Below are 72,089 nucleotides of genomic sequence, written 5' to 3'. Positions count from 1 at the left end.
GTGCAATGGCCCCTCACCTCCATGCGGTGACCCTGCAGGGTTAAAACACCTTATGATAATCAAACACCACCGGTCTGGAACCCGGACTCTCTCCAACGGATGTCAGGTACAACGCTGTGTCAGTTCCCTCTCTGGTGGGCAAGGTCCTGCATGCAGCCTCCTCTCAGTGGTCCTAGAAGTGATGGCTCAGTTGTGATGAGATAGCGATAACTTCAATCTTAGTTGGATACCAGTCAGTGACTCAATCGATAAGACATCTTGTAGATCTTGTGAAGTTTATTCAGTTGTGTTCAAAATATTAGCAGTCAGACATCACTAACCGGATCAATCACTGTTTTTGGTAGAAATGATATTTCTACATGGTTTTTGGTAGAAATGATATTTCTACATGGCAAATAATTTCCTAGCAGGTGTAGTAGAGTAATAGAAATCCAACAGACCTAACAGTCATGACATGCATGCTGCTGATTCTGTGTCATTGAATCACTCATTGAAAGGGGCATGTTCAAAATAATAGCCGTGTGGAGTTCTATTAGTGAGGTCATTCATTCTTTGAAAAACAGGTGGCAATTATTGCCCTTATTTAAGGAAGGAAGGCAGCAAAGTTGGACATGCTGGTTACAGTGCATTTCTCTCTGAAATTCTGAGGAAAATGGGTCGTTCCAGACATTGTTCAGAAGAACAGAGTACCTTGATTAAAAAGTTGATTGGAGAGGGGAAAACATATAAAGAAGTGCAGAAAATGATCGGTTGCTCAGCTTAAATGATCGCAAATGCTTTAAAATGGCAACCAAAACCTGAAAGACGTGGAAGAAAGCGAATAACTAGCATTCGAATGGATAGAAGAATAGCCAAAATGGCAAGGACTCAGCCAACAATCAGCTCCAGGAAGATGAAAGAAGGTGTGACGTTCCCTGCGAGGACAGTTACAATTAGAAGACGCCTATGTGAAGCCAAGCTATCTGCAAGAAGCCCCCGCAAAGTCCCACTGTTGGAAAAAAGACATGTGCTGAAGAGGTTACATTTGGGGTTACAAATCCCTTCATTATTTATAGGTTTTCTGTTCACTTATCCCCAGTAGGGGGGTCACAATTGTGTACATTTAGTGATTGTTAGTGATTTACAGGCGGTGAGCCTGACTTCTTTCTTTTTTCACAAGTACCACAATTTGTGGTTTCACGGATTCACTTTCTTTGTCCCTTAGTGGGATCACTGCTATTGTTCTTATTCACCAGTTATCCTTGAGCATGTAGGTATACATGCGTTTATAATCTGATTCCTCTTCCCTTTTTCATACGTTTACCACAAGGAGTGGTTTCACTGATTCACTTTGTTTCTTATCCCTTAGTGGGATCACTGCCATTTCTTTCACATCAGTTGGTTTTGGGAATGTAATGCATACATGCGTTTATGTCACCACATGATATGTATTTACTGGTGTTGTGTAATAGGCGCATATCCAGTACCACGGCATTCATTATATGTATGTGTATTTAATTATTGTATTTATAGATTTTTTTATGTTGATTTCACCCATTTAGGAGAGGCGATGTAGATGTTTAGTTTGGGGTTGATGTCACTTATGCTGTTAATATAGTCACTGGGTATTATAGTATTGTTCACTCATTTATTTACTGTTCATCACTTATTCACATTGGGATTTACATATAGTTTAGTTATTAGAGCTGCACCTCACTTTACACTTTGGAATGACCATTTCTGGTATATGGTTAGGTACTAGCAGCTTTAGCCGCAGGTTCACCTAAGCCCAGGAGGACTACGAATATTGTCTATGCTCAGTGGAGTGTCATCGGGAGCTGCTTGCTAGGACTTGGAAGAGAAAGCTGGCTCCAATGATGGCGGCACAAGGCCCTGTGGGTTCCGCTTTCAGCAGATTACTGCAGGGCAATGCTGCAGTTGATGGCTGGGTATGTTATTTAAGTTCACCCCAGCACACAAGGTAGGAGGGGGTTTACAGTAAAATTAAACCTGGGGGGGTTAAGTTCCACTTTAACCTGTTGTCACCCAAATAACACATATTTGCAGCCGCAAGGGCAGGCTTTAACACCCACACATGTGCGTTGTTGGGCAGCCAATGTTTCTGTGCTGAGAACAAGCTCACTGCAAGCTCCCAGCACAGACACTGGGCTGTCAAAGACAGCTCTCGGCCCTCACTAATAATCCATAGCCAGTGGAACGACTCCTGATCATGTGACCACTATGACAGCCAAACACAGTAGTCACATGATCGAAAATCTTCCCGCCCCCCAGGCACTCAGAACTTTGTACAAGGACACCGGAGTAGGCGGAAAAGGGTTAAAGGGACTTCAGATGAGACATTTTTGTGGTCATTTAGCTCGTGAGATAAACAATATAAAGCCAAAGACACAACAAACTGACCTTTTCTGCTAGCCAGCCCATGTGCCGAATTTCATGACTTCCAGAGATTCCGTTTTTTCTCAGCTGAGTTTGGACTTCGGCCATCACCTTGGGAAGAAGTTCCGTCACAGCCCCGTGAATTGCGTTGAACCAGGTCTGGGCCACCGCAGGATCTTTTGCTCGCAGCACCGCAGTATGCTTGGCATCAGGTGAATGCAGTTCTAGATGTCTGCAATACAGAACACATGCGTTTACAGCGGGAAATCCCAGGATCTTCTTATAATCCCCTGTTCATAGCTCTGGATTTTTAGGATATTTTGCCACACACAGTTGAATAAAAACTGTACATCTTTGGACTAATCTCCAGACAGATATAACAGACACAAACCAATGGAACTCTGTATTCATTAACCCCTTCTTCCCAGCCTTTTAAGAGATAGTAACACCGGAGCATCGTTACCTGCTTGCTCAGCTTCCGCACCATGTGATCACTGTGATTGGATGATTAGATAATTGGAAGCCCATCCTACCAGCTTCCAATTGTCAGTGACGGTACTGTCAGAGTGCTGGGGGCATGCTGCCAACACAAAACAAGTATGCGTATACGTGGAGGCACAGAATACGGCCAATCTCTGTGCTGCCACATATATACATACATCCGACAGGAAGGGCTTAATAAATTTTGAAATGTGTGTTTTAATGCCACTAGTGGAAGTGCCTGAAATTGATTTGGTTTCAGCCTCTTACTATGCAGCAGCACTGGAAGAAGAAGGGGCAGAACCGAGAGCCAATCAGGTGTGCTGCATGCACATGTACCAACATAGAACATACTGATAGGAGAAGAGATCAGAGAGATGACCTAATCAGTCTGCTGTTGTTGTTTCACTATCCAATCAGACGGTTGGGGGTGAACAGAGGACACCACTGTATTTCCTATCTGTAAGTAGTCTTGTCTGCTTGGCTGTGCTGTCTGGCAGAGCTGTGTAAATCCCAGCAATGGATGAACAGATATAAAAATCTTCTGACAGGCAAAACATTTCTCATATATGTATTTAGAGTACAGCTTTCTAGGACTGTGAGTGTACTCCATGCACCTAGAGATGACAGTATCCACCCTAACTGCTTTAAGGAACAACATGTACTGTATATAATAACAAAATAAATCACATATAATAACCATTACAGTCTGCCTAAGGTGGCAACAAACAGGCCCCAGAAATAAAAACTGGGCACCCCATCTGTGGGAATACAAAGAAACCAATGAGATGTAGATATGAGTGCGTTTTGTATGATTGTGCACTCTTCTTTCTTCCTATTATGTAAGTACCGGTCGGGTTTTAATAAAGAACATTTTTTTATGGCAGAACATTATTGCAGATCCCTTTGGCTTTTCTTTGGAGAGACACTGCATACTGAATTTGTGAGGAAGGTTTGTTTTCTGCCCGGTATATTGTGTCTCCTGGAGGTTGGACGTTCATATGGATATAGCCAGTGTTGCTGAAAGGGATATACCTCTATATATAATATATCTCTAAAACACTGTTCAACAGGTAAAAAGTTTTGGGCATAAAATTAGCTAATCTTACATAATTTCGGGGTGCTGAAAACGAAAATGACCCTAAAAAATGTTGATTGGCTCTAGTTTCCATGATATATTCACCCATCTAATGACGTAAGCCATTCAAAATTATGATGCAACTTCAGCTGCATATTGCGCAATTGATACTGGTGACCAATAGAAAATTGCATGTATACTGAGATGATGCAATATTAGCCTTTAATTGCATCACTTCACTGCATAAAAGCTGCAGTATCTGTAGCTGATTGTAGTTCGACAGCGTCTTTACATTTCGTTTTATGCTTATATAGGCTACTCAGTAATGCCTCGAACTTGTGTGAATAAAGCAGATCATTTATGCTATATCTGCGGTGAAATAACTTTTATCTCACAAAAAAGGAGGATAACAGGAATGATTAAGAAAGCCTACAACTTGTATTTTGGCTGCAAGATAGGAGACCAGGACAAGAGCTGGGCACCACATATATGCTGCAATTCTTGTGGGACGGCACTGGAGCAATGGTTGAATGGAAAAAAGGTATCTATGACTTTCGCTGTGCCAATGATTTGGAGAGAGCCAACAGATCATGTTAGTAATTGTTACTTTTGTATGGTGCCTCCAACAAAAGGGCTAAATAAGAAGAAAAAGTTATCTGTGCACTATCCAAATATTCCATCGGCAATACGTCCAGTTCCTCATGGAGAGGGGCTACCAATTCCTAAAGCACCAGAATCCTTCGTGGTTGAGTCAAGTGAGGAAGAACCTGAAGCGTGTAGTCATCAACCGTCAACCTCACATGACCCAGACTTTCTTCCATCCACACCCACTGAACCACACCTCATTACACAAGTGGAATTGAGCGATCTTATCAGAGACCTGGATCTTCCGAAGAACAAGGCAGAGCTTTTGGGGTCAAGACTACAACAGTGGAATCTCCTAGCAAGTGATGTTCGTACGTCTTTCTACCGTCATCGTCAGAAAGATCTGATCCCATTCTTCGTCCAGGAAGGTGATATTGCTGTATGTAACAATGTTCATGGTTTAATCTCAGCCATCGGCGTATGCTATGATCCCGATGAGTGGAGGCTGTTCATTGATGCTTCAAAGGCGAGTCTTAAAGCTGTTTTGCTCCATAATGGCAATCAGCTGCCGTCAGTTCCAGTTGCTTACGCAGTTTCAATGAAAGAAACGTATGAAAACTTGAAAGAGCTTTTAAGGTGCATCAACTATGATGAACATCAATGGTCGATTTGTGGTGACCTGAAGGTGATTGCTATCCTACTTGGACTTCAAGGTGGATATACTAAGTACTGCTGCTTCCTCTGTGAGTGGGACAGTCGTGCGAGAGAAATGCACTATGCCAAAAGAGACTGGCCATTACTCCAGTCATTGCAGCCTGGAGAAAAAAATGTTAACTATCCAGCACTTGTAGACAGCAATAAGATCTTATTACCTCGATTACACATCAAGTTGGGATTAATGAAAAACTTTGTTAAGGCAATGGACAAGAATAAAGCAGGTTTCAAGTACCCGATTAGCAAATTTCCAGCACTTAGTGCTGCAAAAATAAATGAAGGAGTCTTTGTTGGGCCACAGATTCGTAAACTTATTCATGATGATGAGTTTCTTTCTCTGTTGCGTGGAAAGGAAAAGGCTGCCTGGACAGCATTTGTATCAGTGACATCAAATTTTCTTGGAAAAAATAAAACACCAGACTACAAGAAAGTGGTAGAAAAACTCATCCAGACTTACAGAAATCTGGGTTGCAACATGTCTCTAAAAATTCATTTTCTACATTCGCATCTGGATTTTTTCCCACCAAACTGTGGAGCAGTGAGTGATGAACACGGAGAGCGCTTCCATCAAGACATTGCAGCTATGGAAAGAAGATATCAAGGTAAATGGAGCCCATCAATGCTTGCTGACTATTGCTGGACAGTTGTAAGAGATAGCCCTTTCCTCGAATACAAGAGAAAAGCCAAGAGAAGCAAAACCGACACAAACTGAAGACAAAACTAGTGAGAATCCTAAGTATTAAAATGATTCAACTTAGCTTATGGCTATAATTTTTCTTGGTAATCCTATGCAATATATTATGCCATTTAGGCTTTGTTATGTAGTCAATATAACTTGCTTTATATTTGTGGAAAGACATCTATCTATATAATTATTGTGCATTATGTAGTCATTACGCCTATAGTAGAAAACTTTCCGTTTACAGAAAAACTAGAGCCAATTGACAAATTTCATTGTTATATTTGAACTCAGAATGTGAAATTCATTAAGAAATGGATCCTTTTGTTTCCAAAACTGGAAAAAAATAAAAATTTGTTGAACAGTGAAATCTGAGTAACGGATCATTCCAGACAAAGTGTAGAAAAACAGCGTACTTTGATTAAAAAGCTCATTGGAGAGGAGAAAATATATAAATAAGTGCAGAAACTGATAGGCTGCTCAGCTAAAATGATATCAAATGCTGTAAAATGGAAAACAAAATGTGAAAGTAAACAGAAAACTGCCATTTGAATGGATCGAATGTATCAAAAGCCGCAGAGAGGTCAAGTAGTAAGAGTACGGAGTAGTGGTCATTGGTTGGGATGAGTACGGAGTAGTGGTCATTGGTTGGGATGAGTACGGAGTAGTGGTCATTGGTTGGGATGAGTACGGAGTAGTGGTCATTGGTTGGGATGAGTACGGAGTAGTGGTCATTGGTTGGGATGAGTACGGAGTAGTGGTCATTGGTTGGGATGAGTACGGAGTAGTGGTCATTGGTTGGGGTGAGTACGGAGTAGTGGCCATTGGTTGGGATGAGTACGGAGTAGTGGCCATTGGTTTTAGCAGTTAGTAGATCATTGGTGAGTTAGACTTTTGGTAAAAGATGGTAAAGACCTGTTCCTACCAAAACCCAGGCTCATGATATTTCCAAAGTTCTCGGTTGAGCTTGTCTTGTACTGCTTGAGAGATTACTGCAGAGTACGCTGCAACTTGCAAGCTCACTAGATAACAAAAGCATTTTTTGTGCAATTATTGAACAGGTATAACGGAACACTTTCAATTATTATCTAATAGATCAAAGGGGAACAAATAAGAGACGTTGTCTCCTAAACTGTATCTAGACCTAAATTGATGGCATGTTCAGATCAAAGGAAAGCTTATTGATATGCACATAAAAGAACACGTCCAAATACTTTATTCATGACAATAATATTGATAGGACATCCAGTATTTATCAGTGAAAAAGGCAAACACTGCTAGCAGGCTGCATTTACACTGCTGCAGGGGCTCCTGTGGAACAAGGCGAGACCCTGTTGTCAAGCTGACAGCCGGTCCAGGTGGATTTTGCTGGACAGAACATGACACCGTTGGTCTACAAGGTATGCCCAAAGTACAGATACCCTGACATGGGCATGCATGGGCCCCTTAGGAAGCTGGGGCCTCAGGTAGTTGCCTGAACTACTCCAATGGAGATCTGACAAAGGTCATGCTGACTCTCTTCTTTTAAATGGAATGAATCAGAGATTTAGAACAGACAATTTATGACTGTGTTAATCTAAATACATGTTTTGGGTTAGTGAATTGGAAGGTCCAAATATATAAACTGAAGCATTGTAAATCACACTGCATTTTTATGTAGCCTTTTATAGGTCCATTAAAACAAGAAAGGCTCCCACCAGGAAAAAGTGTAGCCTGCAGCAGCTATTCTCATCCAGGGCTCCATGAAACCCTAGGATACCTCTAGAGCAGTGGCCTCAAAACTGCAGCACACGGGCCGAATGTGGCCCTTTGTTTACTTTACATATGGCCCTTTAGGCACTATTCCTTCCACTGATATGAGATGTTATTCCTCCCACTGTGACCAACAGCAGAGAATTAATTCTTGACCCCAACAATGGCATACTATTCCTTCCACTGACACCAATGATGGAGCACTAATCCTTCCACTGACACCAATGACGGGACACTATTCATCCCTTTAACAGTAAAGATGGACCACTGTTTACTCCCACTAATGCCAGGAGATTTTCTACTTCCACTGGCCACAGTCCGACCCCCCTAAAGTCTGAATGACAGTAAACTGGCCCTTTGTTTAGAAAGTTTGAAGACCCCTGCTTCAGAGCAGGGGTCTCCAAACTGTGGCCCTTTGCATACCTTTCTCTGGCCCTTGGGGTGCTATTCCTCCCACTGATACGAGGCACTATTCCTCCCACTGACAATTGGGCAATAATTCCTGCACTGTCACCAACAGTAGGGAACCATTCCTCCCATTGAAACCAATGATGGAGCATTATACCTTCCACAGACACCAATTATGGAGCACAATTCCATCCACAGACATCAATGATGGAGCACTATTCCCTCCACAGACACCAATGATGGAGCACTATTTCCTCCACAGACACCAATGATGGAGCACTATTCCCTCCACAGACAACAATGATGGAGCACTATTCCCTCCACAGACATCAATGATGGAGCACTATTCCCTCCACAGACATCAATGATGGAGCACTATTCATTCCACAGACACAATGATGGAGCACTATTCCCTCCACAGACATCAAGGATGGAGCACTATTCCCTCCACAGACATCAATGATGGAGCACTATTCCCTCCACAGACATCAATGATGGAGCACTATTCCCTCCACAGACACCAACGATGGAGCGTAAATTCGTTTTTAAACTTTACTTCACTATGGGCATTTTTTCTTGATCCCCTGTGGGGAACACCTTTTCTCCCAGATATCGTTCTTGCACAGTGGAGGAACAGTGCTCTTTTGGTGGAGCAGTGATCGTTTTCTACCATCTAGTGGATTTCTTCTGCCCAGCTCTGTACCATCGTGAGGATCTTCACTGACCAAGGAAATGCATCTACCCTTTCCATGCGGATGAATACTCTATGAGCTCCACCTTGGCTACATTGCACTTATAATGTGCACTTCTAGTTAGTGTGCATTGTTACCCTAGGTCACCGTTGTTGGGACTTTTTTTGATCACTTTTATCTATTGTGACACATTTATATATTCTCCTAGCGCTGCACTTTTATTTTATTTTCATGTGAGGATTATTTTGGTTATCCTGTGTGCCTCAGCTACTTGTACATTTAAAGCGCTCGCTTATTATTCTCTGTTTTATAATGATGGAGCACTATTCCCTCCACAGACATCAATGATGGAGCACTATTCCCTCCACAGACATCAATGATGGAGCACTATTCCCTCCAGAGACATCAAAGATCGAACACTATTCCCTCCACAGACACCAATGATGGAGCACTATTCCCTCCACAGACATCAGTGATGGAGCACTATTCCCTCCACAGACATCAATGATGGAGCACTATTCCCTCCACAGACACCAATGATGGAGCACTATTCCCTCCACAGACACCAATGATGGAGCACTATTCCCTCCACAGACATCAATGATGGAGCACTATTCCCTCCAGAGACATCAATGATCGAACACTATTCCCTCCACAGACACCAATGATGGAGCACTATTCCCTCCACAAACATCAATGATGGAGCACTATTCCCTCCACAGACATCAATGATGGAGCACTATTCCCTCCACAGACATCAGTGATGGAGCACTATTCCCTCCACAGACATCGATGATGGAGCACTATTCCCTCCACAGACATCAATGATGGAGCACTATTCCCTCCACAGACATCGATGATGGAGCACTATTCCCTCCACAGACATCAATGATGGAGCACTATTCCCTCCAGAGACATCAATGATCGGACACTATTTCTCCCACTGACACTAACAATGGGGCACTAATAGTTCCCCTATTACCAAAGATAGGACATTGTTTACTCCCACTGACGCCGGGACATTTTCAGCTCCCTCTAGCCAAGGCAGGGGATCCCTTACCTATAGCTGCTTGGCTCCCATGTGATGGTGCCTGCACAGTTCTGGGGCCAACGTCACTATGAAGGGCCAGTGGCATGATACCAATTATGTTTTTAGCTGTCTTTAAGGGGGGCAATCAGCACTGCAAATGGGGCATTTTTCAAATTGATCCCCAAGTAACTGTATTTAGCAGGGGTTCCTCGACGTCTGAAAATTATTTCAAGGGTTCCACTGTTAAAAAAAGGTGAAAAAGGCTGGTATACAAGGCATGCCACCTCTCATTGCAGCTCTGCAATAATCTCAGGAAGGAGAGCATGCTAACAAAAGAACAGAGCACACAGTAAATGTAATACATGCAGCTACACAATACCAAAAATGACACAAACCCATGGGCTCAAAGGGCTTCATAATACATCTCCATGGTCTTGGGGATGGTCCTTCCATCACCAGACTCACTCATCTTCATGGAGGCAAAGAGAGGACCTAGTATGCCCAAGCCACTCAAAGTCAGTAATGTAACCGGCTCACTGGATGACAGCACAAGGAACAGTATTCAGGACCATTAGACCCCCCCTGTGCTGCCACCACTTACATATTTTGGGACATCTGTCCAGTAAGCCGCTCATAGTTGGGACTTCGGCCGAGTATAGTTACACTCATCACAAAGACCATCAGGAGGCATTAATAAATCCTCTGATCCCAGAGCAAGCTTTCATCTTTTACATGTTCTCTACTTATTCCAGTTACTTGCTGCAAGGTGTGCTGTGTTGTTTAGGTGTTATAGCGCATACTGCATGACTAGCGCAACTAGATTTCATGTTTTATTGTTACCGGGAAACCACATCAACCCAATGAGAACGCACTGCTAACGGCGCACAAAACCACGTATATTGTCACAATGCAGAGTGTGAATCCGGCCGTACTGCACGTGTTGGGTGAATGTAAATGTCATCACTGGTAACATTTGTCATGAAGTCATGGCTGGTGGGAGGGGCTAGCAGGGTGCTGTACATAGTTCCCAGAAAACATCAGGGCCCCTCCTCAGTACTCCCCCCAAGAGTCCTCAGCCCTGATGCAATCAGTGGGCTGGCTCCTGAGGGAGTTCTGGAAATATCAATCTGCCTGGCTGTGTGGGTGTCAGTCTGGTGTAGTGAACATTCCTATGCAGATGTCTCTAGGTAACGCTGACATGTGATGTGGAGCTTCTATGCCTGAAAGAACTGAAATCCAATGAATGAAAGCAGTGGGCCAGGGACAGTAAGGTTGGGGAGAAAAGTGCTAGATGATGCCGGATGTCCACCAGCCAGGAAATGAGGAAGGCTCGGTTTAACTTTCTGCAGCTTTTAATACAAACTGTATGAATCTCACAGAGCGCAGTAGCATCAGAGTTAGATATTTCCGTAGAGGAGCTGAGCGTTTTACAACTGTGCAAGACTGAAGATAAGAGTGGAGTTCAAGTGTTACTAAACCCCGGACCCGGCATTCACTATATCCGCTCTCCCCGGACCCTGCATTCACTATATCCGCTCTCCCTGGACCCTGCATTCACTGTATCCTGTCTCCCTGAATCCTGCATTCACTATATCCACTCTCCCCTGACCCTGCATTCACTATATCCGGTCTCCCCGGACCCTGCATTCACTATATCCGCTCTCCCCGGACCCTGCATTCACTATATCCGCTCTCCCCGGACCCTGCATTCACTATATCCGCTCTCCCCGGACCCTGCATTCACTATATCCGCTCTCCCCGGACCCTGCATTCACTGTATCCGCTCTCCCAGCACCCTGCATTCACTGTATCCGCTCTCCCCGGACCCCGCATTCACTATATCCACTCTCCCCGTACCCCGCATTCACTATATCCGTTCTCCCCGGACCCCGCATTCACTATATCCGCTCTCCCCGGACCCCGCATTCACTATATCCGCTCTCCCCGGACCCCGCATTCACTATATCCGCTCTCCCCGGACCCCGCATTCACTATATCCGCTCTCCCCGGACCCCGCATTCACTATATCCGCTCTCCCCGGACCCCGCATTCACTATATCCGCTCTCCCCGGACCCCGCAAACACTATATCCGATCTCCCCGGACCCCGCATTCACTATATCCGCTCTCCCCGGACCCCGCATTCATTATATCCGCTCTCCCCGGACCCCGCATTCACTATATTCGGTCTCCCCGGATCCTGCATTCACTATATCCGCTCTCCCCGGACCCCGCATTCACTATATCCGCTCTCCCCGGACCCCGCATTCACTATATGCGCTCTCCCCGGACCCCGCATTCACTATATCCGCTCTCCCCGGACCCCGCATTCACTATATCCGCTCTCCCCGGACCCCGCATTCACTATATCCGCTCTCCCCGGACCCCGCATTCACTATATCCGATCTCCCCGGACCCCGCATTCACTATATCCGCTCTCCCCGGACCCCGCATTCACTATATCCGCTCTCCCCGGACCCCGCATTCACTATATTCGGTCTCCCCGGATCCCGCATTCACTATATCCGCTCTCCCCGGACCCCGCATTCACTATATCCGCTCTCCCCGGACCCTGCATTCACTATATCCGCTCTCCCCAGACCCCGCATTCACTAAATCCGCTCACCCCGGACCCTGCATTCACTATATCCGCTCTCCCCGGACCCTGCACTTACTATATCCGCTCTCCCCAGACCCTGCATTCACTATATCTGGTCTCCCCGGACCCTGCATCCACTATATCCGGTCTCCCCGGACCCTGCAATCACTATATCCGCTCTCCCACAGTACACACAGCATGGAAATACAATTATTTTAGTAAATATAAACTGCTAAATACCTTTTCTCATCAGCAATATATAGCAGTCTTATGACTTCTCTCAGTGTCTAACCCAGCAGTGGTTAAAGCTTGTAGGAGGAGTTTTCATTCTCCTCTGACTGTCCTATGAGACTACAGGACCCCTGACCCTCTGTCTGGACAATGCTGATCACATGCACTCTCCTAACAAAAAAAAACAAAAAACCTCTCTATCAATACACACCAAACTGAGCATCGGCTGCTGGTCGCCACCATCTTGGATGTTGACTTCAAGCTGTAAATCAAGTGACACACTATAGTATTCCCTGTCTCCTCCATAAAAGGTTATATAGTGAGGGGAGGGGCAGAGGAGCTGGGCCAGCACACATAGCAATTAGACACTCGCAGTAGAGGGGAGGGCTATGGCATACAAGAAGGGAGGGGGCTGTGCTAATCACATTTTTTAGCTTCAAAGACACATTGCAGGTGAATAAAAACTAATTCACAGAAAGTAAAAACACCAGAAGTAGGCATATAAAATACTGTGTGTGCTCTGACCTGTCATTTGTTTAAGGTGGTGACAGGGTCTCTTTAACCGCTTCAATACGGATGCACGTATTGTCTTGGAAATTCGCTTTAACGAATTTCTCCTTACCGTGAGTACTCGCAGTTGGATGCGCAGAAATCCCCCATAAAGCTGTGTGAATCTCGCTTACCACGACTGCAGCCAAACTACACGATTCCTGCCCATCCAAATACTTTGGTCCTGTTGATTTGTAGGTGATTGGAGCTCCGTTACCCTAGAATGATCACACGACACTCTAAGGCTGGTTGCAATCCACATAAGGGCTGATTTTAGGCTCAGCTCTCTGTTTTATTAAGAATACACACATGCCCCCCACATGAATAAAGTCAATCCCTCCCACCGAACAATACAATGGGGATTGCCTATACAGAGGATGTACATTCCAATTGGAGCATAGCCTTTGCTATTATCTATCACTGGTCCTCCCCCATGAACCTTCTGAGGTCAGCAGACTTCCTCCCCTTCCCCCCTATGAGCCATCTGAGGTCATATTTCTTGTCCTACTAGCTTCTATTGGTATGTAAAATTCTCTGCACAAGCACTCCCTAAAAATATCAGTCTGTACCTGGATGGGCCCGATACGATCTTTATTAAAACACATCCATCCAAGATACAGTTTCAAGTTGGTAATGGGTTGTAAGATATGCATAAGCCTACACGTGGAGTTCACACCGCTTGCGCATTGCGTTATGAAGCCCACGTGGTACCATGCTGCTGATATGTGGATACAGGCCCACGGTCTACTGACAGCAGCATTCGCATGGAATGCCGTGGTGGTATACACGCCGGTCTATAAGCGCAGATCTGCCATCTCATCCATTACCAAGCCGAGTACTGTAATACATACATTGTACATGCGCATGGCCCAATTGCAGCCTTCAGAGCTTTAATTAAGCCACACGAGAGACATATGAATAACACGAATACATGACACATTTAAAGTTCGACCAACAATACAAAATTTCCATGACATTCCCTCCTGTTTTGTCATATTCTCCTCGTGTCCCTTCTTGATCTTCTTCAGCTTGATGGGTGTAGTCTCAAACTTCAAAGAGTTCCTGTAGTTGTCCCTGAGAATAAAGCTCCACGGGGTACCTGAAACAACAAGACCCGACGCAGACTCGACGCAAACAGGCTTGATTGAAGCGATGATCCTCAAGAGCGTTGGAACCTTCACTACAGGAAGGCTCTTGCAAAAACCACAAACAGACTTGTGGTATGAATAAAGCTTGTGATCCCACGGTGGTCTGGGGAGATCCAGCAACAGATTCTCAAATTGCCCCTGCAGACGGGGCCACACAAGGCTGGTCTCGACCCAGACAGTTTTCCAAATCGCAGACACAAACAATGATGAGGTTTGAAGCTTGCTTGAAGGTCTTGGAGAATGTGGTCTTCAGAGAGATAAATTAGAGAGAAGCCAGGACGTAATCTGTAGAGAAGGTGGTTGGTTGGTGAGGTCTTCCCCCGATCAGTGGTTGGAGTGGGATCCCCGGAGCGGGCATAGAGATGTGGTCGTCTGCCCGAGCTTGGCTTACACGGTCGATGAGGCAACAGGAACATCTCACCGCGGCATATAAAAGGCAGATGAAAAAGAGAAGCATCAGGATATACACTCCCACTTCCTTCAACCAAGATCCGATGGAGAACAGGAAATCTCCCAATCCTCCCAAACCCTTGAACGGATTTCAACCCTCACTAGCTATAGCTCTAGCTTTTCCCTGTAGTTCACTAACTTTGTCCATATGGGCCTGGACCTTGTCATCGGTGTCTTCTATCCAAGTACAACAATCCTCTCCGATGAACTCACAGAACCCCCTTTTGGCGGCTAAAAGATAATCAAGGGCCATCTTCTCCTGAAGCACTAAAATTCCCATCTGCCGTTGTTCTTGGGCAATTTCTCTGACAGCCTCTACGGTCTCGTTAAACATACTATCCACGATGACAGAAAAATTGTTCAGGCGCTTCATAAGTTCTATTCCCCATCCTGTCCATGAGGGGAACCAAGCCCATGCCTGGTCGCCCTCAGAGAACAGTTCCCTGCGAACTCTCCCTGCCATCCTTACCTTCTTGTGGACCATCAACTCTTCATGGTCCATCACTACATAGGATGCGGGGACTAGCTTTATGAGGGCACACGAACCTTTCGCGTTCTGGGGAAATGTTCTATAGGCTGCCGAACCACACAGAAAATAGTATGGACCTGTCAGAGCAGAGCAGGAAGAGTTCCTCGTTCGGCCTCTGGCACTGAGCAACAGTTGCACAGACTGGGGGATTGCTCCCTCAGTCTGCACATCACATCCATCCTTCCAACACACGTGGTCTGGTCGGTCAGTGTGGTTACTCAGAAGGGAAGTCTGGTTAGTCAGATTGACAGTTATACCTCCCTCGCAGGTGGTAGTCCCAACAAACTTGTTACCTGTGCCAAAGCTGATGTTAAAGCACACCTGAGGGCTGCCTAGCTGCCCAGTTACCCATAATGGACTGGTGAGGGCCCTACAGGAGCTAGAGCTAATATTGGTGCTGAAACTGATGTTACCTGCTAAAAATGTGTCATTAAGTTCTACCGATAAATGTCTACGTGGGGGCTGACCAGGGGTCCCTTGCTTTTTCATGCCGACGCAGATGTCATATAGGGCATGAACAGCGGCCATTGCGGACATGTGATGACTGGGTGGGGGCTTAGAGCATACCCAACAGTTGGTTTTGTTGGCGGTTCTGGCTAAACGTAGGTGCATTTTAAATAAAAGGTTGGGGTATCTGCCATCTTTTCCTCCGTTCACACACATGTAAGACATACAAACAAAAAGAAAAAGGAAAATGACACCCCTCATTCTCTGGTGTAGCTGAGAAGCTTCTTGCAGTGGCTTGCGTGCACCCAGTTGTCTCGTCCCTCGAGCTTGAGTGAGGTAGGTGTCGTCAGCTGGACTTGGTATGGTCCGGTGAACCGTGGCTCGAGTCCGGTTCTTTGATGTTTCTTTAGGACGACCCAATCACCTGGCTCAATAGAAAGAACACCTGTTATTGTATTTGGATCGGGGAGCGATTCGCGAACCCGATGGTGTATCTTCTGCAGCTCCCGTTGCAGAGATTGCACATAACCTGTAAGCTGTGAATGCAAAGACAACAACTGTTGAGGAAAGTACAACCCTGTTTTGGGAGGTCCCCCAAACAACACCTCGTAGGGTGACAGCCCATGTGGTTGCCGAGGGGCATTCCGGATGGAATAGGGGGCAATGGGGAGACACTCAGGCCAAGGTTTTTGGGTATCGGAAGACGTTCAACCTTACCGCTACTCTCGGGGTGATATGGGGTGTGTCGCCGCTGACTCCAGTTCCACCAAAGAAATGCAGTCGTGTCCTTTGGAAGAGAGATTAGTAGTGGACAAAGAAGACATGTTAGCAGAAGAGGTGTTAGTATTGTTAGTCGTGTTGCAAAATTCAGCACTGTCATTGCTGTCCTCCCCCCCCTTCTCATCTTCCGACACAGGAAGAAGAGAAGCTGGGTTAAGAATAGTGCATCGTTTGATAGTGAGGTTAGTAGGGGTTAGGAGGGCTTTCCCCTGAGAGGGGTACCTTGCCTTGGATGTCCTGTTTTCGCAGGACCGTTCTTGCTGCACCGGTGTCAGTGAGGCAAGGGAGGGGATATTTTAATTCCTCTAGAAAAAGATGGATCTGGGCCGACACCGATTTGTCAACTTCCTATGAGAATTCATAGGAGTTACTTACCATGGTGGTCATAGGGGCGGAGGACTCATCAGGAATGAACTGCCACCGACCTTTAGGTAATTGGGGACAGCTCCTCGTCATGTGCCCCGTTTGGTGGCACTGGAAGCACCTGGGTGGGGGCCTATCCTTCCTGTGACCCAGATCCCTTGGTTTTTCGTGTGGGGTCTGGGACATAAGAACTTTGGCCTTGTCTTGTTTTCTTCTATCCATTTCCCTCTCTATTGCCGCAAGAGTGGAAAGGATAGCAGGGATAGACATCTCATTATATTCGGGTCGGGCCAGAACCAGCCTTTCCCGAATTTTAATATTGATGCCTTCCAAAAATTTGGCCCGCAACAGAATGTGCGTCGCGGTCACCTTTACCCCTTCAGTTGGAGCATCAGGTCCAACTTCCAGATCCGCATCCAGTGCCGTCTGCTTGAGACGGCGCCAGAAGCAGGCGCTTTCCTCATTAGGACCCTGGGTGAGCTTCATCATGTCCGTAGTAGAGGTAGCACCATACATTTCTGGAAGCTTTGCCTTTAGCTGTGCACAGAACTCTTTGCCCCCTGAAGTCATCTCCTCATGCGTGGTTATAGAGCACCCTGCAATCACTGTACTGGCCACTTCCATGCCCACCTTTGCCCGTAGGATCTGTGCACAATCTGACCCGCTCATACCATAGCTGAACTGGTTTTGTCCAAACATTCGAGCAAATCCTCTCGGATTGACTCGATAGTCCGGGAGCTCAGCCAGAATAGTGCGGATCTCTGCCGGGGTGAAGGGGACATGCCAAACTACCCGTTCCCCTAAAGTCCGTTCCCCCCGTGCATTGGGAGGACCTTCAAATTGCTGCACCCTGACTGGATAGGCCTCGGTCCGGGAAGAGTGCAAGGGCTGACCCAGCTTCATCGGTGGGCTTAGATTAACCACCTCGCTTACTGCACCTTCAGGTTTGAGGTCCCTCAGATCAGGGTATAGCTGGGGGGCAGGGGTCTGATCAGTGGTTCGTAGCGCTTTGATGCAATCCGCCCTGTTTTTTAACCGGGTATCTATTCCCCTTGATTCACAGATAGTCTGCAAATCGGTTGTTGAGTAGGCTTCATAGTTGGAAACAGAAGGAGCTGGGGTGAAGCAGGGAGAAGGGAGAGGTAGAGGCAGAGGCTGAGGCATAGAGACAGAAGACACAGAAGGTATGTCAAGAGTGACGTCACTAACAGAAGAGACAGGTGCAGTTATACTTATCTCAGCCACTGTTGGTTGTTGGGGAACCCCAGCAGACCCTGATCCTGCCTGCCTTAGTAGAGTCAGCCCTGAAAGAGCTTCTTCCACCTCTGACACTGGATCCTCCTGTTTTATTCCCTCTGGAGGCCAGGTATACATCACCTGGTTCTTCCGGACAGACACCAGTTTATGTATGCCTTGCTTCCCTAATCGGATTGACCTGTGAAGCCATAGCTGTGCGATCTCTAGTTCTGACGCCTGCATCCGTGGTCCAAATTCAGAGATGAATTTTTCCCACCTCCATGCGTCAAATGTACCTTCCCGGGGAATTTCCCATCTGGTACCCTTCGACCATTTATTCCACCTTTTGAGGGGTTCTGTAGACTTCCCCCCCAAACTCACCTTCATCAGTTGTGCAGCTGTCCTTACCCTGAAGAGGGCTGGTTCCCCCTCTCTCTTCATGGACTGACTACTGCCCATCGTGACTAGTCACTGGTATATATCCCGCGTCCGGGTACCTGTTTACCCCCTGGAGCACTCGGTGGGATCCTACCGAGAGGCCTGATTCCACCACTTTCCCAGCACAGCGTAATTTATGTGATACTTATCGATCACCCGAAGCGCATCAAGTGGCGGTCAGACTGAGAGCACACCTCCCACTCCCACAGCGCAATTTGTGTGATCCTGACCACCCGAAGTGTTTGTGGTAACCAGGCTAAGTGTTATACTTACCTGGACCGCCCACTCGCACAGCGTAATTTATGTAGTTCTCATCACCCACTGTGTTTGGCAGGCCACACCGCACAATGATGAAAGTGGCTTTTCTCTCCCTGCACACAGTAGCTAACACAAGTCAAAACAAAAAGAGGGGTTCTTGGATGTTACTTAGGGGTCACTGGTTGGGCAGAAACCTACTAACTGACCTTTAGGAAATTTGTGTAAAGAAAAAACTTTCCTAATACACACAGAAAAACCCTTTTTCAACCTGAAAAACTGTTAAAAAGGACAAAGTGGATCCTTATGAAAAACACGGGACGTTTCACAGTAAAACAATTACACAGAGGTAAACCGAAAAACTGCGCCAAAAGTAACCTTGTTGCTGACTCAAAAATCACTCCTATCAGCACCGCTAAACGATCCACGTTATACACGCAATCTTTACTGCAACCACCTAGAACCGTTTACACAAAAAGTCTGCTGGACGTGAAACACGCGACACAGCAGCTTAAAACAAACCCGCTTTACAATAAGGAACTACTTTTAACAGGAAAAACACAAGAAAAACATAATCACTATACAAGAAATCTATGTGCAAAAACCCAGACTACACCGCGCTCATTAAATGTGGAACACGTGAAGGGAAAACTCGCTTAATACACTTTAAATTGGCTGGCAATACGCAAATTTAAAGCTAAAAGCAAACAAATGAAACTGTAAAAAATTTGGATTAAAAACACAATATGGGTCAAATGCATATAGGAAACTTCATGCACATTGCATAGAGATTACTGCACATTTGGTACCCAACAAAATGGCCACCAAACAAAAGGAGTCCATGTGGTTTAGTCAAGAAAATGACCCCCCACAGAGAAACACATGGTAGACTCTAGCCTCAAAATTGCCTCTTACATAAAACAGACTTTTAGACAGAACATACACTGGACAATTACACAACAATATACAGCACACATACAACACAATTTGGGCACAATCACAGAACGGACATAAAACACCAACATATCACACTAACATGCACATGTAACAGAAAGGACCCCCTGCTGCATGCTTGCTGGGAGCAGTAGTACCACAAAACATTGTACAGACCACATAACACAGATCTTACAACAGTTAACAATTAACCTAAGCCTTTCAGCACTGTAATAATTACCTCACGTGGAGGGGGGTAAAGCAATCACCACAGTACCTACAGCCCACAAATACTTACCTAACACTATGCAACAACTTTTACCCACTAAAACATATACCCGTTTAATTTTTGGTTGGAAGATTTTTAAACTTGACCAAATCCAGCCAACCAAAACCCACCCCTCTGCTGCTCTCAGCAGAGACAAACCCTCGTCTTTTCACCCACAAATCAAGAGTTTAGGACAAAAAACGAGGTCCTTGTTAAGCGGTATTTCTTGTTAGCTAACAGAGAGCGAAATCAGCCACACGAACACGCAAAAAGCGATCCTCTTAATGGCAGAGAGACCTGAAATGTGCCGGCATACTTTTTGCTAGTTCATGATGGCCATTCCCCCCTCGTTCTAGGTTAGCTACGCAAGAATACGCGTTAGTATCCACCAGGCTCGCCAAACTGTCTTGGAAATTCGCTTTAACGAATTTCTCCTTACCGTGAGTACTCGCAGTTGGATGCGCAGAAATCCCCCATAAAGCTGTGTGAATCTCGCTTACCACGACTGCAGCCAAACTACACGATTCCTGCCCATCCAAATACTTTGGTCCTGTTGATTTGTAGGTGATTGGAGCTCCGTTACCCTAGAATGATCACACGACACTCTAAGGCTGGTTGCAATCCACATAAGGGCTGATTTTAGGCTCAGCTCTCTGTTTTATTAAGAATACACACATGCCCCCCACATGAATAAAGTCAATCCCTCCCACCGAACAATACAATGGGGATTGCCTATACAGAGGATGTACATTCCAATTGGAGCATAGCCTTTGCTATTATCTATCACTGGTCCTCCCCCATGAACCTTCTGAGGTCAGCAGACTTCCTCCCCTTCCCCCCTATGAGCCATCTGAGGTCATATTTCTTGTCCTACTAGCTTCTATTGGTATGTAAAATTCTCTGCACAAGCACTCCCTAAAAATATCAGTCTGTACCTGGATGGGCCCGATACGATCTTTATTAAAACACATCCATCCAAGATACAGTTTCAAGTTGGTAATGGGTTGTAAGATATGCATAAGCCTACACGTGGAGTTCACACCGCTTGCGCATTGCGTTATGAAGCCCACGTGGTACCATGCTGCTGATATGTGGATACAGGCCCACGGTCTACTGACAGCAGCATTCGCATGGAATGCCGTGGTGGTATACACGCCGGTCTATAAGCGCAGATCTGCCATCTCATCCATTACCAAGCCGAGTACTGTAATACATACATTGTACATGCGCATGGCCCAATTGCAGCCTTCAGAGCTTTAATTAAGCCACACGAGAGACATATGAATAACACGAATACATGACACATTTAAAGTTCGACCAACAATACAAAATTTCCATGACAGTATATATACACAGCCTGGTACTGAAGTGGTTATACCGGGACAATGGCTGAGGCGACAACCATGATCACGTATCATTTTTCAGTGCCAACGATTCTCTTTTATGTAAAAGTAATCTGAGCGACTATGCGCCGTTGGATTACTTTTCAGGTGGAAGAAGGGGGTCTCATCCCCTCCCCCCGCCACCTTTCCCGTGTATCTTGTGCAATCGGGAAGCCCGGCAAAGATGCGACCGGTGGCATCGGCTCCCCCACACACAATGGGAGGAACTGATGTTGTTCTTCCCACTATGTGAAATGAGAAACTGGAAGCAACAAGGATTCTGTCACTTCCAGCTCTGGGTTTACTCTCCGCCTGCCAGCCGGGGAAGCAGCCAATCAGACCAATCTGTGGAGAAATCTGGGGTCTGATAGAAGAGGACCTGTCATGGCCCATGTGATCATAAAGCAAGTTGTTCATCCCTTCTGATAGCAATGAAAGTGAAAAAAAGAAATAATAAAAATAAAACAACCCCCATCCCCCTCGTGCTTACATGCAAAGGTGAACACACGTGTCGGCCCTGCATGCACATGTACACAGCGATCGCACGACACATGCGAGGTATCACCGCCAACGTCACACCAATAATTCCAGCACCAAATCTCCTCTGGAACTCTCATTTGGTAACCTGTAAAGACTTGTAAACCGTTGGGTAGCTGGATGTAATCATTCACTTTTCCCTCAGGGGGTCTCTTAGGCTTGCTGATCCCTGTCTGTAATATGGATGGATGGATTTCTCCCTCTATCCTCCAGGGGGCTTTCCACTTCCTCCACCTCTCCTCTTTATTCCTCCATATTGTTGGTGACCATGAAAAAAAGAATACATATAGTGCCTTATCTTTCTGTAAAAGGTTTATTTATACTGCATAAGTACTTCACTCACATATCTATATATTAAATGTGTTTCTGAAATAGTAACCATCCTCTGTGTGTGCTCTGCACACTATCTGTACTCGCCGTGTGATTCCTAATAGCGTCGTGACGTCAGAGCCCCTCCTTTTAAACCGTTGCCTATGGATAAACTAAAGTACCGGTTTGCCGCCATTTCATTGGTGTGCGCAGTTTTAAAGCATGTCTTGTGTGGTATCTATTTACTCGGCATAACATCATCTTTTATATTTTACAAAGAAATTGGGTATTATATTGTGTTTGTGTTCACTAAAATTCATTAAAGTGTTTTTTTTTCCCCAAAAATATGCTTTTGAAAAACCACTGTGCAAATACCACGCGACATAAAATATTGTAACCCCCGTCATTTTATTCTCTAGGGCCTCTGCTTAAAAAAATATAATGTGTGGGGGTTCTAAGTAATTATCTAGCAAAAAAAGAGAATTTTTCCATGTAGGAGAGGAATGTCAGAATTGGCCCAGTAGGCAAGTGGATAAATAATAAACATGTCTATACTTACCTGCGGCTTGCACAGAGCAGCCCGGATCCTCCTCTTCTCGGGTCCCCCCGCAGGCTCTCCTGGCTCATCCTGTCGGGTGCCCTCACAGAAAACAGCTTGCTATGGGGGCACCCACTGCTCCGTGTGTCCATTCACACACGGAGCCACGGCTTAGCCCCACCCTCTCTATCTCCTCATTGGCTGACTGGCTGTAATTGATAGCAGTAGGAGTCAATGGCTCCTGCTTGCTGTCTCAGCCAATGCGGAGGCAGAGACCTGGGACAGCGAGGCTGTCATTCATATTGCTGGATCTCGATGGGGCTCAGCTAAGTATTGGGGGGATGGGGGCACTGCTGCACAAAGAAGGCTTTTTACATTCATCCATAGAATACATAAAGGTAAAAATCCTTCAGACTTTACAGCCACTTTAAGGAGAACTGCAGTGCCATCTGAAGAGCAATCCATATTTTAAGAGGACATTTGAAAGGCAGTGAGGAGGCGAGATATCACCTCCTCACTGCCTGATATTACCCTGTAATGCTGCACTCCAGCCCTGCAATTGCATGCACTGAACTCAATGGGTGAGTTTGGCAGAAGTTACCGACTGTCAAAATCTGCTCCATACAGTAAAAATGCCAAAACATTGCAGCCATGCATGCGTACAGCCCCAGCTGGCTGTATTGTGCCATGCTGAGTGGACAGTAAAACTTCAGCTCAACTTTTTGTTTTTAACACCCCCAAACCACCCACCTGAAAGAGACAATAGAAGAAACATACCCAGGTTAATCCCACCCACTGCCATTTCCTTCACTTCTGTGCTGGGAAACAAAGGCAATACTAGGTAGCCCCAGGTATGAAGAAGCATGTGACTTACCCCATGTGACCGTGCTGGGCCAATCAGCAATGTGTCATCTACAATCCCCATGACTTGAAGCTTATACTGGACTTTCCTATCAGCAGCTGAACGGAGCGGCGGAGAGGTACAAGGAAAGTCAGTATGGAGTATGCTGCTGGGGAGAAGTGCATTAAAGGGAACTTGTTGTTGCTTTGCCCTGCATAGTCTGAGCACAGACATCCATGAAGGAAGTGGGCGGTAAAATAAGTACGCGGGAGAGTCAGTCTTCCTATAACCACCTAAAACTACAAGATCCGTTTAGGTGGGCTGACCCCCAGAAGTGTCTCCTATGTCTCGGGGACGGCGCTCTCTTTCCCGGCGTAGTGTGTGGCACTTATACCGTGGAGGTAATCATGGCTGCATTTGTAATGACCTCCACCTACTTATCACAGCAGAGACTCCGGAGAGGGAAGCAGCATGAGTTACATGAACATTGCTGAAATCTTCAGCTCCCTCTGTGCGGCCGGGTCGTTCTAATATTAAATCGCATCCGTCCCACTGAGGCCATTCTGATTGACTTCGCATTCTTTCTCCACTGATATTTTAATGCGAGTGGCTGGAACCGGCAGAAATGATGTTATAGGACAGAGGACGATGGCTGGGGGACCTCACGGCGGGAATATCACATTTGTGTATTTATAAAGGACATCAAATACAATCTATCAATGACGAGGGTTACATTAGATCCAAACCCAACCTCTAAAACCTGATAACCCCTCCCCCCCCCTCCTGGCAGCCCTTTAGCTGGGTCTTAACACCGGGAGGTGATCACTAAAAATGTGATCACGGTGATTGGCTACCACTGTGGTCACATGATAGGGATCCCATCCCTCCGTCTCCTGAACATAAACAGAGATTGGGAGTTGTTTGTGACAACTGAGAGTTGCTGGGCTGGGAGTGAGCCGGCTCTCCGACCCCTCCGCTGTCACAATACAATACGGCAGCAGGGAGGATTCCCCAATCCACCTCCAATGTGTGGATGGGGGAAGCCCTTCTTTCTTTTCCGCTGCTCACCCACTACTTTTAACTGCCTCATACTCAGAATCTGAGTCTGATAGAGAGAGATCCCCGCTACTCTCGTCCGTCATACTCAGCATCTGGAAAGCCTCCTCGCTGGTGTATCATTGTTTACACAAGTTTATGCTGCATTGCTGATGTTCACTGGTACAGATGTCTATGACTGGTACAGATGTCTATCACTGGTACAGATGTGTAGCACTGGTACAGATGTGTAGCACTGGTACAGATGTTCATCACTGGTACAGATGTCCATCACTGGTACAGATGTGTATCACTGGTACAGATGTGTATCACTGGTACAGATGTGTATCTCTGGTACAGATGTGTATCACTGGTACAGATGTCTATCACTGGTACAGATGTCTATCACTGGTACAGATGTATATCACTGGTACAGATGTCTATCTCTGGTACAGATGTATATCACTGGTACAGATGTGTATCTCTGGTTCAGATGTGGATTTAACACTGATAATCTGTGACAGATATTGATCACTGGTACAGATGTGGATTTTACTCTGCTGTGCTGTGACAGATGTTATTCACTGGTACTGATGTGGATTTTACACTAGTGCTGTGTGACAGATATTGAGCACTGCTAAACTGACAGATGTGGATTTGACACTGGTACGCTGTGACAGATGTGGATCACTGGTGCAGATGTGGATTTTACGCTGGTACACCGTGAAAGATGTTATTCACTGGTACTGACAGATGTGGATTTGACACTGGCAGGCCATGAGCGATGTTGATCACTGGTACAGAAATGGATGACCACTGGTACAGATGTGGCTTTTACGCTGGTAAGCTGTGACAGATGTGGATCACTGGTATAGATGTGGAATTTACACTGGTATGAGTGACAGAAGTGGATCACTGGTACAGATGTGTATGACCACTGGTACTGTGACAGATGTGGATCACTGGTGCACTGACAGCTGTGTGGGGGACACTATGGGGTGATGTGTGTGTTTTACACAGATCGACTTCGCTTCTCACTAGCGGGCTCTGTGTGAGGAGAGGCAGAGCAAATCAACAGACTGGTGGCTTTGTGGACATCACATGATGGCTGTGATTGGACACAGACATCATGTGATCAGAAGGGCCAATCAGAGAGCTTTTCTGACATGTGGCGTTGTGCTGTGTCCATTGGACACAGGCACACGGAGAGCGCACAGCTGCGTGGCCACGTTCTGAGTGACGTTCAGGAACGTCCAATCAGAAAAGCGATGATCCCACCTGGCCGATTATGTGCAGTGGTCGGGGGGGGAAGCAGTTGAAGAATTTTGATGCACAAACACTATATAATACCCACATTTTTGGTAAAATATAAAATCTGGTGTTGCACCAAGTAAATAGATAAAAACCCGTCACGCTTTATAATTGCGCACGATTATGGAATGGCGCCAAACTACGTGATTTACAAATCTTTATAGGTGACACTTTATAAGCCGTTCCAGGTTACCAGTTTAGAGTTACAGAGGAGGTCAGGTGATAGAATTATTGCTCTCGCTCCGACATTCACGGCGATACCTCACATGTGTGATGTGATCACCGGTCATGTATGTGTATGACACCAATGCCTGCGTTCACCTTTGCACTTCAGCGAGGGGGGATGGGGGCACTTTACATTGTTTTTAATTCTTTGTTTTGTGCCCTGTACACTGTTGCAGGTGATGACACGTTTGTGGGACACTGACAGGTGATGACATGTTTGTGGGACACTGACAGGTGATGACATGTTTGTGAGACACTGACAGGTGATGACATGTTTGTGAGATACTGACAGGTGATGACATGTGTGTGGGACACTGACAGGTGATGACATGTATGTGGGACACTGACAGGTGATGACATGTTTGTGGGACACTGACAGGTGATGACATGTATGTGGGACACTGACAGACGCTGACATGTGGACAGGGACAGATGCTGCTTGGTGTCCTGGTGTGGGGGGGCTGCAGAGCTGTGTAATGGAGGAATAAAATCATCAGCTACACACATCAACTGTCACAATTTGCAGCATCCCCCCCTCCCCCCCTCACTGAGCTCTCACAGACCTCAGCTGAGGGGAACAGCTACAGAGACACGTGTCTGCTGACATTCAGAGATGGCTGTGATTGGTCACTGCCATCACCATTGGAAGGTCCAATCAGAGAGCCCATATCCCAACCCGTAATGGGCTGAGTCCGACAGGCGCAGCCATCACAGATCCGTGCTGTTGCGTGGCCCCGGGGCCGCACACAAGCGCATGTTCTGAGGGGCGTACAGGAACGTCCAATCAAAACGGGGAAGCTCCCAGCCGGCCGTTTATGTACATTGGTCAGGTGGGAGGGGTTAAAGCCCCTTAAAGGTCATCAGTGTAGTGTATGGAGGAGGTCTGGTGCTGGAATTATTGCCTCATCCTGGCGTGTGCGGTGATATGTAACGTGTATCGCAATCCACATCTTCATGTGTACGGGCCCCACTGTGTGCTTTGACGTTTCAACATGCATATATGTGGGGAGTCTCAATTTTTATTTTTTGGAGGGGGGAGGAGATGTGCTTGGGTGTAACTTTCATTTATTACTTTTATTTTTTTTTACTTTTTTCTGTGTGACAGGTTCTCTTTATTGAGACATCAAAAGTCTAAAATCCCCCGGGAGTGTCCCCTGTACTACACTGACAGGAATACAGTGCACTGCATTACATTCTATCCTGGCCTCCATGGTCAGGAGTCTGTCAATGGGGCCCCAGAAGTCATATCATCACGTCACTTCCGGGTCAGGACACCCAGGAGCCACACACAGCCCGATACCCAGGAGCCACACACAGCCCGATACACAGGAGCAACACACAGCCCTATACACAGGAGCCACACACAGCCCGATACCCAGGAGCCACACACAGCCCGATACACAGGAGCCACACACAGCCCGATACCCAGGAGCCACACACACAGCCCGATACCCAGGAGCCACACACAGCCTGATACCCAGGAGCCACACACAGCCCGATACCAAGGAGCCACACACAGCCCCATACCCAGGAGCCACACACACAGCCTGATACCATGGAGCCACACACAGCCCGATACCCAGGAGCCACACACACAGCCCCATACCCAGGAGCCACACACACAGCCCCATACCCAGGAGCCACACACACAGCCCCATACCCAGGAGCCACACACAGCCCGATACCCAGGAGCCACACACACAGCCCCATAACCGGGAGCCACACGGCACCATACCCAGAACCACACAGCACCATACCCAGAACCACACGGCACCATACCCAGAACCACACGGCACCATACCCAGAACCACACAGCACCATACCCAGAACCAAACGGCACCATACCCAGAACCACACAGCCCCATACCCAGAACCACACAGCACCATACCCAGAACCACACAGCACCATACCCAGAACCACACAGCACCATACCCAGAACCACACAGAACCATACCCAGAACCACAGTGGTCATGAACAGTTTGCAACAAGAGAGACAACAGAGTTGATCCTGGCTGACCAGATGAACTGCAACACCCTGTGGTACAGACATAGAGGCACCTCTCTGGGATAAGACCTGGAAATGAACACATTATCATTTGTGAGTTTATTGTCTTCTTCACACCCGGCTATCACAGGCTATAACCTTTCATCAGTCACTGTTCAAACATCGCAGACCTGCCTGTTATCAGGGGCAGAGAGTGGAAGAGATGGAGTCCTTCATCTGTTTACTCACTACCTCCAGCAGAGGGCGCTGTAGCCGGGTACACACTACAAGGTTTGTTTTCATTCAACCCAGCGGACTTATTTTTGTAAAGAGTAGCGTGGATTGTCAGCTCCTGGGGCAAGGCGACTTTTGGGGGACAAGCTTCACACTATGTGACTTACCGCACGACAATCACGGCAAAACTGAAACGTTTTCAGGGCTCATGTACACTGCAGCTGCTACACTGACGTTCAGGAACTGTGGAGCAGATTTTTCAGCAGCCCCTGAACTCTCCTTTATGTCTTCCTGTGTCCATGTACACACAGGCGTTTACAGACGTTTACAGGCAGATCAGTTTAGTCGGCTTTTTTTATAACGCCCCAAAATTGCATTCAGGAGTAGATTTTACCGTCATTTCAAACGCCAAACGCTTATGAACGCTGTTAACCGCCTTTACAAGTGTTTGCGTTTAGACACTTTTTTTGACAGATCCATATCCAGATGCTGTCCAGAGCCGAATGCAAAGCATTTTCCATGTATTCCAATGGACCCGGTACACCAGCGCAGTCAGTTCCAGGTTTCGCGTGAAGGAAACAATGGTAAAACGCGCCGCATTATGATGGGATCCATAGTGACTACAACCAGAATAGACAGGTCATCTCCACACATACTGCTCTCTCTGCTTCTGCTCTCTCTATTCCTCTCAAAATGTCTGAAATAGTTCATGATTTACTATTTTTCAGGGCATTCTGGGTATTTGGGAGGTCTCCTGATGCTATTGTTTAAAAACGCGTCTAAAAGCAAACACGCATAAACGCGGTATGCAAACGCGGCTAAACTGACATTTTATAACCTATGTTTTCTAGCAGTCAGTTTCCAGAGGTCAGAAGAGTTTTACAAACACCCCGTGTACATGAGCCCTAATAATAAATAATGGCGCCTGAACCTGCGTTTTGCGATCACAGCGATTCTGCCGCAATCCCAAAATGCCCAAATGTGAAAGGAGCAGCCCTGGTTCACACATATGCCATTCTGGATGCATTTTCAAACTCACAGATTGACATGACAGGCTAGATATTATGTGCTCCTATTGAGGAGGTTCACACAGATGCCACCCACACGCATTGTGCTTTGAGTGCCATTATGGAAAGGGTTCTGTGCGAGTTTGTTGCGGTGCGTTCCAGAATCACAAGTGATAGAGCAGAGCCTCAAGAGAACATAAGTGTTCACATAGGATTGCTACTGAAAGGTGTTTTTGCATTAAAGTCTATGGGAGGTGTTTTCACATTGAAGTCTATGGGAGGGGATTTCGCATTAAAGTCTATGGGAGGCGTTTTCGCATTGAAAAAAAAAATTCCATCATTTAGGGAAATAACGATAAAAGACTAAAAAAAAAAAGCAAGACAGAAATGAAAATATTTGTTCGGCAGGAAATCTTTATATGAAGCGATAAGGCTCCAATCACAGAGTTCTCATAGGAATAAAGACCTTTATTTTAAGCCGTGGGACTGTAAGGTTGAAATATCAATCAAAATAACTCACTTAAATAAAAAAAAAAAAGAAAAAAAACCTCTTCTCCTGGTATATGAGATCTATATACTGAGGCTGCATTCACATAACTGCGGCCCCTTTAGGAAAAATCGTCAGTTGTGTTTGTCTGAGTACCAGGAGATTTGAAAAAAAAAAAAAAACAGTCACATAGAGTTCTTAAAGGGGCCACGTCCTTGTTTTTGAATTAAACCTGCAGGTGGCTGAATTTGAAAAGGACGTGGCCCCTTTAAGAAAACTTTGAAGAAAAAAAAAAAAAAGGCTCTCCAGCACCGTGATGTCATCGCCTAACCCCTCCCCCTTCCCCCCCCCCCTTTCTCCCCCCTAAGCCAGCTCTGCCAGAGTCCCTTCAGTCGCTCCTTGTACCCGGTACAGAGCAGACGTGATTGTTCCTTCTCCTGAGTTTGGCTTGCAGTCTCATCGGTTCGGATTTGATCCGATTGGCTGCACTGCCTCTCTCACACAGGTTGAAGCGGGTTTCATTATTTTCCGTAATGAGACAATTAAAGATTAAAACGTTTATTTCTCAGAAAACCACCAAAGAGGAATCGAGGGAAGGAAAACCCCCTATGGAAGGAGGGATCACTGAGCAGTCTGCAGATCCCACCACCAAGAGGCCCACCACCATGAAGAGGACTCGGGCTTTTCTGCGCGGCTGCTTCAGAGCCGTTGCTGGATGTTTACGCGCCGGCAGTAAAGTCAATGGGCGCCACCACAAGGCAGAACACCAAAATGGTATGTATTGTGGATCTAGAGAGAGACGAGGGAACTCACCTCCTCTCACTGGACCCTTTTTTCCCCCTTTTTCCCGGCTGACATTCCCATATGGACACATGTACAGGGATCCCCATAGACACTGAGGAGAGCTGACATTCCAGCAGGGATGGGGAATTCATATGGCCGGGCATGTCCGGACACGTCCCGGGGGTGGGGCAGGTAGTTTCCTCTCCCCTTCATCCCTGCTGCGGGGCTCACCTGTCAGGTGGAAGCATTGGAGGGGCAGCGCAGCCGCTTCCACACAGTGCCGCCGCCCCCCCCCGCCCCGTGTGACCCTCCCCTCGCCCACTATCTCCCTCACCTGCGGGCCCCGGGGCCAGCTCATCGCCCTCAGCAGGAGAGGAAGGAAGAGAGCGCCCGTCCCCGTCTGGTCCTGACCAGGAAGTGATGGTGTGATGTCACTTCCTGGTTACCGGTCAGAGATCCCCGCCCACTGAGGGCGGGACATATGGAATCCCATCCGATGTGCATTGCAGTTCATCCAGTGTAGTACAGGGGAGACATCCGGGGTCTATTACACCTCAGATGTCTCCATAAAGAGAACCTGTCACCAAAATACATCACAGACGGGACATTGTTCCCTATGTCATGAAAACAAATTGAGAAAAAAAAATATATATTTTTTTTTTAATTGAAAAAATTAAAATTCCACCCAATCACATAACCCCCCCTCCCCCCCAGACATATACACACGTACAAATGTAAAGGCACACGCTGGGGCGCCTACACATGAAAACGTCGGTTGCAATACACGTTACATATCGCCGCACACGCCAGAATGAGCGCAATAATTCTAGCAGCAGACCCCCTCCATACACTATACTGATCACCTAGAAGGGGCTGTAACAGTCCGACATTTTCTGTAGTTGACGCTTTTACAGCCCCTTCTAGGTGATCAGTATAGTGTATGCAGGGGGTCTGCTGCTAGAATTATTGCGCTCATTCTGGCGTGAGCGGCGATATGTAACGTGTATCGCAACCGACGTTTTCATGTGTAGGCGCCCCAGCGTGTGCTTTTACGTTTGTACGTGTGTATATGTCTGGGGGGGAGGGGGGGGGATTGGATGATATGTACTTGGGTGTACCTTTCATTTTTTACAACTAAAAAAATTAGCAATTTTTTTTTTAATTTTGCCCGCAGCAGGTGTAGGGAGATAGGAATTCATCATCCCTGGGCCTTAGACACTGATGACGGCTGACATTCCCATATGTATCCATGTACAGGGAACGCCATAGACACTGATGACGGCTGACATTCCCATATGTATCCATGTACAGGGATGGCCATAGACACTGATGACGGCTGACATTCCCATATGTATCCATGTATAGGGATGGTCATAGACACTGATGACGGCTAACATTCCCATATGCACACATGTATAGGGATGGCCATAGACACTGATGACGGCTGACATTCCCATATGCACACATGTATAGGGATCGCCATAGACACTGATGACGGCTGACATTCCCATATGCACACATGTATAGGGATGGTCATAGACACTGATGACGGCTGACATTCCCATATGCACACATGTATAGGGATGGTCATAGACACTGATGACGGCTAACATTCCCATATGCACACATGTATAGGGATGGTCATAGACACTAATGACGGCTGACATTCCCATATGCACACATGTATATGGATGTTCATGAATACATGTGACGCTCACATTGCAACTCCACCAGCAAAAGTATGAATATCCATATAACATTGATAAAAACATATGACTAGACATAAATATTCCTACTACATTAGTCACATGTTTACTCTCCGTGCCAATGCAAACAATCAGCTGTTGTCAGGCTGGTGTATGACCCCCCCATAGTGGGTGACCCGTATCCTGTCTGACCTCAGGGCTGATAAATGACACACTTTCTGGGTAAAACTGCCAGTAAAAAAAGGCTGTGCTTAGCTGGCTCAATGATTCACAAACCCCAGCCACAATGCAGAGCCAGGCAGGTGACACCACTACTACCTACTGCCACTTCCCTTGTGACCCGCCCACTCATTTAACTTCCCGGTTTCTTCAGTCATTTAATTGTAGAGGCTTGGCATAACTGCCACCCAACTAGCATTTTTATATGAAGGCCACTATAGTCATCCCTGTGTCCCTATCATGTCAGGTTTCCTTGCTGTCCCTGGCACAGGTGATTCTAACTTTATTCTCTGTAATTTAATTTTCTATAAAGAAAAATATATAAAATGTATATTAAAGGTGCTAAATTCAATTCTTTTTTATTGCAGATGTAAACAATATTTACTGCAAACACAGCTCACCCGGCAGGCTTGCCACAGTGAGCGAGAAGAGATATGATATCGACATGGAGACTCCGTCAGCATGTGCCGAGCACGTAAAGGCTCAGATAGCATGTGACATTCACGTGGAGGCTCCGACAGAATGTGCCCAGCACGTGGAGGCTCCGACAGCATGTGCCCAGCACGTGGAGGCTCCGACAGAATGTGCCCAGCACGTGGAGGCTCCGACAGCATGTGCCCAGCACGTGGAGGCTCCGACAGCATGTGCCCAGCACGTGGAGGCTCCGACAGCATGTGCCCAGCACGTGGAGGCTCCGACAGCATGTGCCCAGCACGTGGAGGCTCCGACAGCATGTGCCCAGCACGTGGAGGCTCCGACAGCATGTGCCCAGCACGTGGAGGCTCCGACAGCATGTGCCCAGCACGTGGAGGCTCCGACAGCATGTGCCCAGCACGTGGAGGCTCCGACAGAATGTGCCCAGCACGTGGAGGCTCCGACAGAATGTGCCCAGCACGTGGAGGCTCCGACAGAATGTGCCCAGCACGTGGAGGCTCCGACAGCATGTGCCGAGCACGTGGAGGCTCCGACAGAATGTGCCCAGCACGTGGAGGCTCCGACAGAATGTGCCCAGCACGTGGAGGCTCCGACAGAATGTGCCCAGCACGTGGAGGCTCCGACAGCATGTGCCGAGCACGTGGAGGCTCCGACAGAATGTGCCGAGCACGTGGAGGCTCCGACAGAATGTGCCGAGCACGTGGAGGCTCCGACAGAATGTGCCGAGCACGTGGAGGCTCCGACAGAATGTGCCGAGCACGTGGAGGCTCCGACAGAATGTGCCGAGCACGTGGAGGTTCCGACAGAATGTGCCGAGCACGTGGAGGCTCCGACAGCATGTGCCCAGCACGTGGAGGCTCCGACAGCATGTGCCCAGCACAAGGAGGCTCCGACAGCATGTGCCCAGCACGTGGAGACTCCGACAGAACGCGACGTTAATTTCAATACCCTACCAAAATGCCAGGGGAACATCTCCTCCAGTGAAGATGGGGGCAAGGATACAAGAAAGGATAGACATATACTGGTGGTAGGGGACTCCATTCTTAGAGGTACAGAGAAAGCAATCTGTCACAAAGACCGTCATTGCCGAACAGTCTGTAGTTTACCAGGCGCTCGGGTTCGGGACATTGCAGATCGTATGGACAGATTGCTGAAAGGGGCTGGGGAGGACCCAGCTGTCATCATACATGTCGGTACCAACGACAAAGTCAGAGGAAGATGGAACGCCCTACAAAAAGATTTCAGAGACTTGGGAGCTATATTGAAGAAAAGAACCTCCAAGGCAGTATTTTCAGAAATACTGCCTGTACCTCGAGCCACACCAGTGAGGCAGAATGAGATTAGAGAGCTTAACAAGTGGCTGAAGAACTGGTGCAGAGAGGAGGGGTTTGAGTTCATGGAGAACTGGGCAGACTTTTTGTTCAGTTACCAGCTCTACAGCAGGGACGGACTGCACTTAAATGGCCAGGGTGCGACTGTTCTGGGAGTTAAGATGGCCAAGAAGTTGGAAGAAATTTTACACTAGGAGGTGAAGAAGAGGAGGACCTTCATCATCAGAAAGTCCCCTATGTCATCGCTCTATTGAAGGATTGTCATCAGCACCTGCCTCCAAGAAAGCAATTACACCAGCTCTCTTCACCCACAAGAGAGCTACAATATTTTTTTATCCAGGTGTGTGTTGGACCGGCTATAAGGGGAGGTTGGAGGCCGGTAGCTAAATGGTTGGAGGCAGCACAGTGGCTAAATGGTTAGCACTTCCGCCTGGCAGGCTCCGACAGCAAGGGCCGAGCACGTGGAGGCTCCGACGGCTTGTGCCGAGCCCGTGGAGGCTCTGACGGCATGTGCCGAGCCCTTGGAGGGTCCGACGGCTTGTGCCGAGCCCGTGGAGACTCCGACGGCTTGTGCCGAGCACGAGGAGGCTCCGACGGCTTGTGCCGAGCACGTGGAGGCTCCGACGGCTTGTGCCGAGCACGTGGAGGCTCCGACGGCTTGTGCCGAGCACGTGGAGGCTCCGACGGCTTGTGCCGAGCACGTGGAGGCTCCGACGGCTTGTGCCGAGCACGTGGAGGCTCCGACGGCTTGTGCCGAGCACGTGGAGGCTCCGACGGCTTGTGCCGAGCTCGTGGAGGCTCCGACGGCTTGTGCCGAGCCCGTGGAGGCTCCGACGGCTTGTGCCGAGCCCGTGGAAACTCCGACGGCTTGTGCCGAGCCCGTGGGGGCTCCGACGGCTTGTGCCGAGCACGTGGGGGCTCCGACGGCTTGTGCCGAGCACGTGGAGGCTCCGACGGCTTGTGCCGAGCACGTGGAGGCTCCGACGGCTTGTGCCGAGCCCGTGGAGGCTCCGACGGCTTGTGCCGAGCACGTGGAGGCTCCGACGGCTTGTGCCGAGCCCGTGGAGGCTCCGACGGCTTGTGCCGAGCCCGTGGAGGCTCCGACGGCTTGTGCCGAGCCCGTGGAGGCTCCGACGGCTTGTGCCGAGCCCGTGGAGGCTCCGACGGCTTGTGCCGAGCACGTGGAGGCTCCGACGGCTTGTGCCGAGCACGTGGAGGCTCCGACGGCTTGTGCCGAGCACGTGGAGGCTCCGACGGCTTGTGCCGAGCACGTGGAGGCTCCGACGGCTTGTGCCGAGCACGTGGAGGCTCCGACGGCTTGTGCCGAGCCCGTGGAGGCTCCGACGGCTTGTGCCGAGCCCGTGGAGGCTCCGACGGCTTGTGCCGAGCCCGTGGAGGCTCCGACGGCTTGTGCCGAGCATGTGGAGGCTCCGACGGCTTGTGCCGAGCCCGTGGAGGCTCCGACGGCTTGTGCCGAGCCCGTGGAGGCTCCGACGGCTTGTGCCGAGCATGTGGGGGCTCAGACGGCTTGTGCCGAGCACCTGGGGGCTCCGACAGCATGTGCCGAGCACGTGGAGGCTCTGTCAGAATGTGCCAAGCACGTGGAGGCTCTGTCAGCATGTGACATTCACGTGGAGGCTCCGTCAGCATGTGACATTCACGTGGAGGCTCCGTCATCGCTCTATTGAAGGATTGTCATCAGCACCTGCCTCCAAGAAAGCAATTACACCAGCTCTCTTCACCCACAAGAGAGCTACAATATTTTTTTTCCAGGTGTGTGTTGGACCGGCTATAAGGGGAGGTTGGAGGCCGGTATTCTTTTTTAAAGGCGTGTGTTGGACTGGCTATAAGGGGAGGTTGGAGGCCAGTATTTTTTTTTCACTCATGTTTTAGACGTCTATAGATGGTAGTTTCGTATATGATTGCAAATATATGCAACCAAAACCTCTGTTTTTGATTTAATTTTTGTTGAACTAGTTTACATTCTGAATGTATTTCTTGCTCTGTATGTCACAATTTGGAAATGACATTAGAGTGGAGTTAGGGACCGCACTGTACAGAGGAGCCTTGACGTGGCAGTGCGGCTTTACATATATTTGCAAATGTATCCAACAAACTGAACACAAATTGCTGAAACATTTTAGGCTTTTTCCAATTTTGCTGGCTGGCTGGTAAGTATGCTGGAGGACTCTGTGTATTGTAACGTTCTGTGAATTGCCCTGCCTATGCGCACCTTACATGAAGCATCCAATCACACTTTTGTGTTGCGGTAAGATGCATTCCTGCAACATAGGTCGACACGTGGTCCATGCATTAGCGTGTTGCAGTGCCATCCATTGTCAATAGGAACCGAACGCACATCTGACAAACATGCATTGCAGCGCACCACACTGCACATCCAGTCAGAAGAAACGATGCGTGTCCGATATTTGGTCTATTCTGGCGTGTGTCGGCAGCCCGTTCAATGGAACACAATAAATTGATCAGAGGAGGGGCAACTTCAGGCAACAGAAAAACTTTAATGCACAACTTGGGCAGCACAGTGGCTAAATGGTTAGCACTTCCACCTGGCAGTACTTGGGTCGTTGGTTCAAATCCCAACCACGGCACCACATGCCTGGAGTTTGCATAATCTCCCTGTGCCTGTGTGGGTTTCCTCCCACACTCCAAAGACATGCTGGTAGGTGAATTGGCTCCTGTCTAAATTGTCCTAGTTTCATCCCTGGCCATGTGGGATCTCCTGCATGGTGGGGGTTGGAGAAAGACCTGGCAACCTACCCTGTAAATAACTTTTAAGAGAATTCATGGCAAAAGTCGCTTACGAGTGACGGTCCATAAAATCGCCAAGGGTCGGATACAACTGGATAGATAGATAGATAGATAGATAGATAGACAGACAGTGTATGTATGAATGTGAGTTAGGGACCTTAGACTGTACGCCCCTTGAGGGTTAGGGACTGATGTGAATGTACAATATATATGTAAAGTGCTGTGTAAATTGACGGCGATATATAAGTACCTGAAATAAATAATAAATAAAATAAACTTCAATCTCAATAAACATGAGCTATTTTTGATCCTTCTGCTGCTATCCTTAGCAAATACACGGCTCAAAAAATAAAGGAACACTTTGAGAACACATCAGATCTCAATGGGGAAAAATCTCATGTTGGATCTCTATACTGACATGGACGGGGTAATGTGTTAGGAATGTAAGGACACCCCATCGTTTGATGAAAATTATCAACCAACAGAGGACTGAATTCAAAGACACCCCGAAAATCAAAGTGAAAAAAAAATGCAGCAGACGAGTCCATTTTGCTAAAATTGTATTGCAGCAACTCAGAATGGTCCTCAGTAGTTTGTATGGCCCCCACGTGATTGTATGTATGTCTGACAACGTCAGGGCATGCTTCTAATTAGACGACGGATGGTGTCCTGGGGGATCTCCTCCCAGATCTGGATCAGGTCACCACTGAGCTCCTGGACAGTCTGAGGTGCAACGTGGCAGCATCAGATGGACTGAAACATGGTATCCCAGAGGATGCTGGGATATCTTTTTAACCACTTCCCAAGTGCGCTATAGCCGAATAACAGCTAGAGCGCGGTTGTCCAGTTCTGGGAGGGCGTCATATGATACAAAACTAGTGAAAAACAGTCAGAAAAGATGAGTAGGGAAAAAAATGTCAGTGGCCTCCACCTGTAAAACCATTCCTGTGTTGGGGGTTGTCTCATTGTTGCCCATCTAATGCAACTGTTCATTTCATTAATACCAAAGCAGCTGAAACAGATTAACAACCCCCTCTGATTCTTAACTGACCAGATAAATATCCCAGAAGTTTAATTGACTTGACACTATACTCTGATTAAAAAGCGTTCCTTTAATTTTTTTGAGCGGTGTATTTAGGAACGTAGGTCATATCTACTTGTTTTAAACATATTCTTTTTTATTAACAATTCCTCAGTTACTTCCTGGTTTCTAGCCTAGGCAAATAAACTCATACATCCCAAGAGTATTCAGGAGTGGAGCAGGGGCTTTCTCACCAAAGCACACCCGCGTGCCTGAGCTAAGGGCAGATGGATTCCAGGAAGTAAATGCTACATCAGTCATCTGCCCTTACTCAAGGTGGCCACAGCCAGAAATGCTAGACAAGAGTTTTTCAAAGTGATTTCTCAGTAAAATAAAGCATGGAAACATGGATGGATGGGGGAGTTTTCTTTGATTATTACAAATGAATAAATTATCATTTTGGCTTTGTGGTGCTCAGATACAGTGTAATTCCAAGTCTGTGGTGACTGGCATTTCTATCATTCCGTGTGTCCCGTACTCCTTTCATTTGTGTACCACCACCATATCCTGTACAGTTAAAGGGTCAGTCCACCCAAAAGTGATATTTTAGTTACCAGTGGAGTCTACGGGGCTTAGTCACCCTCTGGCCTCTTCTGTCTCTCATAGTATCATCTGTTCCCACTAATTCTGCTGCATGGACCATCCAATAAAATGAATCCCACATCTAGAAGAGTTGAACCCTCTAGTAATGGCTGCACTGGATGTGAAGATCTGGGATCCCGATTCCAGACATCTCACCACAACATATAAGAGACTACTAGGTAGTAGAACTCTGTTCCATGAATTAACCAGCTGCCAACAGGCCCATGCAAATATACAGCAGCCTGGGGTCTCTTCTGCACCAGATCATGTACATGTATGTGATCTTTCATTTCTAGGTAGGGGGCATGTGTGCCCGTTACCCCCATCTGTGCTGCCATTCGCTACAGCCCAAGCCAATCAGCAGGTTCAGCCAAATGATTTATGGCTGAGATCTGCTGAACGGCTGAGCGAATGACTTAGCAGAGCTCTGTGTTGACAAGCAACACAGACCTCTGTACAAACAGCAGCAATGTGTCTTATTTTTTTCTCCCTGCAAAGCAGAGAGTAAAATCAGCCAAATGGATTAGTAAAAGCAGCCCATACTACACACAGTACACACCGCTAACCCTTTGATTGCCCCTAGATGTTACCCCTTCCCAGTCAGTTTAATTTATACAGTGACAGTGTATAGTATTAACACTGATCACTGTATCAGTGTCACTGGAGATGTCAGTGTCAGTTGCGACAAAGTGTCAGATCGCTCGGCGCACTATCACAGCCCCACTCATCATCGCCATTAATAGTATGAACATAAATAAATAAATGTAAAAGATAAAGAAAACTTCCAGTATTTATTATTGATCCCATTGTTTGTAGACGCTACAACTTTCACACAAACCAATTAATACACATTTACTGATTTGCTTTTTTTTTTTTGACCTAAAACATGTAACGGAATATATGTTGGCCTAAATTTATGAAGAAATTTGATTTTTGTTTACATTTTTATTGGATATGTTTTATAACAAAAGTTAAAAATATTTTTTTTTTTGTTTCAAAATGTTCATTTATATAATAAATACCTAGTGGTGTTCATATATCACCTAAAGAAAGCTCTATTTTTGTGGGGAAAAAAAATGAAAAATATAATTCGTGTACAGCGTTGCATGACCGTGCTATTGCCAGATAAAGCGAAGTGACAGATAGCAAAAAAATGCCCAATGCACCCCATAGTCATTCACATGGATGGGGGGGGGGGGGTTTGGGTTGGGAGGATCTGGGATCCCCCTTTACAGGCCAGCCCGGCCACATGCTCGGATAAGGGGGTTTTTTTTTGGCATGGGATTACCCTCAAAATCCATACCAAACCAGGACAAGAAGCCAGCTACCTGCCCCCCCCCCCCTTACCCTCTTCCCGTCCGCCCATTCTACATAGACGGCAGACGGGAAGCAGCGCCGATGCGGGCTAATGTTCCTGTACGTTAGGCTGCATCGTGTGCAGCTCACAGAGCGATCACCACGAAACCCGGTGATCGGGGTGTCGCCCAGACACAGTGGATCACATTACCGCTGTGTTAGGGCGATCACGTGGTGTATCACATGTGACTGCTGTGACCAATCGCTTCTCTCTGCTCTCAGTGTGAACGATCCTGCAGTGTGTGAGTTTACACTGAATGTCAGGCTGCTTGTACCCTCACACACTGCACTGCCAGCCTCCCCAGGGCCCCAGTTTAGTTTCCTTGTGTCCCTGATCACAACCACACCCCATACCAGCATCCTGATCACCGCCAAACCCCATACCAGCATCCTGATCGCAGCCACACCCCATACCAGCATCCTGATCGCAGCCACACCCTATACCAGCATCCTGATCGCAGCCACACCCTATACCAGCATCCTGATCGCAGCCACACCCTATACCAGCATCCTGATCGCAGCCACACCCTATACCAGCATCCTGATCGCAGCCACACCCCATACCAGCATCCTGATCATAGCCACACCCCATACCAGCATCCTGATCACAGTCATACCCCATACCAGCATCCTGATCACAGCCACACCCAATACCAGCATCCTGATCACAGCCATACCCCATACCAGCATCCTGATCACAGCCATACCCCATACCAGCATCCTGATCGCAGCCACACCCTATACCAGCATCCTGATCGCAGCCACACCCCATACCAGCATCCTGATCATAGCCACACCCCATACCAGCATCCTGATCACAGTCATACCCTATACCAGCATCCTGATCATAGCCACACCCCATACCAGCATCCTGATCACAGTCATACCCCATACCAGCATCCTGATCACAGCCACACCCAATACCAGCATCCTGATCACAGCCACACCCCATACCAGCATCCTGATCACAGCCACACCCCATACCAGCATCCTGATCACAGCCAAACCCCATACCAGCATCCCGATCACAGCCACACCAAATACCAGCATCCCGATCACAGCCACACCCCATACCAGCATCCCGATCACAGCCACACCCCATACCAGCATCCCGATCACAGCCACACCCCATACCAGCATCCCGATCACAGCCATATGCCATATATTTCAAATATATATCCCATAGTTTATAGACTCTATAGCTTTCACACAGACTAAATATTATAAACTGTTTTGGGTTATTTTTATCCCAAAAATGTAGCAGAATACATTTTGGCCTAAATTTATGAAGAAAAATTATCTACTTGCAAAATTATATAACAAAAACTAAGCAAAAGATGTTTTGTTTTTTTCAAACTTTCCAATATTTTTTCGTTTATATAGCAAAAAATAAAAAAGCCTGTGGTGATCAAATACCACCAAAAGAAAGTTCTGTCACAATAAAAAGACAAAAATGTAATATGGGTATAGTGTTGCATGACTGAGTAATTGTCACTCAAAGTGTGATAGTGCTGAAAGCTGAAAATTGTCCTAGACTGGAAGGCGGTGCAAGTGTCTGGACCTGAAGTGGAGCAGGTATTGTTAAAGACGCCAGTGGCAACCAGCGCCATAAATCTGCATCTGAACCATATTTGAAAACCGCAGCTGAACCGCTGAATAGCTGCATTGGAAATTGGCAGTGAAAATGACCAGGAAATTCACACCAGACATGTGTGAACTTTGCCTTAGGAAAATTATGCTGCCGCAAAGCCCCTGTGAGGGTGAGGTTTTAAGCGACCGCCTAATTAGCCGCTTCTTGAGTTTTGGGAATCCCTGCCCTTTCACAATTTCAAATGTGCGTTGAGCATGAGAAAGGGGTGGGAAGGCCAGAAACGGTCATTCCTTTGGCTATTAATATACATACATCCATACGCTATAGTGAATAACTTTTTAGAGAAAAAGCATAGAGAGGGTGTGAACCTAGCCTTGCATAGATGGAGAAAGGGGGAGGTGTTCTGTAGTCCCAAAACCCCACAATGTGCCGTTCTTCAATTCAAAAATAATATGTGTATCCAATCACTAATATTTCTAATGCATATCAAAATATATAAATGAATATAAATATATGTAATTGTGCATCCAGTTACTATTAGTTATATATCAAAATAAATGAAAAAGTGAATAAACCAATGATGATTTTCAACAACAGTGTCCATATGATTGTTATAAGCAGTCAAAAGAAAAATCCATATATGAGTTCCCTCAAACGTGCAAACTTTGCTTTACCGTATACTATCCCGTGCTTCTTAAAAAGTATTTGGTGCGAATAACTTGCATAAATGTGCCCCCCCACCGGTTGTGCTCTCACCTCAAATAATGAACAAACCGTTAAGTAAGGTCATATAGCGCTTGTGTCCCTTTAAATGGACCAAAGTGTGGATGGGACGGTATCCTGCTGTTTGGGGTCCTTCTCCACTCAGACGATAAACTCCCCTTCCACAATGGTTATAGAGGAATACATCAAATCATAGTGTATTACCCTTTAAAAATCATTTTCATTAATAAAAGTAATGCACTCACATTTACTCTATGTTAAAACTGCTTTGTGCACAAAATGTGTCCTCCAGAACTTTTTCCCAGGTGAAAATCCTAAAATTGCCAGCTGGTGTCAGTATGGTACCATCCAGCGTCCTGAGGGGCTTTGATGTCATGATGCTCGGTGGTACCATAGTGACACCAGTTGGCAATTTTTAGGCTTTTCACCTGGGAAAAATTTCTGAAAAATAGCCAGAACACTGATTATGCAGGTGGGTTCTGGGCTTTTTGTAGAGATAGAACCAGGGTTCTGGGCTCTATCCTCCTGAGGAATCCAGGTATGTGCAAGGGAGAATCCAGAGGAGTGCATATGTGCATTGGAAAGGACAGAGTCCAGAGCCTGAGGATCAGGGCAGCAAGGGGCTGCCAGCTGTGTGGACAGTGTTGGCGAGGAAGTGGTCTATGGGGGACTGACGAGGGTCTATAGTGGAAGGCCTGAGCAGAACTGCTGTACATAAGCCAGGAGGCTGAACAACTAGTTTGTTACAAGTGCAAGCCAGGAGGCTGGATTGGTTGTTTTCTGTTGATGTGGCAAACATACATTGTATGGACTTTTTTTTTTTCTTTAATAAAAATTGGGCCAAGAAACTCTAAAACAACAATTTCTGGTGTGGATTCTACTTGATGGTGAGCGCTACCCTGAGCTAAAAACCCCCCAAACATTACAATAGATATAGTACATTGAGTGTTGTCACCCTAGGACAGGAAGTGAACATGATTACCAGCTTAACATAAAAACTAGATAATCCTAATAAAAATGAAACAATGGCAGCCACCAAATCTAAAGATTGGTAAACTGGAAAAGATTTTGTTCTCGGGTTCAGATACGCTTCAACTTCTGTGGAAACATAACAAAAAAGGAGCAGAGAAATCGCTCAGGGACTGTTATAAATGGGCAAAACTTTTGGAAATTACGTGTTCATAAAAAGCAAATAAGAATAACTGTACAAAGTAAATACATAAACGATGTCTATCAACACCTAGACTGTCCATCTTCCATATTCACAGGAAGCATTCACTGGATGCATCTGTCTTTACAGACATCCAGCCAATCCAACCGCCAACGCTAGGAAGTGTGATGCTCATTAAATTTGCATTGGCTCAGCTGAACAAGTCGTCTCACCATCTACACTTACTACTGTACCTCCCCAGAGAACGATGTACACGGCGTGACCCAAATCAGAGCCCAGAGTACCTTTACCTTTACACGTGCTCCCAATATCGGAACGGACACCTTCTTGTAAGCACCGTGCATGGCCCCTTAAGACATTAACCCCTTGCCTACCGAGCACTTATACCCCCTTATTTACCAGGCCAATTTTCAGCTTTCAGTGCTGTCGCACTTTGATTGACGATTGCGCGGTAATGCAAGATTGTACCCATATGAAATTTTTATCATTTTTTTCTCACAAATAGAGCTTTCTTTTGGTGGTATTTAATCACCGCTGGGCACTTTACTTTTTGTGCTATAAGCAAAAAAAGTGCAAACAAATTTGAAGAAAAAAAAAAAAGTTTCTTTGTTTCTATTATAACAATTTTCAAACAGGTAATTTTTCTCCTTCACTGATGTGCGTTGATGAGGCAGCACCGATAGGCACTGATAGGCGGCACTGATGGGCAGCACTGAAGGGCACTGATAGGCAGCACTGATAGGCAGCACTAATGAGGTGTCACGGATAGGTGGCACTGATTGGTGGCACTGATAGGCGACACTGATAATGGGTACTGATAGACAACACTGATAGGTGGCACTGACTGACATCACTGCTGGGCACTGACTGGCGGCACTGCTGGGCACTGACTGACAACCGCTGGCCACTGACTGGCAGCACTGCTGGGCTGCACTGATGGGCACTGGTGGGTGGCACTGGTGGGTGGCACAGGTGGGCGCACTGTTGGGCACAGGCGTGTGCATTGCTGGGCACAGGTGGGCGCACTGCTGGGCGGAACTTGTGTGTGGCACTGCTGAGCACCGATTATCAGGGCACTGATGATCAGTGACCCCCGATGATCGGTGCCGACCCCCGCTCTGACAAATGCCAGTTTTCGGCAGTACTTTCCTCACGATCTGACAGCGTGAGGAAAGTGCAGCCGAGAACCGGCATTTGCATTTCCCGGTGATCAGCGTGTCATTGGACACGGCTGATCACGTGGTAAAAGGCCGCTGTGATTGGCCTTTTACCACGTCACGTGATCAGCTGTGTCCACAGTGCAGCCGTCATTCGGCTATCTGCGGTCGGCAGGTAGTTAAAGGCCCGCTTTAGGGAAAAATATTGTATTTTGGAAAATGTAAGGTCAGTGACTGTAGAGATAGTATTCTCGGTACACAATAACCGACTAAAAAGTGTTTCCAGTGTTGGGCCTTAAAAAATTAACTCCTGAAGGAATTAAAAACATAAATACAGATCCATCCTTGCATGTCTAAATGCCTGTATTCACTTCTCCAATGAAACAGTATTGAAATGTGAAGTAAATCTCTTTTTGGTTCCTTAATTTCCAGCTTCTCTGCTCCTCCCCGACGAATGCCCAATTAGTGGGCGTCACTAACATTGATCTCAGACACAGCATAGCTGCCACAATCCCCTGTTCACGAAGTGTGACTGGCAAAGGGGGCTTGTCAGCTACAGTGGCCCTATCCTCAGCCTCCCCCGATTCCTAAGTGTAACAGTAAAACCCCAAATTCAAACAAACCGACTAATTACACTTCCCAGGAGACTGTGGCATATTTGATGTGTTCAGTGCTTGCTGTTAAGTGGCAACATTCAATGAAAGCTGCATACGGAGTCCCCTCTTTAATCGCATACATTGCACAGAAATGACAATTTCCAGTAGGTGGCAGAGAAAGGTCTCCGCTTAAGTAACTGATCATAGTTTAAAGTGGACCCAAATAACAAGCAGACAATCAGCACATTAAACAGATATAGAGCAAGAACACGATGAAGTCAAACTACTAAGATTTTAATACGAACCTTCAGTCCCAGTTACAGGGGTTGGACAAAATTATGGAAACACTAGGTAAAAGAACAAAATCATTAGCTCCTATAGTGTTGGACTGCCTTTAGCATCCAAGACGGTCTGAATTCTCCTGGGAATTGACAAATATAAGTCTTGGGTGGTGGATAATGGAATCTGATACTACTCTTCATACAAAAATCGTTCCAGTTCTCGCAGAGATGCAAGAGGAGGAAAACAAGCCCAAATCTCGTTGACCATAATGGCTCTATGATATGGAGGTCTGGCGACTGTGGCGCCCAGGAAAGGTGTGAAACCTTGTCTGCATCCTCGTCAAACCATGATTTGACAACGCCAGCTGTGTGAATTCAGAGCATTGTCAGCTTGGTAAATGGCGCGGTCTTCGGGAAACAATGTCTGCACCATGGGGTGCACATAGTCTGCCAAAATTTGTACATAGTCACTGGCAGTGACTCTATATTTCAAGGTGACAATGGGACCTGCAGAATACCAAGATATGGCTGCCCAGACATTGTTTTCCCACAAACTGTATATGCCGCCATAACCTTTGATATTGTACCTCGTGACACGGCAAATAAATTGGCAACTTCAGTCACAGAGGCACCAGCTAAATGGCACCAACAATTTGCCCTCTTTGAAGCTCAGTAAGCTCTGACATGACTCCATATTACTAGCTGCGCACGCAGTAAATGACAGACGTGAGGCTTTCCACCTGTTAGCTAGGTGTCTCATCACACAGCGGAAGCAAAAGAATGTTACGTCACTTCCGCTTTCAACGCAAACCATGTCGTTACTTTCACACCTGCAAATCATGTAGTGTTTCCATATTTTTATCCAACTCCTGTACTTCTTTCTTTTTTTTTTCAGGCAAACACACCCCATGCTTCTGCCTTCCTCGCTTAGGCAAGAATGACATCCTCCCCACCCCACCTGAAGCCCCCTAGGATACCAACATCATGTATCCCAGGTGGCTTTGGGGCTATGTACAATACGCTGCGCATGTGCAGTGGAGTGTAAAGTGAGGTGCAGCTCTAATAACTAAACTATATGTAAATCCCAATGTGAATAAGTGGAGATCAGTAAATAAATGAGTGAACAATACTATAATACCCAGTGACTATATTAACAGCATAAGTGACATCAACCCCAAACTAAACATCTACACCACCTCTCCTAAATGGGTGAAATCAACATACAAAAAATCTATAAATACAATAATTAAATACACATACATATAATGAATGCCGTGGTACTGGATATGCGCCTATTACACAACACCAGTAAATACATATCATGTGGTGACATAAACGCATGTATGCATTACATTCCCAAAACCAACTGATGTGAAAGAAATGGCAGTGATCCCACTAAGGGATAAGAAACAAAGTGAATCAGTGAAAACACTCCTTGTGGTAAACGTACAAAAAGGGAAGAGGAATCAGATTATAAACGCATGTATACCTACATGCTCAAGGATAACTGGTGAATAAGAACAATAGCAGTGATCCCACTAAGGGACAAACAAAGTGAATCCGTGAAACCACAAATTGTGGTACTTGTGAAAAAAGAAAGAAGTCAGGCTCACCGCCTGTAAATCACTAACAATCACTAAATGTACACAATTGTGACCCCCCTACTGGAGATAAGTGAACAGAAAACATAGGCTATAGTGCCTATAAATAATGAAGGGATTTGTAACCCCAAATGGGGGGTTCTGAATAAGCAGAGAAATAAGTGACGGCAAACAGTGCCTCACACTCTCCGTGTATCCACAAACATAAATAAACATGGATAATCCAGCAATCAACATGAACAGAAAAAAACAAAACACAAAATTATTAACATGTCCTAAAAGGTGAAATAAATGTCCAATCTACAGAAGGTGTCCAAAACCATGCAAATGGTGGAGGTGTTCTGTAGTCCTGTGATCACCATAAATCTGCAACAGGATACTATAAATCCCACTCTAGGTGCAATGGCCCCTCACCTCCATGCGGTGACCCTGCAGGGTTAAAACACCTTATGATAATCAAACACCACCGGTCTGGAACCCGGACTCTCTCCAACGGATGTCAGGTACAACGCTGTGTCAGTTCCCTCTCTGGTGGGCAAGGTCCTGCATGCAGCCTCCTCTCAGTGGTCCTAGAAGTGATGGCTCAGTTGTGATGAGATAGCGATAACTTCAATCTTAGTTGGATACCAGTCAGTGACTCAATCGATAAGACATCTTGTAGATCTTGTGAAGTTTATTCAGTTGTGTTCAAAATATTAGCAGTCAGACATCACTAACCGGATCAATCACTGTTTTTGGTAGAAATGATATTTCTACATGGTTTTTGGTAGAAATGATATTTCTACATGGCAAATAATTTCCTAGCAGGTGTAGTAGAGTAATAGAAATCCAACAGACCTAACAGTCATGACATGCATGCTGCTGATTCTGTGTCATTGAATCACTCATTGAAAGGGGCATGTTCAAAATAATAGCCGTGTGGAGTTCTATTAGTGAGGTCATTCATTCTTTGAAAAACAGGTGGCAATTATTGCCCTTATTTAAGGAAGGAAGGCAGCAAATGTTGGACATGCTGGTTACAGTGCATTTCTCTCTGAAATTCTGAGGAAAATGGGTCGTTCCAGACATTGTTCAGAAGAACAGAGTACCTTGATTAAAAAGTTGATTGGAGAGGGGAAAACTTATAAAGAAGTGCAGAAAATGATCGGCTGCTCAGCTAAAATGATCGCAAATGCTTTAAAATGGCAACCAAAACCTGAAAGACGTGGAAGAAAGCGAATAACTAGCATTCGAATGGATAGAAGAATAGCCAAAATGGCAAGGACTCAGCCAACAATCAGCTCCAGGAAGATGAAAGAAGGTGTGACGTTCCCTGTGAGGACAGTTACAATTAGAAGACGCCTATGTGAAGCCAAGCTATCTGCAAGAAGCCCCCGCAAAGTCCCACTGTTGGGAAAAAGACATGTGCTGAAGAGGTTACATTTGGGGTTACAAATCCCTTCATTATTTATAGGTTTTCTGTTCACTTATCCCCAGTAGGGGGGTCACAATTGTGTACATTTAGTGATTGTTAGTGATTTACAGGCGGTGAGCCTGACTTCTTTCTTTTTTCACAAGTACCACAATTTGTGGTTTCACGGATTCACTTTCTTTGTCCCTTAGTGGGATCACTGCTATTGTTCTTATTCACCAGTTATCCTTGAGCATGTAGGTATACATGCGTTTATAATCTGATTCCTCTTCCCTTTTTCATACGTTTACCACAAGGAGTGGTTTCACTGATTCACTTTGTTTGTTATCCCTTAGTGGGATCACTGCCATTTCTTTCACATCAGTTGGTTTTGGGAATGTAATGCATACATGCGTTTATGTCACCACATGATATGTATTTACTGGTGTTGTGTAATAGGCGCATATCCAGTACCACGGCATTCATTATATGTATGTGTATTTAATTATTGTATTTATAGATTTTTTTATGTTGATTTCACCCATTTAGGAGAGGCGATGTAGATGTTTAGTTTGGGGTTGATGTCACTTATGCTGTTAATATAGTCACTGGGTATTATAGTATTGTTCACTCATTTATTTACTGTTCATCACTTATTCACATTGGGATTTACATATAGTTTAGTTATTAGAGCTGCACCTCACTTTACACTTTGGAATGACCATTTCTGGTATATGGTTAGGTACTAGCAGCTTTAGCCACAGGTTCACCTAAGCCCAGGAGGACTACGAATATTGTCTATGCTCAGTGGAGTGTCATCGGGAGCTGCTTGCTAGGACTTGGAAGAGAAAGCTGGCTCCAATGATGGCGGCACAAGGCCCTGTGGGTTCCGCTTTCAGCAGATTACAGCAGGGCAATGCTGCAGTTGATGGCTGGGTATGTTATTTAAGTTCACCCCAGCACACAAGGTAGGAGGGGGTTTACAGTAAAATTAAACCTGGGGGGGTTAAGTTCCACTTTAACCTGTTGTCACCCAAATAACACATATTTGCAGCCGCAAGGGTGGGCTTTAACACCCACACATGTGCGTTGTTGGGCAGCCAATGTTTCTGTGCTGAGAACAAGCTCACTGCAAGCTCCCAGCACAGACACTGGGCTGTCAAAGACAGCTCTCGGCCCTCACTAATAATCCATAGCCAGTGGAACGACTCCTGATCATGTGACCACTATGACAGCCAAACACAGTAGTCACATGATCGAAAATCTTCCCGCCCCCCAGGTACTCAGAACTTTGTACAAGGACACCGGAGTAGGCGGAAAAGGGTTAAAGGGACTTCAGATGAGACATTTTTGTGGTCATTTAGCTCGTGAGATAAACAATATAAAGCCAAAGACACAACAAACTGACCTTTTCTGCTAGCCAGCCCATCTGCCGAATTTCATGACTTCCAGAGATTCCGTTTTTTCTCAGCTGAGTTTGGACTTCGGCCATCACCTTGGGAAGAAGTTCCGTCACCGCCCCATGAATTGCGTTGAACCAGGTCTGGGCCGCCGCAGGATCTTTTGCTCGCAGCACCGCAGTATGCTTGGCATCAGGTGAATGCAGTTCTAGATGTCTGCAATACAGAACACATGCGTTTACAGCGGGAAATCCCAGGATCTTCTTATAATCCCCTGTTCATAGCTCTGGATTTTTAGGATATTTTGCCACATACAGTTGAATAAAAACTGTACATCTTTGGACTAATCTCCAGACAGATATAATAGACACAAATGAATGCAACTCTGTATTCATTAACCCCTTCTTCCCAGCCTTTTAAGAGATAGTAACACCGGAGCATCGTCACCTGCTTGCTCAGCTTCCGCACCATGTGATCACTGTGATTGGATGTCAAAGTGATTAGATAATTGGAAGCCCATCCTACCAGCTTCCAATTGTCAGTGACGGTACTGTCAGAGTGCTGGGGGCATGCTGCCAACATAAAACAGGTATGCGTATACGAGGAGGCACAGAATACGGCCAATCTCTGTGCTGCCACATATATACATACATCCGACAGGAAGGGCTTAATAAATTTTGAAATGTGTGTTTTTTAATGCCACTAGTGGAAGTGCCTGAAATTGATTTGGTATCAGCCTCTTACTATGCAGCAGCACTGGAAGAAGGAGGGGCAGAACCGAGAGCCAATCAGGTGTGCTGCATGCACATGTACCAACATAGAACATACTGATAGGAGAAGAGAGTAAAGAGATGACCTAATCAGTCTGCTGCTGTTGTTTCACCATCCAATCAGACGGTTGGGGGTGAACAGAGGACACCACTGTATTTCCTAACTCTGGATCTTCTGGTAACCCGCTCTGGCATCCAAGACCTGGCTTCTGTTTTGAATACCTTCCCGATCTATTTTATTAATGGATTACTTTACAGATTCGCAGGACTCGCAGTAGGATTTCCATATACCTGGTGAGCTGACCTGTCCATCCCTTACAGGGACCCCGGTTACCTTTCCATCACACACCAGAGGCTACAAGATCCAGGCACACTCAGTGATGGATTCTACTCCATTCCTGACCAGACCTTGATAACCTTCGGTGACATCAGGATATTTACATATAAATGCGCATTTTATCATGCGCTCTGGTGAGTGCGCATTCTTATCATTTTTGACTGCACAAGCACCAACTTCCAGTTGAATACAGGATTCACGTTTTATGACACCAGCTATCATATGAACTATTTTATACAGTGATTGCATTTTATTGGTCATTTTTGTCTATATATTTTAGCGCTGCACTATAATATAATTTGTCTGTTTGAGGTTTTATTGGTTACCTGAGTGCTTAGCAGCTTTTAGTGCACTTGCAACTATATATTATTTATCGGCATGAAGCCTCCTCAAGTCCCATTGTTGGAAAAACGACTGGTGCTGAAGAGCTTACAATTTACCAAAGAACATATTGACTGGCAAAAGAGAAATGGAGCAACATTTTGTAGACTGATGAAAGCAAGATTGTTCTTTTTGGATCTGCTGCAGACAGTTTGTCAGACGACCCCCAAACACTGAATTCAAGCCACAGTACACTGTGAAGACAGTGAAGCATGGTGGTGCAAGCATCATGATATGGGGATATGTCTCATACTATGGTCTTGGGCTTATTTATCGCATACCAGGGATCATGGATCAGATTGAACACATCCAAATACTTCAACAAGTCATGTTTTTTTTTTTGAACAGCCAAATATTCCTTTTTCTTCACTTTTTGGAAAGTAATAACAAATTTGAAACATTTTTCTTTTTGTTTTGATTTGGAATAGACTGTGCAGTACACTCGTGGAACATCTACAAACTACGGTACCTAAAAATCTCCACAGGTGACACTTTAAAAGCCTCTACAGGTTACTAGTTTAGAGTGATGCAGGAGGTCTGGTGCTGGAATTATTGTTCTTGTTCTGACGTTCGTGGTGATACCTCACATGTATGGTGTGATCACCATTTACATATGGCTGCTGGATTTACATATGTGTATGCATTTGCACATGAGCACGGGGGTAGGGCCACTTTAAAATGTGTTTTTAATTATTTATTTATTTTAAACTTTTTTTTAACTCTCCCTTTTTTTTTTATAAATTAACTTTATTGCTATCACAAGGGATGTACAACATCCCTTGTGACAGCATGGGCTATGACAGGTCCTCTTTATGGAGACATCTGGCTCTATCAGACCCCAGATCTCTCCTCTGGCCTCCAATGCAGCTGATCAGACACATATTGGTCTGCACAGTAGCTGGTCGGCAACTGCCCAGTAAACACAGAACCAGAACCAAAATTGACAAAATCCTTGTCGCTTCCATTTCATGATCCCACAGAGAGGGAGGAACTACATCAGCTCCTTTCTCTGTGTGTATTGAAGTCGGTGCTGCCAGTTGGAGCGGTCCCAGGATCCCCAATGGAATGAGAGAGCCCAGGAAAGGAATTGGTGGCGGGGGAGGGGGGCAGTCATCCCTCCTCCTGTAGAAGAGATCGCAGTCATAACTGAAGGCAATTTTTTTTTTATATATATATATTTGGAAATGGTGGTCCAGGCATCCTGCGGCGACATGATAGCCAGCGTGGTGGGAAGAACCATTGTTTGAGATGAGGAAGAAGGCAGTCAACCCATCCAACCTGGTTGGCTGGAGAGCAGTAAAGCTGGCTATACACTAGTAGATTTTCAAACGTTCATCTGCAAATCCTTTGTACATGTGTTGACCGTGCGAACATCCGACTTCAAAATTTCTCTTCCTTTTAACACTCAGTTTTGGAATGAAATGTAATTTCCTGAACAAAATACACATTCTCTGTTAGAAGGTCATTTATTTAAAGCAATCTTCCATCCTGCTCCTTCGAATTTTCTCATCACTACATTTGAAAACAAACATTGATTTGAACCCACTACTCTTTGGAAATTCAAATCAACACCCAAAGAGAACATTTTCAAACGAACATCCTGGTGTATGGCCAGATGCATTCACCATCTCGTTTACGATGGTTTGCTTGGTGGTGAGCTCCACCAATAGCTATCGGTATTCCAAAGCAATGGATCATAGCACACATGGATGGAGCAATGTGCAATCCTACCAGACTGATTGCTGCTACAGGCTCCTTAAAGGGTTGGTTCACCTTTCCAGAAAAAATGAACAGAATGAGAAGGTGAACAAACACTTGAAGTAGTTACTCCATGCGGACCCATTTATTCCGGTGGTGGTCAACTTGCTTAATACGAAGAGCCTCAAGTGCAGTCCTTCACATTTTAAAAGGGTCGCACTTAAAGAAGAACTCCGGGATAGGCATAAAAATCACCCATTAGTACACCACCCTACACAAAACACTAAACAGATAATAAAATGTTGAGAAGCTTTACCATTTAGGAGAAAAGTCTAATTGAATTTTCATGACCTCATCTCTGTAATTCAAAAGATAACAGTATCTTCTGTACCAAGGAGGAGGAGTAACAGCCGGGATTACATCATATCCTCTCCTCTCTCTGCAGTAAAAGGAAACTACAGTTCCCATCAACCACAGGGAATTGTAGTGAATGTGGGCGGGTACACTAGGCCTGTACATGTTGAATGTATCTGAGAGTCTCGGTCTGCCCACCACTGCAAGTGGGGCTGAATTACATCACTGCTTCCTGGAGAAAGAACTACAGAAGGGATGTGCCAAGACCAGTGGCATAGCAGCCACCGCTCTTACAAACAGGAAACCAAGGAACATTAACGGTTTGAATTGAAAATGAAAAGATTATTTCACAGCAACTACTGAATGAACCAGAAGATGGAAGACATATTCAGTGAAGGTAGGAAATCAGCAAGGACATGTAATGAAGGTTTTGCCCAGAGTTCTTCTTTAAGTAAAAGTGGGCTATGGATTTTAGCTGTAAGCTCCAAGGTCCTGTCTCAGGAATAGGCAAGGCCGCCATTTATTAATATGTGACAGGACTATGGAGGTCAAGCTGGTAAAATGACAATAAAGATTTTGTAAAGACCTCTTGTTTTGTTGTCAGGGGGTGGCTGTGAGATGGTCAGAGTGTGCGGACATGATACAAAAGATGGTCAGAGACTGTGGACATGAAGCAAGACATGATCAGAGAATGTGGACATGATACAAGAGATGATCAGAGACTGCAGACATGATGCAAGAGATGGTCAGAGACTGCGGACAGGATACAAGAGATGGTCAGAGACTGCGGACAGGATACAAGAGATGGTCAGAGACTGCGGACATGATACAAGAGATGATCAGAGACTGCGGACATGATACAAGAGATGATCAGAGACTGCGGACATTATACAAGAGATGATCAGAGACTGCGGACATGATACAAGAGATGATCAGAGACTGCGGACATGATACAAGAGATGGTCAGAGACTGCGGACATGATGCAAGAGATGGTCAGAGACTGCAGACATGATGCAAGAGATGGTCAGAGACTGCGGACATGATACAAGAGATGATCAGAGACTGCGGACAGGATACAAGAGATGGTCAAAGACTGCGGACATGACACAAGAGATGCAGACTGCATTTTTACAAATAAAACTTTAGCCCAAAATTAAAGCGAAGCTAAACTCTCTCTCTTAATCAACATTACCTATTTTTAATCCTTTTACTGCTAGATAGATAGATAAAATATACCTTCCTATTTACTTGTTTTAAACTTTTTTGTTTACATTTCTTGAGTTGCTTCCGGTTTCTGGGCCATTGTGATGTCATAGATCCCAGGAGTCTTCATGGGCATTTTTTTCCTTTCATCTGGAGGCGAGGAGTGGGGACTTTCTCAGTCAAGCACATCCTCCTGTTTGCATGCCTGAGCTAATGGCAGATGGATTCCAGGAAGTAGAAGCTACATGAATCTTCTGCACTTACTCAAGATGGCCACAGCTGGAAATCTAAAAAGGCGTTTCTCAAAAGTGATTTCTCAACAAAATAAAGCACGGAGACATAGATGGATGGGTGGGCTTGCGGTGAATATTAAAAATGGATGAAATCGCGCTCTCAGTTTATGGTGCTCAGATACAGTTTAGTTCCACTTTGAACTTTTATGCAGATCAGGGATTCTAATTTTAGAGTACTGAAGACAACAGATCAGAACAATCAGGTGACTTGCAATTTTAGAGAAACTCCGTACAACTTTCCTTTAATTATCATGAAAGTGAAAAGGATCCAGTCTACAATAAATAGCGTATTTCTCCAAATCCAATAATAGACTATTTCTCACTAATTCCACGTCCCTCTGACCCCTCCCTCCTGCGATCTCTGAATTTCAGCGATATGACTTTCCTGCGTCTTCATATTAAAAAGAAATGGTCCAGGCAATCCCGAGTTGTATGCATTCCCAGACCTCATCTGCCAGATGTCATTACAGTCTATGGGAGTTTTTTCTGTGTCCCAGGTAATAGCTGTGATCCCAGATAGCTGCCGCCGAGCAGCTCCCATCACCAGCCTAGAGAACCGCAGAGAATTTCTCCCAATTGATTGCTAGAGAGCACGAATGGATCGGTATTTCGGGGCTTCAGACATAAGACCTACGGCGTTCTCTGATTAGTATGTTCGCTGCATCTGAGGACAGTTGTTGGTAACGGGGAGACACAAACGGACCGTCTCGTTCTCGGCGTGTCATGCACTTGGCCAGGCAGAAAAAAGCCTGAAATGTTTTCCAAATCCTTCACAGAGGCGCCTCCACATGAGGGCAACTCAAGGTTGTCCATTTATTTGGGATCGGCGACATGCCTGCTTAACCACCAGGGGACCGCCCACAGTACATTTACTGCGGCAAAGTGGCCCCTGTAGGCACGATGACGTTTATAAACATCATCCTGTTTACATGGTAAGGAGCGTGTGCGACCGCCCTGCCCGCGGCACCGATCGCGGCCGCGGGTGTCAATTACTGGGTCCCGGCCGGTGATTAGCCACCGGATCCCGGCAATTACCGGCAAACACTGACACGAAGCACAGCTGCAGTGTTTTCAATGCAGCTCTGCTCCCTGTCAGTTTTCAGCACACTGTTCCGGAGAGCAGAGCTTAGCTTTCCAGGACAGTGTGTTCCTGTGAAGAACACCCCCCCCCCCGCCCACTACTAAAACACTCCCTTCACACAGTTAACGCTTTGAATGCCTAAAAATGTTAACCCCTTCCTCCCCAGTGCCATTACTACAGTGTCAGTGCTTTTTTTTTGCACTGATCACTGTATTGGTGTCACTGGGGATGTCAGTGACCCCAAGTCATTTCCCCCCAGTGTCAGAATGTCCGCCGCAGTCCCGCCATAGGTCACTGATTGCCGCCATAAGTTACTGATTGCCACTATTATTAGTATACAAAAAAAAAATTCAGTTCTGTACCGCCATTTGTAAACGCTATAACTTTCACGTAAACCAATTAATTTACACGTATTGGAATTTTGTTTTAGCAAAGACATGTCGCAGAATACATTTTGGCATAAATGTATGATGAAATTTGATTTTAATTTTTTTACTAGACATGTTTTATAGCAAAGAGTCCAAAATATTGTTTTTTTTTCTCAAAATTGTTGTTTTTTTTTTATAACGCAAAACACAAAAAATGCACAGGCGATCAATACTACCGAAAGAAAGCCCAATTCATGGGGGGAAAAAGGATGTAAATTTCATTTTGGTGCAGCGTTGCATGACCGTGCAATTGTCAGTTAAAGTGATGTAGCACCATAACACAAACCGCTTATGTAGCCGCTTCCTGACCGCCCTATAGCAGAAATACTGCTACAGGGCGGCACAGGTGTGCAAAATCACATATATATACACACACGTGATTTGTACTCCTGTGGTTTTCACGCCCCTCCCAGATAGCATCAGATTGCCCATCAGTACACCAGTCATCACATTTAACCCCTTGATTGCCAGGAACACGCTCATACACAAACCTCCATTGTTAGTATAGTGTCTGAACGGATCAACATCTTTGATCAGATCAGCACTTAACCAGCATTCACATTAGTAAAGCATCCCCAAAAAATGCAGCGTTAACGGGATTAGCCCGGGATTTGCACACAGGCCCGTAGAGCCCCTAGTATCCTTCCAGACGTGCTTGCAAATCCAGATTGGCAGCCCACAAATTCTGCAGCACCCGTACTTCCCCCATTCCCTACCCAACCTGGAATTCAGGTGGAAATTGCAAATTTAACTACTCCCCTTTATTTTTTGCAGCTGTTTTTCACAGAAGATCTGTATGCATTGACTGTGGAACAAAGCATTTTATATGCACAAACATTTATCGCCGCCAACCCAAATTCAAACCTTGCCAGACCATTCGCAGGGAAACTCATTACGGTTTCCGAATTAAAATTTTTTTGGGACCTAACCCTCAACATGGGCATTACTAAAAAAAAATGTTTCCAAAAAACCTCTGTGTAAATACTGTGTGACATAAACAATTGCAACAACCACCATTTTATTCTCTAGGGCTTCGGTTTCAAAATATAGAAAATATCTGGTGATTCTAGTTATTTTTCTGGCAAACATTACAGATTTTTAGATGTTGGAGAGAAGTGTCAGAATAGGCTTGGTCTTCAGGTGGTTAAAGGAGAACTACAGCCAAAGCTCTTTTGGCTGCACTTCACCTATGGATCACAGGACTGCAGTTTGTTCTGCACTTTCTAGGTACACCTACGTACTGTAAGTATGATGTAAAAAAAAAGTTTCCAATACTTCTCTTTTAAATAGGATTCCAGGTATTACTATTTTATACAAAGTTCCAGCTTGGATCAGTGTATCTATGCATACATTACCTGGACAATCCTCCTAGAAGGTGGAAATCACTGAAGTACACACCAGTACCCCACTTTCTTCTGGGTCCCATTCAGGGTATCCAGCCTTATGCATTGTGAACACAGGAGGTAAGTCACTTAGCATGGGCACCATTCAGAGAATGCTTTGCATTTTCTGAATGAATGCAATGTGTTCTATGATTGGACAACTGGAGGGGTGAGGTGGTGACGTCACGATGTACGGCTCTTGTACAGCCATATGTATGAAGCCAAAGTGAACATGTTGCTGTGTCCTGCATGGACAAACACAGGTTCACTTCAAAGAGGCCCAGGCGTACAAGAGCAAATAGCAGAAGTGCCAGGAGGGGGTCTGACGCATATACACTGCTCAAAAAAATGAAAGTTACACTTTGAAAACACGTCAGTTCTCAATGGAGAAAAATATCATGCTGGATATCTATATTGACATGGACTAGGTAATGTGTTAGGAACGTAAGGATGCCCCATCGTTTGATGGAAATGAAAATGATCGACCTACAGAGGACTGAATTCAAAGATACCCTGAAAATTAAAGTGAAAAAATGATGCAGCAGGCTAGTCCATTTTGCTAAAATTTCATTGCAGCAACTCGAAACGGTCCTCAGTAATTTGTATGGCCCCCACGTGCTCGTATGTATGCCTGACAACGTCAGGGCATGCTTCTAATGAGCCGATGATGGTGTCCTGGTGTATTTCCTCCCAGATCTGGACCAGGGCATTACTGAGCTCCTGGACAGTCTGAGGTGCAACCTGGCGGCGTCAGATGGACCGAAACATGATAACCCAGAAGTTTTATATTGGATTTAGGTCAGGTGAGCATGGGGGCCATTCAATGCCATCAATTCCTTCATCCTCCAGGAACTGCCTGCATACCCTCACCACATGATGCCGGGCATTGTCGTGCACCAGGAGGAAGCCAGGACCCACTGCACCAGCGTAGGGTCTGACAATGGGTCCAAGGATTGCATGCCAATACCAAATGGCAGTCAGGGTGCCATTGTCTAACCTGTAGAGGTCTGTGCGTCCCTCCATGGATATGCTTCCCCAGACCATCACTGACACACCACCAAGATGGTCATGTTGAACGATGTTACAGGCAGCATAATGTTCTCCATGGCTTCTCCAGGCCCTTTCACATCTATCACAGGGTGAACCTGCTCTCATCTGTGAAAAGCACAGGGCGCCAGTGGCAGACCTGCCAATTCTGGTGTTCAATGGCAAATGCCAATCGAGCTCTATGGTGCCTCTATGCTCTTGAGACTGTGCTGGGAGACAAAGCAAACCTTCTGGCAATGGAACGTATTCATGTGCCATCCTGGAGGAACTGGACTGCCTGTGCAACCTCTGTAGGTTCCTGGTATCGCCTCATGCTACCAGTAGTGAAAAACAGTCAGAAAAGATGAGGAGGGAGATGGTGACAGTCTGACAAATTGTCTATTTGGACAGTGATATCAGTTAGCAATCTCAAAGGAGGACTCAGTACTATTTAAAAATATATATTGCTTCTTCATTTGTAAAGTAAAGATCTGGTATACCATTTTTCTTGTTTGGGGTTTGATTGTTTCATGAGTGAATACATCTTTACAGGCTTTTAAACCCATGTTGCCTATTTATGATATACTGTACCAGTGTTTGGCACCCAGGGTGCCATCTGGGCTCCCCAGGATGTCACAAACATTGGACCCACTTTGTCCTGGATCAGTGTCATAAGCTGTCATGGTGCAGATGAACTGGCCACCAGCCCAATAACAACCAATGGCACTCTAGGGCCAGGATGCACGGCACCATTCATTATTATGGTGGTGGCAGCCAGCCTGCCAGCAAACCATGACTCTGACCTATGGCAGGCACCATGCAGGGCCACCCCCAGCTTTCAGGAGAAGATGGAAGTCAGTCTCCTCCACTTTCTGCTCTCGGCTGTGCTACTGGAGCAAAAAGGTAGGGCTCTGAAGTGAAGAGGGGACTGTGTGACTGGGAGGGGTTCTCTGATTGGGAGGGCTGCGTGATGGGGGATTCGTGTATAGGGGGTCTTTTATGCACAAGAGTGACAATGCTTTGATGGGGGCTCTTGTGAATAGGGGGCCTCTGATGTATGGGGGGCCCTGACATGACAGGGACCTCTAGCATTAAGGAAGGGGTGACTTTGATGTGATGAGGGGGCATTTGACATGATTGGGGAATTCTGATATATTGGGGGTCTCTGATGTGAAGGGGTGACTATGATGAGATGGGGAGGGGGTCTCAGATGTGAATAAGTGACTATGATGAGATGGAGAGGGTCTCTGATGAGATGGGGGGGGGGTCTCAGGTGTGAAGGGGTGACTTTGATGTGATGAGGGGGCATTTGACATGATTGGGGAATTCTGATATATTGGGATTCTCTGATGTGAAGGGGTGACTCTGATGAGATGAGGGCAGGGGTGTGATAGGGGGGGACATATGACATGATGGGGGCACTCTTATGTGATGGGGGTCTCTGATGAAAAGCGGTGACTCTGATGTGATAGGGGGACTTCTGACATGATGGGGGTCTCTGATGTGAAAAGGTGACTCTGATGTGATGGGAGAACTTCTGACTTGATTTGGGAACCCTGATGTGATGGGGGTCTCTGATGTGATGGGGGTCTCTGATGTGATGGGGGAACTGTGAAGTTCATATCATCAAGGTGGTTGTCTGCATCATCCCAGGCATGGATGTCACATTGATAAATAACACTTACAGTACATTTTTACACTGAGATGCCGACATTCTGCATAGTTTTAAAGGGAGCCGCGACTGAAACAACGTCAAGAAATACTGGGATACGCCACTTATCAATGGGACTTTGAGTCTTGAAACCCCCCTACATAAAATTGCTCTCACGGTCCAAAAATAACCTTCAGTGCCCCCAAAAAACTTCTGCTTTTTCCTATTTTATTTCATTTCCTTTTTACTACTTTGAAACATGTTCTGAGAAAACACCCAAATTCATCAAATATTTGCATTATAAGAAAGGATATCAATCACAGCCTGGACAAGTCAGGAAAAGGTAACATTCAACCCAAGTGACTGACATAGACAAGCGGAGGAGGTTGTAGAACCCGGAATGGCCGCAGATGAACTACAGGAGCAAAAAATAACGGTGCCACAACGGGGGGGGGGGGGGGGGGGGGGGGGTTGAGTTTAGCACATACGGTTACAGGATAAAAATAAGTCATTGATCAAATCTTTCAGCAAAAATATATAAAGTTCTCAACCAAAAAAAAAATACAAAAATAACCCTTCAGTGCCCCTAAATAACTTCTGCTTTTTGCTAATTTGCTTAGTTTCTTTTTTTGTTTGAGAAATCGCTGAAATTCATAAAATGGTTCTACTGCCAGAAATGACCACTTCTGAGTTACTTCTGACAGGTGTTCCTGACACCACTACAAAAATGGTGATGGGGAGAGAGCTTCAGCACACAGCCTATGATTGACAGCCTCAGCTCTGTTCTTGTGTTCTGTGTGAAGGGGGAGGGTCCCTTCCCTTCCCTACAATCAGCTCTCACAGCTCTTCTCACTGAGCTCTGAAGAGTAACTTCAGCTCCATGCCCCCTGTTTTCTGAAATCTCAAACAAGCTTTATTAATTCTGCACTATGAACAGCTGTAGAGAAGAGGGAGCTGCAGATAAACAAATACAACGTATGTAGGAGGATTTGTTTCATCTCTGTGTATCACTGGGTATATGTAAGGGTTTACAACCACTTCAAAAACAGAATCTAAATATGGAATAAAAACAGGGAAGATCGGGTCAATGGTTTGCTTTTTCTTAATTGACCTAAAAAAGGAAAAATAACACACTTTGTTTATTTTACAAAATGAGACTTTCCAATGAACAGATTATTATCAAACACAAAAGTTCAAACACTATTATGTAGAATTAATGATGTCATTTATCAAAATTGTATTACAATGAGCTTCAAGATGAATTAAAAGAACAGGAAACTAATTGTATAATTATCTGCATGTGGCACTTACCCCCCCATGTCCCCTACACATACATGGAACCCCCTCATCCCATGCCACAGGTGGTACTTACCCCCCCATGTCCCCTACACATACATGGAACCCCCTCATCCCATGCCACAGGTGGTACTTACCCCCCCATGCCCCCTACACATACATGACACCCCCCATCCCATGCCACAGGTCATACTTATCCCCCCATGTCCCCTACACATACATGCCTCCCATCCAATCGGTGGTACTTACCCCCCCATGTCCCCTACACATACATGCCACCCATCCAATCGGTGGTACTTACCCCCCCCCCATGTCCCCTACACATACATGCCACCCATCCAATCGGTGGTACTTACCCCCCCATGTCCCCTACACATACATGACACCCCCATCCCATGCCACAGGTGGTAGTTACCCCCCCATGTCCCCTACACATACATGGCACCTCTCCCATCCCATGCCACAGGTGGTACTTACCCCCCCATGCCCCCTACATATACATGCCACCTCCCCCATCCCATGCCACAGGTGGTACTTACCCCCCCATGTCCCCTACACATACATGGCACCTCTCCCATCCCTTGCCACAGGTGGTACTTACCCCCCATGTCCCCTACACATACAAGGAACCCCATCATCCCATGCCACAGGTGGTACTTACCCCCCCATGCCCCCTACACATACATAGCACCTTCCCCATCTAATGCCACAGGTGGTACTTACCCCCCATGTCCCCTACACATACATGCCCCCCATCCAATCGGTGGTACTTACCCCCCATGCCCCATACACATACATGCCCCCCATCCAATCGGTGGTACTTACCCCCCCATGTCCCCTACACATACATTACACCCCCCCATCCCATGCCACAGGTGGTACTTACCCCCCCATGTCCCCTACACATACATGCCCCCCATGCAATCGGTGGCACTTACCCCCCATGTCCCCTACACATACATGACACCCCCCATCCAAATCGGTGGTACTTACCCCCCATGTCCCCTACACATACATGCCCCCCATCCAATCGGTGGTACTTACCCCCCCATGCCCCCTACACATACATGACACCCCCATCCCATGCCACAGGTGGTAGTTACCCCCCCATGTCCCCTACACATACATGCCACCCATCCAATCGGTGGTACTTACCCCCCCCCCATGTCCCCTACACATACATGCCACCCATCCAATCGGTGGTACTTACCCCCCCATGTCCCCTACACATACATGACACCCCCATCCCATGCCACAGGTGGTAGTTACCCCCCCATGTCCCCTACACATACATGCCCCCATCCCATGCCACAGGTGGTACTTACCCCCCCATGTCCCCTACACATACATGCCCCCATCCCACGCCACAGGTGGTACTTACCCCCCATGTCCCCTACACATACATGCCCCCATCCCACGCCACAGGTGGTACTTACCCCCCATGTCCCCTACACATACATGCCCCCCATCCAATCGGTGGTACTTACCCCCCCATGCCCCCTACACATACATGCCCCCTCCATCCCATGCCACAGGTGGTACTTACCCTCCAGGGTGACCTCCCTGCCCGCCCTCTTCATGTGTGGCATCCCGGAGGTCGGTGCCAGTGACGGAGAGGATGGCGTCCCCGACATAGAGGGAGTGGGTGAGGTCGGCGGCCAGCCCGCGGAAGATCTTGGAGATGAGGACGGGCATCTTGTTCTCCAGGCCCCCCTTCATGGATCCCCAGCCCGGCTCCACCACCCGCACCGTCCGCTTCTGGTTGGCGATGGCCTCGGGCAGGGGGGGCTCGGAGGGGCCCCGGAACGATCCATTGGTCACCCCGTTGTCCCCGGCACCTTCCCCATCCCATGCCACAGGTGGTACTTACCCCCCCCCCCCATGTCCCCTACACATACATGGCACCTCTCCCATCCCTTGCCATAGGTGGTACTTACCCCATAAGTCCCCTACACATACATGGCACCTCTCCCATCCCTTGCCATAGGTGGCACTTACCCCCCCATATCCCCTACACATACATGGCACCTCTCCCATCCCATGCCACAGGTGGTACTTACCCCCCCATGCCCCCTACATATACATGCCACCTCCCCCATCCCATGCCACAGGTGGTACTTACCCCCCCATGTCCCCTACACATACATGGCACCTCTCCCATCCCTTGCCACAGGTGGTACTTACCCCCCATGTCCCCTACACATACAAGGAACCCCATCATCCCATGCCACAGGTGGTACTTACCCCCCCATGCCCCCTACACATACATAGCACCTTCCCCATCTAATGCCACAGGTGGTACTTACCCCCCATGTCCCCTACACATACATGCCCCCCATCCAATCGGTGGTACTTACCCCCCATGCCCCATACACATACATGCCCCCCATCCAATCGGTGGTACTTACCCCCCCATGTCCCCTACACATACATTACACCCCCCCATCCCATGCCACAGGTGGTACTTACCCCCCCATGTCCCCTACACATACATGCCCCCCATGCAATCGGTGGCACTTACCCCCCCATGTCCCCTACACATACATGACACCCCCCATCCAAATCGGTGGTACTTACCCCCCATGTCCCCTACACATACATGCCCCCCATCCAATCGGTGGTACTTACCCCCCATGTCCCCTACACATACATGCCCCCCATCCAATCGGTGGTACTTACCCCCCCATGCCCCCTACACATACATGCCCCCTCCATCCCATGCCACAGGTGGTACTTACCCTCCAGGGTGACCTCCCTGCCCGCCCTCGTCATGTGTGGCATCCCGGAGGTCGGTGCCAGTGACCCCGGACCGGTCCGCGCTCAGCACCAGGGAGACCTCCGACAACTTCCCCGCAACTGTATACCAACCGTCCCGGAGCAGCACCTCCACCCCGCCTTCTACCGCCATCCCTCCATACTGAGCACACCGACGACCAGCACGGAGGAGGAGACACACCGGGGAGGAGGGACGGACACCGACACCCCACTGGCACCCCGCCCGCCTGCCGGACACACAGGGGTTAATGAAGACAGCCGGGGATGGAGAGCCGTCGGAGCGGGGCTGAGCGGGGGAGACCTCTAGTGTGAGAACATGGGTACTGCAGGCGTGCGCTGGAATTACAACTCCCCACTCACAGCACACACCTGTCCTCGTATGGAGGGGGAGGGGATTGTAGTCCTGACCTGCACCAATCCATACACAACACAGGCAACACGAAACTCTTTTTTTTACACTAAAACGTTTTTATTTGTATTTCTTTTAACACTAAAACTTTCTTTTTTACTTAACACTAAACTTTTTTTTAAAATTTTTTTTAACATAATAACGTTTTATTTTTTTTAACACTAAAACTTTTTGTAATTTTTTTTAACACTACAAGTTAAAAAAAAATAACATTAAAACATTTTCTATTTTTTAACACAAAAACATTTTTTGTTTTTATTTAGTTTTTAACATTAAAATTGTTTATTTTTAACCCCAACACTTAAAAAAATTATTTTAACACTACACATTTTTTATTTTTTAACACTTTTTTTATTAACAAAAAATATTTTTTCTTTTTTAACAGTAATACATTTTTCATTTTTTAGCACATAAACCATTTTTTGTTTTATTTATTTTTTTAACACAAACTGTTTTGTGTAAAACTAAAACATTTTTAGCAGTAAAACTTTTTTTATTTTTGAAAACTTAACCTTTTTATTCTTTAATCACTAAACAAATTTTATTTTTTTAACAAAAAAAATTGTATTTATTAACATATTTGTTATTTTAATAACAATAAATATTTTTTTATTTTATCTTTTAACAGTAAAACTTTTTTTACACCAAAACAGGTTTTTTATTTTTTAGCACAAAATAATTTTTATCTTTATTTTTTTAGCACTAAAATTTTTCTTAACGATAAAATATTTTTATTTCTTTAATACTAAAACTTTTTTTTATTTTTTAACAAAAATAATTTTATCTAATAACACTAAAATAGTTGTTATTTTCATAACATTAAATATTTTTTATTTTGATCTTTTAACAGTAAAACCTTTTTTATTTTTATTTTTTAATACTAAAACATTATCAGCAGTACTTTCCTTATGCTGTCACAGTGTGAGGAAAGTACTGCCCATAACAGGCAACTGTCAAAGCAGACATCTGCACTGATAGTCAGGGCACTGATTATCAGTGCAGCCCCAAAAGTGCTCATCAGTGCCCAGCAGTGCTGCCAATCTGTGCCTGTCAGTGCCGCCTATCAGTGCCAATCAGTCAGTGCTACCTAATAGAACCCATAATTTCTGCCTATCAGTGCTGCCTATCAGTGCAGCCTATTAGTGCTCAACAATGCTCATCAGTTCCCAACAGTGCTGCCAATCTGTACCCATCAGAGCCAATCAACCAGTGCTGCCAGTCGGTGCCTTTCAGTGCTACCTAATAGTGCCCAGCGTTACTTCCTAGCAGTGCTGCCTATCAGTGTAGCATCATCAGTGCCTCCTCATCAATGGCCACCAGTGCTGCCTTGTCAGTGCCGCCTCATCAGTGCAGCCTATCAGTGCTGCATATCAGTGTAGCATCATCAGTGCCTCCTCATCAATGGCCACCAATGCTGCCTCATCAGTGCCGCCTATCAGTGCTGCCTATCAGTGCACATCAGTGAAGGAGAAAAATTACCTGTTTGCAAAATGTTTATCATAGAAACAAAGAAAACCTTTTTTTCCAGAATTTTCTCTCTTTTTTCGTTTATACTGCAATAAATAAACCCCCCAGTGGGGAATAAATACTTCCAGAAGAAAGCTCTGCTTGTGGGAAAACAATGATACAAATGTCACATGGGTACAGTGTTGCATGACCGCGCAATTGTCATTCAAAGCGCTGAAAGCTGACGATTGTCCTGGGCAGGAAGGAGGTAAAAGTGCCCCCTTCCTGCCCAGGCCAATGGGGGGAGGCAGGTGCTTAGAGGGGGTAAAGGTAGGCAAGTGGTTCAGCAATGGATAGAAAGTAAAGCATGTCTTTGGCCTGCACAGATCTAGATCCCAGATGCAAACACGAAGTGCCGGCAAGGAGGCTGCAGGAGACCAGCAATGATGATATGAAACAAGGAGGAAAAACGGTGCAAAATACATTTTATTTTTTTTAACCACTTGCCCTCCAGAGGATTTACCCCCCTTAAAGCGGAGTTCCATCCAAAAGGGGATGTCCCGCTTTATAGATTGGTCCCCCGCTCCCCATTAAGGATTGGCACCTTTGGGGAGGGGCGGGGGGAACGGGTATTCGAATTTGACAGGTACCCGCTGCCGCTTCCACTGCGATCGCCTAGGCCAGGGGTAGGCAACCTGCGGCCCTCCAACTGTTACAGGACTACAAGTTCCATCATGCCTCTGCAAGTCATAGCTGTAACTGTCAATTTTGCAATGTCTCATGGGAAATGTAGTTCCACAACAGCTAGAGAGCCGCAGGTTGCCTACCCCTAGCCTAGGCGATCGGAAACGGAAGTTGTCCTCCTACCCTCCCTCCCTGAAGTCTTGTGGGACACGTGACAGATCCCAGAAGACGACGGGGCCATTCAGGAAGTGCAGTGGTACTCGCGCATGCACAGTGGGCACCCGGCTGTGAAGCCGCAAGCTGTCACTGCCGGGTGCCCACACTGAAGATGCCGGCGCCTGGAATAACCGACGGCCGGTGAAACGGGGACAGGGGAGTGGCTGTTTTTGTAGCTGCTGACTTCTTTTTTTTACAGAGTGAGTGGAACTCCACTTTAATGACCACGCCTCTTTTTGCTATTCGGAGCTGCACTATTTCAACTGAGAATTGCGCGGTCATGCAGTGCTGCACCCAAACAAAATTTATGTCCTTTTTTTCACACACACTTTTGGTGGTATTTTATCACCTGTGCAATTTTTATTTTTCGCACTATAGTATAGTATAAACAAAAAAGACCAGAAATTTTGAAGAAAAACAATATTTTTTTACGTTCAGCTAAAAAAATATATAGTAAGCTCAAAGTTAGCCATAAATTTAGGCCAAAATATTTTGTGCTCCATGTTTTTGGTAGAAAAATCCCAATCTGTGTATATTGATTGCTTTGTGTGACAGTAATTGGTGTCAGTAGCTGCAATAATAACCCCCAGCATATGTGTCAGTCGATGCAATAATAAACGCCAACATTGGTGCCAGTAATTGCAATAACAACCCCCAACATTAGTGTCACTGGATGCAATAATAACCCCCAACATTGGTGTCAGTGAGTGCACTAATAACCCCCAACACTGGTGTCAGTAGATGCAGTAATAACTCCCAACACTGGTGTCAGTAGATGCAGTAATAACCCCCAACATTGGTGTCAGTGAGTGCAGTAACAACCCTCAATGTAGGTGCCCATGAGTGTAAAAATAACCCCCATCACTGGTCTCAGTGCGTGCAATGTAGGGGCCTTTGGTAAAACTGGTTCTTCCCTAACAGTACACAGACTGCCCACCACCAAGCACCAGTCCATTGACAGCGGCGCCAATATCACAGTCTAGGGCAGGGGGATTGAATTAAATTCAAGGAGATCTGGTCACTAAAATTATCTTCTGGCCAAGGTCTGAATAGTGTGTGCCCATCAGTGTGCCCCCTTATATTAGGGGTCACCATCAGAGTGCAACTTTACATCATGTATTCCCATCACATCAGGTGTGCCCATCAGAGTGCTCTTTTACATCAGTTGTTCCCATCAGAGTGCCCCTTTACATCAGTTCCCATCAGAGTGCCCCTTTACATCAGGCATCCCCATCACATTGCCACCTTACATAAGGTATTCCCGTCAGAGTGCCCCATTACAAAGTACCCCTTTCTATCATATTTCCCCATCAGAGTGCCCCTTTACATCGTATTCCCCATCAGAGTGCCCCTTTACATCATATTCCCCATCAGAGTGCCCCTTTACATCAGGTATCCCCATCACATTGCCACCTTACATCAGGTATTCCCGTCAGAGTGCCCCTTTACACTCAAAGTACCCCTTCATATCATATTTCCCCATCAGAGTGCTCCTTTACATCACATGTGCCCATCAGAGTTCCCCTTTCCACTGTATGTGCCCATTTGTGCCCCCTTATCATAAAATAAGGGGCACTCTGATGGGTACATGTTATGTAGAGGGGCACTCTGATGGGTACATGTTATGTAAAGGGGCACTCTGATGGGTACATGTTATGTAGAGGGGCACTCTGATGGGTACATGTTATGTAGAGGGGCACTCTGATGGGTACATGTTATGTAAAGGGGCACTCTGATGGGTACATGTTATGTAAAGGGAAACTCTGATGGGTACATGTTATGTAAAGGGGCACTCTGATGGGTACATGTTATATTAAGGGGCACTCTGATGGGTAATGAAAAATAAGGGGTAGAGGTTCATATAGATATTTATTGTATCACCCAATAGATGGCTTCTGTTCAGTAGCCAAAAAATATGCATACAAAAGGAGAAGTTGTGAAAAGAGATTCACAAGAAAGCGGCTACATTTTGGACAGAATACGATACTCAGAATAATTTCCAAAAATGATGCTTTATTAAACATTAATAGCAGACAATAGGGTAATTACCCCGGTTCACCATCACCTCAGTATGAGATATTACTCAGACCTAAAACCACATTAAAACCACATCAAGACCGGTCTAAATATGGATGTGCTGCATAGAAAATGACAAATACCTGTCTAATGCATTTGCAGCACTGTCACATTGGTTACACTACCAGTAGGAGGTATTTCAAAAAATTGTACCATCAGGGATTATGATAACACGCTAAGCAAAATGGCTAATATAGTCACCATATGGAAGAGATATAACCCTTAGCCCATGAAAGGCAATGTGGGTAAAAAATTATTATTATTATTATTAGATATAGGGAGGATTAGAGCCCCAATGATATCTATATAGACTCATACAATACAACCCCTCTTAGGCACATGTGAGTGGTACACATCCACACTAGGCAAATGCAAATCTGCAAATTATATATGAAGGAGTCCCTGTAGATGTCCTCGATGAAGTAAATGATGTAGGTAGCAAGGCCCTGCTTTACATGGTTTCTTCACCACAACGTGTGGACTATGAACCACTGTAATAGACGTGATGAAGTAAGGCCTGGTGAATTTTCCATTGGTTGTAATATATAATGGATGCCTTGCACCTAGATGATACATCATAATGTCCCCGTCCTGGAATAAAACAAATAATAAATGGACAGTCAATCTGGGTACTCCTGCTTAAATATATGAAGAGAGTAACAAGAAACCTTCTTGGTTAACCTTGTAACAGTCCACTGACCACCTGTGCCATGGGTGATGTATAGTGGAGATATCCTCCGTAATTGCTGCAACGTGTTGATCCAGGGGACACCTGCTTACATCAGCCGATATCTCGCGGGCTCTGCTCTCTCCCTGGCGCCAATACAGCCTTGCATAGCTCGTGGCATGTAGAAATGGCCGCCTCCTTGCTGGTCGGCGTGTGTAACGTCAATGCGCATGACCGGAAGTGACGTATCTGACGTATGACGTCAACACGTTTCGCCTATGGGCGGATCTCACTCAGCTTCGTCAGGACCATATGGTGACTATATTAGCCATTTTGCTTAGCGTGTTATCATAATACCTGATGGTACAATTTTTTTAAATACCTCCTACTGGTAGTGTAACCAATGTGACAGTGCTGCAAATGCATTAGACAGGTATTTGTCATTGTCTTTGCAGCACATCCATATTTATACTGGTCTTGATGTGGTTTTAGGTCTGAGAGTAATATCTCATACTGAGGTGATGGTGAACCGGGGTAATTACCCTATTGTCTACTATTAATGTTTAATAAAGCATCATTTTTGGAAATTATTCTGAGTATCGTATTCTGTCCAAAATGTAGCCGCTTTCTTGTGAATCTCTTTTCACAACTTCTCCTTTTGTATGCACTCTGATGGATAGATGTTATGTAAAGGGGCACTCTGATGGGCACATGTTATGTAAAGGGCCACTCTGATGGGCACATGTTATGTAAAGGGGAACTCTGATGGGCACGTTATGTTAAGGGACACTGATGGGCACATGTTATGTAAAGGGGCACTCTGATGGGCACATGTTATGTAAAGGGGCACTCTGATGGGCACATGCTATGTAAAGGGGCACTCTGATGGGCACATGTTATGTAAAGGGGCACTCTGATGGGCACATGTTATGTAAAGGGGCACTCTGATGGGCACATTATGTTAAGGGGCACTCTGATGGGTACGTGTTATGTAAAGGGGCACTGATGGGCACATGTTATGTAAAGGGAAACTGCTGGGCACATGTTATGTTAAGGGGCACTCTGATGGACATATTCTATGTTGTGCCCATCAGAGTGCCCTTGTAAGACTACACCCTACCTTGAGGGCAGCCAGGGGCTGTACCGGGATCCTTGCTGGACTCTTGTGTACAGGCAGGGAGAGGGAGCCGTAGAGACAGTGTGATGAAAGGTGCGGGGCGCACACGTGATGTCATGTTGCCATGATGACCGCCCTGCTCAGTGGCGGATCTCTCATTGAGGGCTGGTGGTCCGGGGGGCAGCACTGCTGGCGCTGTTCGCAGCTCACCATTTAGTGACCCCTGGTCTAGGGGACGGCTTTTTAAGATTTACTGGGTGAAGAAACTTTAACAGGAGAGGGTTCGGGGGTGGGGGGACTGCAACACGAATGGCACACAGCAATTACAGGACAGGCTTGGGAGTATTGAACAGTCTAAAGCCTCACAGCTGGGGAACATGCGGCAAGTTTCTTTGGCTTCTGGCTACCTTGTGCCTACATACAACTACTTGTAGCCAATGTGTCATCCAGAACACAGCACAGTCACAGGGATCAATTTTGGGTCTTTACTCATAAGTCCCCAGGACAGCTGCCACCTTCCAGCTAACTCTAAACACAGTCCAGTGAGTGAGACAGTCCTTCTCCAGAGCAGATCCCTTGTGGTGAGGTCCTACAATCACTTCCTAAGAAAATCCAACCAGACCCTCAGCAGCTACACAGTCCATGAACTGGCTGAGGGCAGCAGCCCCTCCGGCTCTAGAATTCACCTGAGAGAGAGACCCAGCTCTCTGGCGCT

At 46.2% G+C, this 72,089-nt stretch overlaps 1 protein-coding gene across 1 annotated transcript; it reads right to left on the bottom strand.

Moving 5' to 3' along the window:
• Window positions 1–13,417: 13,417 nt before the first annotated feature.
• Window positions 13,418–50,284, bottom strand: LOC149470866 (uncharacterized). The gene is made up of 2 exons (XM_089659088.1): window positions 50,092–50,284; window positions 13,418–16,170 (listed from the first exon to the last, which is right to left on the bottom strand). Exon 2 carries the CDS (start codon window positions 16,005–16,007, stop codon window positions 14,862–14,864), a length of 1,146 nt encoding a protein of 381 aa, XP_089515214.1. The 5' UTR covers window positions 16,008–16,170; window positions 50,092–50,284; the 3' UTR covers window positions 13,418–14,861.
• Window positions 50,285–72,089: the final 21,805 nt, after the last annotated feature.

The sequence above is a fragment of the Staurois parvus genome, unplaced genomic scaffold, assembly GCF_062004578.1.
Source record: "Staurois parvus isolate SC_StPar_1 unplaced genomic scaffold, SC_StPar_1.0 ptg000030l, whole genome shotgun sequence".
NCBI classification, from domain to species: domain Eukaryota; kingdom Metazoa; phylum Chordata; class Amphibia; order Anura; family Ranidae; genus Staurois; species Staurois parvus.
This window is presented reverse-complemented; position numbering and strand designations above follow the sequence as displayed.

Bases quoted from the DNA above. Each gene is read 5' to 3' on its own strand.
- LOC149470866 (XM_089659088.1), bottom strand. From the start codon at position 16,007: ATGAGGGGTGTCATTTTCCTTTTTCTTTTTGTTTGTATGTCTTACATG.